This window comes from Myotis nattereri (genome assembly GCF_964212035.1).
Source record: "Myotis nattereri genome assembly, chromosome: 3".
Lineage (NCBI taxonomy): Eukaryota > Metazoa > Chordata > Mammalia > Chiroptera > Vespertilionidae > Myotis > Myotis nattereri.
The window spans coordinates 199788263-199858006 of record NC_138077.1 but is presented as its reverse complement, the minus strand read 5'-3'; the positions used below and the strand labels follow the sequence as shown (position 1 = coordinate 199858006).

The window sequence follows — 69744 nt, the reverse complement described above, 5'->3', positions numbered from 1 at the left end:
TGTGTTTAAGCACAGCTTTCAATAAATGCTTCGTAGATACCCAGAATGACCAGCAAAGGAATGGGTGATCCCCTTTGTTAATCTTGATTTCTCTCAGAGCTTATCCTTGTCACCTCAACCAGTTTCACTGGGGTTGCCTTTCTCTGCTCCCTTGTTCTGTGACATGGTCTCTGTCTACCATCTCTTGCTGCCCTGGGCCCCAGCGGCCCCAGCCCACTTGTAGTTAGCTAAGCACCTTTGCTCTCTGATAGGTCTATGTCCTTGCACCTACCATCCCCTCTGTCTGAAATGTTCTTCCCTTGATTTGCCTGGCAAACTTCTATTCATTCTCTTTAGGTCAGAGCAGTCACCACTGGACTGAAGCATTTTCCCCATCTCCAGGCAGATTCCCCCACCCCCACCCCCACCCCTCACCCCCGCCCCAGACAGATTTAATCACTTCCTCTTCTTATCTCCTGCTGCCTGTTGTATTCCTTCTATTACACTTCAGATCATTCTGTGTTACAATTACTACTTATGTGTGTCTCTTTGCCATAGATAGCATGTTCAATGAAATTAGGGACTGTATCTTATTTATTCTGTGTCACTTGGCATCTAGCACAGGGTCTGGCACAAGTGGATGTCAAGAGAAATGTGGAATGATGGAATGATGGATGGATGGTGTGTGCGTGTTGGCTTTTTGTGGCATTGTCAATTCTAGGATATGTGACTGTTCCAAGGCCAGGGTGTGTCAGTGCAGGGCACAGCTCACGTCACTGGCTAACTGCTTAATAAGCAGTCAATGATTTGGCTAATGAAGGTAGTGATAATAATAATAAAATAGTACCTGAGGCTGACCCTGCTTCCTAGTGAGTCATCTCTGTCTGGACCTGAGGACAAAGATCAAGGCTGAAAGGTAGATGGTCAGTGAACAGTGGCTGAGCTGGCTCCAGACAGCCTGACCCTGGCCATGACTCACTCCAAGAGCATGATCTCCAGGGTCCCACAAGCCTGTGTTCAAATCCCAGCACAGTGATCTACCCAGACCTTGAGAACATTTTTTAAATTTAATTTTTAAAATATGTTTTTATTGATTTCAGAGAGAAGAAGGGAGACGGGGAGAGAGATAGAAACATCAACGATGAGAGAGAATCATTGATCGGCTGCCTCCTGTATCCCCCCTACTGGGGATCAAGTCTGCAACCCAGGCGAGTGCTCTAACTGGAAATTGAACCATGACCTCCTAGTACAGTGATGGTGAACCTATGACATGCGTGTCAGAGGACACGCGAACTCATTTTGGGTGACATGCATCGACAGAGACAAAAAACTGCATAATTCAAATATTTGTCTCTCGCAACGGCCAGAGTTGGGCATCACTCGAGTAATATTATTATTCACGTTACTCATGATCAATAATGCAATTCTAAAACCGGATGTAAACATGTAAGTGAAAACATCCAAGATACATTGTTCCAATATTGACGTTAATATAAAAAGGTTAAGAATTGCACTATAAAGAGATTAATCTTTACTCATGACATTTTATTTTTACTCGAGTGACAAAACGCCCGGTTCTGGAAACGGCCTCGTTATTGTCAACATGTGCCTTGGGTAAGCTGCCCGTGCGTTCGGGTGCATTCGGCAAACAGACGCACTTGATTGCCATGTTCGTTAGGAGACAGGAGTGGGAGGGTTAGAAGAAAAAGATATACAGTGCAACAGTGCTCGACGAGACATTCTGCGTGTCGGATAATTGATTACAGCATCATATATTTGTTGGTTATACATACTATCTTGAATTGTTTTGCACCAGGAGTCAGTGCAACAACACTGCAAAAAGTTAATAGGTAAGAAACCTATCAACCTTTTATAACAAACGCATGATTTATATTTATTTATTTTTGCAGCCTTGTGATGGAGAATCAAAAAAATAAAAAAAGCAAGATTGAGTGATAAAGGAAGTGGAAGTAGCAATAGCCGACCCTTTTGAGACATACGGACCGAGATGTACGGGATTGTCGACAGAAACAACAGATCATTGTGCATACTGTGTAATAAAATAGTAGTAAGCAGAACGTGGAATGTAAAGAGACATTTTGAAACTAATCATTGTCAGCTCTTGAAAAAAAGTATCGATGAAAGGAAGGAATACATTTCTAGGCAGCTACACCTCTATAAAAGTCAATCAAATTCCATCATTAAATTTGTAAGATGCTCTACAAATTTAACATCAGCAAGTTACTATATTGCTCACTTCATAGCTCAGCATGGAAAAGCCCTCAGTGATGGAGAATTTATTAAGGAAACATTTCTTTTTTTTTTTTTTTAATATATTTTATTGATTTTTTTACAGAGAGGAAGGGAGAGAGATAGAGAGTCAGAAACATCGATGAGAGAGAAATATCGATCAGCCGCCTCCTGCACATCCCCCACCGGGGATGTGCCCGCAACCCAGGTACATGCCCTTGACCGGAATCGAACCTGGGACCTTTCAGTCCGCAGGCCGACGCTCTATCCCAGCCGTGGGCAAACTACGGCCCGCGGGCCGGATCCGGCCCGATTTAAATGAATAAAACTAAAAAAAAAAGACCGTACCCTTTTATGTAATGATGTTTACTTTGAATTTATATTAGTTCACACAAACACTCCATCCATGCTTTTGTTCTGGCTCTCCGGTCCAGTTTAAGAACCCATTGTGGCCCTCGAGTCAAAAAGTTTGCCCACCCCTGCTCTATCCACTGAGCCAAACCGGTTTTGGCTAAGGAAACATTTCTAAGATGTGCACCAGCTCTATTTCACGATATGAAAAATAAAGATGATATTATTAAAAGAATTTCTGAGTTACCACTCAGTAGAAATACTATCAAAGACAGAATAATAGATCTTAACGAAAACGTACATCAATTAAAAAAAGACAAATAGTTGTATATATTTTTCGATTTCTCTTGATGAAACAACTGATGTCACATCAAATGCTTGGTTGGCCATTAGTGCTAGATATTCTGATGGTCTCACAATAAGAGAAGAGTTGATAAAGTTAGAATCAGTGCCAATAAGTACATCAGGAAACGAAATATGTAAGGTTGTTATAAAAACATTCAGTGACCTAAACATTGATATCTCTAAAATTGTGTCAGTCACAACATATGGGGCACCAAATATGGTGGGAAAAAAATGTGGGATTCCTGAAATTGTTTATGGAAGCTATTAGACATCCACTTGTACCTTTTTTTTTTTAAAAAAAAATACATTTTATTGATTTTTTTACAGAGAGGAAGGGAGAGGGATAGAGAGTTAGAAACATTGATGAGAGAGAAACATCAATTTAGCTGTCTCCTGCACACTCCCTACTGGGGATGTGCCCACAACCAAGGTATATGCCTTTGACCGGAATCGAACCTGGGACCCTTCAGTCCGCAGGCCTACGCTCTATCCACTGAGCCAAATCGCTTAGAGTTGTACCTTTTCATTGCATTGTCCATCAGGAGGTGTTGTGTGCCAAATCGGGATTCTCAGAATTGAATGATTTAATGTCAGTTGTAACAAAAATTGTAAATTTCATAGCTTCTCGACCCCTTCACAAGCGAGAATTTTCTGCACTTTTACAGGAAGTTGATTCAACCTACGGTGGACTACTGATGTTCAATAATGTGAGATGGCTGAGTCGAGGTAAAGTACTTGAGCGATTTGTGGAGTGCTTTGAAGAAATTACGGTATTTATTGGGAATAAGGATTTGGCAAACTTTCCTCAGATCAGTGATCATAAGTGGGTCAGCAATTTGATGTTTTTTACAGATCTCTCTGTTCATATGAATGAACTTAACTTAAAATTATAAGGTTTTGGCAAAAGTATTGACGTTATGTTTGGATACATCAAATCTTTTGAAAGTAAACTTAAAATTTTGAAGCGAGATATTGAAACTAAAACTTATAAGTATTTTCTTCGTATAAAAAAGTATTTCAAGAAGGCCACTACGACAGGTGTAATGGAGTCCATACTTATGTACCAGAATATAGTAAACTCGTTAATTTGAACAGTTCAGCGAAAGATTCGACCAATTTAGAAGCCTAGAACAGACCATTAAAATAATTAAGTATCCGGATGTAGTTGTTTACAGTACTTTGGAATTAAAGGATTTCCAATGGATGCAAATTGACGATTTAGAGATGCTACTTGAAGATTTTCAAGGTAGCATTTGGACACGTGTGTGTCGACTTAAGGTTGAAACTTGAAAATCTGGAACGAAATCGTTTGAATAATGAAGAAGAGTGCAACTACGAACAAGAAATTTTGAGTGCTTGGAACAGAGTACCTGACACTTTTAGCGACATAAAAAATCTAGCGATGGCTTTGCTAACAATTTGTCATCAACATATTTTTGTGAGACTTTGTTCTCAGCATTAAATAATATTAAAACGAACAAAAGAAACCGGCTAACAGATGAAGTTAGTGGCGCTTGCTTGGCCTTGAAGTGCACCAAGTACGAACCTGCAATCGAAGAATGAGACAAACTTCAGCACCAAAAAATTCACTAATTTCTAGTTTTCGTACCATTTGATTATCATTGTTTTTATTATAATTTTTTTTTCCTAAATGTACGTTGTTTTTCTGTTTTTGTTCATTTTATACGTATTTTTTGGTTGACTTTTCTTTGTTAAATGGCATTTAAATATATAAAATAAATATCAAAAATATAAATCTTTTTTTTACTATGGTTGCAAATATAAAAAAAAAATTATGAATATTTCTATGTGACACGGCACCAGAGTTAAGTTAGGGTTTTTCAAATTTTTGACACGCCGAGCTCAAAAGGTTCGCCATCACAGCCCTAGTTCATGGGTCAATGCTCAACCACAGAGACATATCAGCCGGGCTTGAATAAGTTTTCAACCCTGTCTGAGCCTGCTTCCTTCTTACTCTCCCTGGTTGATGAGACACAAGTCCCACTCCTAAGATGCTGATAGTGGAGAGACAGTCCCCCACCTTTGGAAAGCCTTCAGTTTCGCAGAGGAAGCATTATTTTCCGTGCTGCCTTGTCCTACAATTCTCTCTTTAGTTTTGCTATATTTGTCTTTGTGTTTCTCCCAGGTAGCTTGGGAAGGGTGTCAGAAGTGACTGGAGATACAGACAAGAAGATACAGCTAGCTACAGTAGATACAGCTACTTAAGTGTAGCTCCCAAATCACAGGGAGGGGTAGGGAAGAAATTTGAAAAGGGGCAAGGTAGGGTTAATAAGGGAAGTTATTTGGATGATGGAAACATAAGTTGAGGGGGAAAGGCTGGGGTGGGAAGTGGAGAGGAGTGCCTTCTAATTAATGGCTGTTCAAGGTTGGAGGAGAGGAAGCGGCCGAAGACTCAGCCTAAGGGTTCAAAGAGGTGCAACAGTAAATTCATGGGATCAGTTAGTGAAGGGACATAATAAAATGGCCCCAAATCCCTAAACCTCCTATGGGGAGACAAGAAGTCTGCTCTGGAAAGAATGGCCTCCTGCATCTGCAAGGTGAGAGGGGGTGGTGTGTGCCAAAATGTTGGTAAGGGCAGGGCAGGGAGGAGTGCTTGAAGGGCCTGAGGTCTGGGTCTGGGGTGCCTGGAGGGGGATAAGGGGTTGGGGAGATGGAGGACTCGTTCTGGCCTCTAAAGGATGCTTCCATTTGGGGTTTTGATTAGGTCCTGGCTAGGAGGAGCTGTTGAACAGGGCATGATCTGGTTGAGAGGAGAGTGGATATTGGGGTCACCATAGGGAAAGGGGGTGATTGGTTAGTGGAGGCCCCAAATGCCAGGCAGAGCAGTTTGGCCTGGATTTGCAGCCTCTGAGCAGACCTGGTAGATGTGCAGGTGCAGGTCTGCCTATTTTGGGGTCACTTTTCCTTTTACTGTGACACAAAAAAGATGGAGAACACGTCCTGATGTGAGGGTGTCTCTATGTTGTGTGTCCCACCCTTGGGTACAGGGGTGTATGTGTGATCATCTGGCCTGGGTGCATTTCTCTGTGGTGTGAACGTGTTTGGTTGGGTCTGTTGTATGTCATTGAGTAAGGTTGTCTGTATTTCCATGCTGTGTGTGGGTAGATGGAGGGTCTATTTTATGGACCTGTGTAGGTGTGTCTGAGTTGTACGTCTTAGTGTATGTGTGTGTGTGTGAGAGAGAGCTATATATCTGAGTTGTATGTGTCTTCGTGTGTGTCTGAGTTGTGTGTGGGATCTGAACTGTGTGTTTCTGTCTCATTCTGGGTTTCTGAGTGGTGAGTGGGTGATAGGGTAAGGGATAGGGGGGCCTTGCCGTTGCCACTGGCTGTCCATAATGCATACAGGGCCAATTCAGCTGCTCGGCTCCTAGACTGTTGTCTCTGAGTGAATGACCTCTCACTGGGCAATAATTAACTTGTCCCCGTGAGAAGAATTCAAACTGTGTTGGTGAAGGGGGTGGGATCTGTTTGAGACAGGCCTTATTGCCAGAGAAAGGAGGAGGTCTGAAAGGGGGTCCTATAAGCATGTGTGTTGTTATCATTCCCTCCTGTCCACCCTGCAGGTCAGTCACCCTGTCCTGGATGCTATTCAAAATATTTAGCAACCAGTGAGGAATAGAGATTGACCAGTCCAGATACAAGTCGTGCCCTGAATGGAGCAGTCCTGGAGGCCATGCCATGCCAACCATTGTCTTTCTGGTTGCTGGACAATGGGAACGGATTCCAGGAGAAGGACTGGGAGGGATACAGGGGCAGTGCAAGGGAGCTGGGGGAGCTTGGGCAGTGTCTGTGAACCAGCTGTCATGGAAGTGTTTCAGACTTTAACAGCTAATGTGCAGCTAAATCTCTGCTTGCCTTGACCTTTGACCAGCTGCCAGGCCAGCCCTGGGTGTCCTTGACCCCTCCCATGGGGAGAACAAAGGACCATCCTCTTCTGTTGTCTGCAGGCATGGGCGAAGGAATGATGCCAAACTACAGAAATTCCAGTGACCTTGTCTGTTTCAGTTTTCTTTATTGGCTATGATCTGACACTTGCTGAGGTGAGAGGGAGCCTGTAGGGGGCAGGAGCTGAGGGAGGGGAGGGATCAGTGAGGGGTTTGTGGACAAAGAGAAACCCCTTCCCCCCAAAGATAAAGACAAGAAGGTGATGGGGTCCTGAACTGATCCTATCCTCTGGATTCAGACCCATGCAAAATAAATATCCCCAGAAATGAAATCATCTACTCTGAAATTAATATCCCAGTTCTCTGAGGCCTGGCTCCTGCATCCCTCATGGTTCCTTCCTCTTGGGCTCCCTCTGATAGGGGCTGGGAGCTGGGGGCTGAGATGAGAAGGTCCCTTCCATATGCACAAAGGTCCCTTCCACAGTGTCAGCTCCATGGATGTAAAACCTTTTATTACAAAAACCAATAACTTAAGTCAGTTTTGTACAAAGTCAGTAGGATGTCTGCCCAATGGGCAGTCTAAGCTTCCATTGCCATTCCAGGAGAGGATAGGAGTCTTGGTCCAGAGCATCTGGGGACTACCAAGGGCCAGCCAGACAGCTGGAGCACTATGTCCAAACCAATGGGGTGTGGCTGAGTGAGGATTCATGCAGTCCATCTAGCTGGGCCAGGGTCGGTACAGGCTTGCCTCCTCTGGGAGCATTGGGTCACCCCTGGGGACAACATGGCCAAATCATTGCAGCCAGCTTCTGCCCAGGCTACAGCTGACCTCTGCTTGGCCTGGAGCAGGTCGGCTCAGCAAAAGCATGTCTTCGAGGAGTCCAGCGATGTCAACATCTCCAATGATAGGGCGAAAGAAGAGGTCCCCAAGCAAGCTGGGTGGAATGGACTTGAGGGTGGAGGCCATGAGGAGGACACGGGCCAACCGGCCTTGGCCTGCTGGGCACCAGGGCTCCAGGACCTCACATAGTGCTCGATGAGCCTCCTGCTGCAGATGCCAGATGTGGGAGGAGGCATGGAGGCCTGGCATGTCTGTAGGCAGAGGGTAAAGAGGGGTGATGAGCTCCCTACTCCCTGCCACCACAATGAGGCTGGCCCCAGACCTGAGGCCACAGCTCAGCCTTTGAGGCCCATTACTACCTCCTCTATTTACTTATTTATCATGTTATTCATCCATCCATTTATGGAGAGGCAGTATAGAGTAATGGTGAAGAGCCAGGCTGCCTGAGTTTGAATCCCAGGCTATCATTTATTAGCTGTGTGACCTCGGGCAAATTATGTCATCTCTGTGCCTTGGTTTCCTCATCTGTAAAATGGGTACAGCCTAGTCGTTTTGGCTCAGTGTATAGAGCATCAGCCTGCAGACTGAAGGCTCCCGGGTTTGATTTCAGTCAAGGGCACATGCCGGGGTTGCGGCTCGATCCCCTGTAAGGGGGCGTGCAGGAGGCAGCCGATCAATGATTCTCATCATTGATGTTTCTATCTCTCTCTCCTTCTCCCTTCTTCTCTGAAATCAATAAAAATATATTTAAAAAATAAAATGAAATGGATATAAATACCTGTCTCTTAGGCTTGTTATGAGCTGTATATGTAAAACCATAGAATTGGGTCTAACATATGGTAAGTGTAGTAGGAGTATTTCCCTACTATTATTATAATTAATTACTATAATTTACACATTTCTTAAGGGCCTCGTGGTGCGTGGTGAGGACTTATCATCTAGATGCTCTCCAGATTACAAAGAACACTACCTCTATCCATTGCTCTCCTCGCCACATTTTATAAAGGCTCCTACCTCTCCTCCCCCACATCCACTCACTTTCATTCCTCTATACGATCTTTCTGACCCACAGATTACCTGTGATTGAAGCACAGCTGAATCTGCCCCCTGCCCCTCTCCTACTCCTACCCTCCTTGTGGGTCAGGGAAAATTTGGGGGGGCAGAATGGCAAGGGCCAGTCTCTGGTGTGAACAGACCTGATTTCTGCCCCTACCTGGCTGTGACCTTCAGCAAGTCACTTAGCCTCTCTGAGCCTCTTTCATGAGATGACTGCTGTAATAAGGACACAAAGAGATAACAAATGCCAAACCCTTAGAAGGTGCCTTCCCTGGCTGGGCCCTGCCCCCCTCCAGCCTTGGCCCTCATCCTGGAGTGTCCAGGAGCTCACCAGGGTTGAAGAGGATGGTCCCTTTCAGGTAGGCATACTCCTTAGGGCTCAGCTCCAGGCTCCAGAAGGACTCCAGGCAGCACTGAAGCCACTGCACCGCAGCCAGGGAGGGCCGAGGCAGATCCGGCTGCTGGCCACTGCCTGCACTGCTGCTGGGCTCCTCCAGCAAGATCTTCTTGAGTATGCTGGGAACCGGGGCCTCTACCACCTCGAAGGTCACAGTGTCTTGGGCCAACCCAATCAGGAAGAGGGAGCTCCAGGAGTCCCGCAACAGCTGCTGCTGATCCTGGAAGGGCAGCTCGCAGAAGGATGGCAGGTTCCTGAGGAAGACCACCGTCTTGGCCAGAACGTCCAAGGCCTCCCGGCAGGTGCGATGAGGAGCACACAGCTGGACAGGCCGGTGCTGCTTGCAGAGGCAATGCCCACGGGCTGGGGGCACAGCAGGCCTGGCCCTGAGGCTGGGGCTCAAAAGTGCATACAGAATGGCTGGGCGCCCTGCAGCATGCTGGCATGGACAGGTCCCCGGCTGGCTGGAGTTCATGGTTGAGAATCTGTTCCTCCTTCCTCCCAGCTCTCCCGCCCTCTGATCTGTGCTGTGGGTGCTATTTATATCCCTACTGGTAGGAGGGGGGAATGGTTCAACAACCTTGACTCTAGAAAGTCATGTTCATTGAAAAAAAAAAAAAAACAACCACCACACACTGACCCTGGCAGGACTGGTGGGGAAGTGCTGGGGGAGGGGACTTGGAAGCTCCACGTGGCCCTGATATCACTTTAGTCAATGAAGTGGATGGTGCAGGGCACGGGGCCGCCCGTTCGCTGTCCCGGCTGTCCCTTATCGGATGACTCAAGTGGATAAACAGGGTCATTAACCCAAGCTGTACCAGGGCACCAAGGCCTCAGGTGCACATTCAGCAGGTGGCCATGGCAGGTGTCCCTGCTGGTGCCTGCAGGACCCTTGCTAAGCTGTGATGTTAGCTCCAGAGCTAGACAAGCCTTGAATACAAGGCCCAACCTGGAAGTGCCTTATCACTAGCTTGTTTGCCTAACCTTGGGGCTCAGCTCCTGTTTTTTGGTAAGGAACAGGCTACAGGGAAGGGAGCCAGGATCCTGGGGGGCTGGAAGGACTTTGCCCGCTGTGCAGTTTAGGAGGCCCCTTCCTCTAACTCCAGTTCTGGGGGCCCTGCAGAAATGAGATCCTTAAGAACTCTCTTTCCCCAGTCTGGATTCCTAGAACTCCTGAGAGGCTGTATTTGCTGAGAAGCCCTTGCAGAATGATAATAAAATGTGGCTGCTGTTTATTGAATACCTACTATGTGCCAGGAACTTTCTACTCGAATATTCAGGGCTTCCCCACAAGTAAGATTTTTACTTTTTGAGACTCAAAGAGGTGAAGTGAATTGCCCAAAGTCATGCCACTAAGAAGAGTGAGAGCCCAGATCTGTCTGATTTCAAAGTCCTTGCTTGATCTTCTGGACCCATTGGCCCAGTTGTGCAGGCAGAGCTGTGTGGCCTGAGTTCCTCAGAGCTGGTGGCTACCTGATACTGCCTTGTCTGAAGATGTTGCCCACCTATGATCTAGGCAGAAATGTTGTTCTGCCACTAGCCACAGGCAGCCTGGCTCTTCACCATTACTCTATACTGCCTCTCCATAAATGGATGGATGAACAAAATGATAAGTAAATAGAGGAGGTAGTAATGGGCCTCAAAGGCTGAGCTGTGGCCTCAGGTCTGGGGCCAGTCTCACCCTGTGGTGTCAGGGAGTGGGGAGATCATCACCCCTCTTTACCCTCTGCCTACAGACATGCCAGGCCTCTATGCCTCCTCCCACATCTGGCATCTGCAGCAGGAAGCTCATCGAGCACTATGTGAGGTCCTGGAGCCCTGGTGCCTAGCAGGCCAAGGCCGTTTGGCCCGTGTCCTCCTCATGGCCTCCACCCTCAAGTCCGTTCCACCCAGCTTGCTTGGGGACCTCTTCTTTCGCCCTATCATTGGAGATGTTGACATCGCTGGACTCCTCGAAGACATGCTTTTGCTGAGCCGACCTGCTCCAGGCCAAGCAGAGGTCAGCTGTAGCCTGGGCAGAAGCTGGCTGCAATGATTTAGCCATGTTGTCCCCAGGGGTGACCCAATGCTCCTGTGCAGACCCTGGCCCAGCTAGATGGACATATGCGTGCATGTATTTAGGTATGAACTCATGGTCTCCTATTTTATTCAGTGGTATGTAATCTGTTATTATCCTTATTTATTTTGATGCCAGGTTGTCACAGATTTGGCCAATGGGAGTCCCATTCAAGTTGGAGTCTATATCCTTTTGACATTCCCCATCATTCTCTGAACACCCTTTATTTTCTGGTATAACAAGATGTCGTTTTTCCAGCCCCTGAAGTCAACCACTATTCCAAGAAGCTCTAATTTAATCTTTTAGTGGAGAATAGTATTTAAAAACCAAGATCTGCTCATTGCTTTTATGGTGTATCTGCTCCCAGACCCTCCCAGAGCTAAGGAATGTAGGTGCATGTGCTTGCACACACACACACACACACACACACACACACACACACATTTCTATTTAGTTCTATACCTATACATATATGTAATAAAAAACATGAGCCCTAGTCAGGTTGGTTCAGTGGATGGAGGTCGGCTGCAGACCACTTATAATACTGCTTATAGGTTTGTAGCAGGAATTTTGATAAATTCTACTTTGTGTAATTCCTACAAAATCGAACCCAAAGGGTCCCGGGTTCGATTTTGATCAAGGGCACGTACTTTGGTTGCAGGCTCCTCATATGCAAGAGACAACCAATTGATGTGTTTCTCTCTCACATTGATGTTTCTCTCCGTCTTTCCCTTTCTCTTCCACTCTTCCTAGAAATCAATGGAAAAATATCCTTGGGTGAGGATTAACCAGAAAAATAAAATAAAATAAAATAAAATAAAATAAAATAAAATAAAATAAAATAAAATACATGAGGTCAGACTATTATCTGCAATGCTAAATCACCATAATAGGATTTATTCCAATTTTCACCTTTCTGTATTTACACCTCCCTTCTCTGACACTGAGAAATCCGGCCTCCATTATTTTTAATTTGTTAACTTGTTGGATCAAGCCTCTCTTTGTAACCAATCTCTCATCTCTGGCCCACCCCATCCCATGAGAATTACCTACCTCACCCCACTTGGGCTCTGATATCTTGGGTCAGGCTGCCCCCTCCCACTCAGGGTCCCCTTCTTCACCCTGCTGAGTCTCTGTCACCCCATGCCAGGTCACCACTCCTCGTGGACGCCCTCCTCACCCTGCTGGGGCTCTGACTTCCACTTGGGCCACTGTGGCTCCTTCCCCCTCTGGCACATACCTCTACCCTATTCTGCCCTACCTAATAGTTTTAGGACTAAAATTTTCAGGATGAGCCCTGACCAGTTTGGCTCAGTGGATAGAGCTTCGGCCTGCGGACTCAAGGGTCCCAGGTTCGATTCCGGTCAGGAGCATGTACCTTGGTTGCGGGCACATCCCCAGTGGGGGGTGTGCAGGAGGCAGCTGATCAATGTTTCTCTTTCATCGATGTTTCTAACTCTCTATCCCTCTCTGTTCCTCTCTGTAAAAAATCAATAAAATGTATTTTTAGAAAATCTTCAGGACGAGAAAGGAAGAGGAGGAGGTAAAACTGTCAATGATTTTTTTTTTAATGATTAGCTTTATGTCAATTTTATCTTAATTTTTTAAATATATTTTATTGATTTTTTACAGAGAGGAAGGGAGAGGGATAGAGAGAGTCAGAAACATCGATCAGTTGCCTCCTGCACACTCCCCACTGGGTATGTGCCCACAACCAAGGTACATGCCCTTGACCGGAATCAAACCTGGGACCCTTGAGTCCGAAGGCCGACGCTCCATCCACTGAGCCAAACCGATTAGGGCAAACTGTCAATGATTTTTAAAAATAAATTTCTCCAGTGAGAATAGATGAATCTCTCTTTTCGCTTGTGTGCTTGATAAAAATATTTCATTCTTAATAGTCAGGATACATAAACATGCCATTTCACACATAGATGAATATGCCACTTGTAATACTGCTTATAGGTTTGTAGCAGGAATTTTGATAAATTCTACTTTGTGTACTTCCTACAAAAAAGAAAAAGCAAAAGCAAAACAGAGCATGCTGTATTTATAATTGTATATGCTGCATATTCCTTATAAGAGAGATTTTTTTAGTTGATCTCAATATGAAATGTGATAATTGATAGGATTTTTCACAGCTTTGCTTTTGTTCCACACATATCCTTGTTGCTCCTCTACTACCCACATACTTCCAGGTGTCTTGAGAATCATTTATATTGGGAAGCAGGATTAGAGTGGGAAGACACAGTGGTCTGAGCTAATTGTAGTTTTATAATTTTATTTTTTCAAATTAAAAAGAAAAACATAGCCTGGCTGGTGTGGTTCAGTGTTTGAACGTCGACCTATGAACCAGGAGGTCATGGTTTGATTCCTAGTGTGTGGCATGCAGGACGCAGCTGATCGATGATTCTCTCTTGTCATTGATATTTCTATCTTTCTCTCCCTTCCTCTCTGAAATCAGTAAAAATATATTTAAAAAGAAAAATGAAAAATATACACATGACTCTTAAGAAGACAGTGCTGGGGCCTCTCTTAGTGTCTTGAATGGGCCCAGGCAAGTACAAGGCCCTAAAGTTCGAGTTTCACTAGCTTTACAGAAAGTCTGCCTCTAATAGTGCCTTTCTTTTATAAAAATATATTTTTCTTGATTTCAGAGAGGAAGGGAGAGGGAAAGAGAGATAGAAACATCAATGATGAGACAGAATCATTGATCAACTGCCTCCTGCACACCCCCGACTGGGGATCGAGCTTGCAACCCGGGCATGTGCCTTGACGGGGAATCGAGAGGGGGACAAGGCCCTAATGATGTTACTTCTTGGAAGCCATGGTCAGTACTTTGGAATTTATCTTGAATGCAATGGCAATCCATGAAGGGCTAATTTTAAGCAAGGAAGCGACAGATCTGGCTTATCCTTTAAAAAGATTGCTCTGACTGCTGGGGGCGTGGGGTGGGATGGAGTAGGAATGGATGGACTATAAAGGGATAAGAAAGGAGGTAAGACCAGTTAGGAAGCTGTAGGAGTATTATTTAAGCAAGAGATGATGATGATTTAGGCAGCCAGGTGAGAGTGGGTGGAATCAGATGATATTTTAGAAGAAGAGCTGACAGGACTTACTAATGGATTACATGAGACTAGATTTTTGGCTTGTGCAAATAAGTGGATGAGTGGACGTTTGGGCTTTGGCCAATGTGTGCTTGAAGAGGGCATTAGGAAAGACTTTGGGAGGAATTAATTTTTGTGTATGGGTGTAAAGATGTTGGCCATGTTAATTTTTAAAAAATTCTTGAATAAAATCAAATATCTAGTCAGAGTTAAAATTACAAATTGTTTCATAAAGTTATATTTTTATTGCAGCAAAACATACATACCATTAAATTACTATTTTAACCATTTTTTGAGTGTACAGTTCATTGGCATTAAGAACATTCACATTGTTCAACCATCACCACCATCGATCACTGGAACTTTTTCATCTTCTCAAAGCCATGTGATATTTTTTTATCCTCACCCGAGGATATGTTTTACTGATTTTAAAGAGAGAGGTAGGGAGGGAGGGAAACATGGAAATATGAGAGAAACATCATATATAGGTTGCCTCCCTTGTGCACCCCCACCAGGGGTTGAACCCGAAATCTGGGTATGTGCCCTGACCGAGAATCGAATTGGCAACCTTTCAATGCATGGAATGACACTCCAACCAACTGTGCCACGCCAGCTAGAGCCATGTGAGTTTTGTGATATCTGTTAATTATTCAAATAGAGTTGTCCAGGAGGTAGTCAGATGAATCTGGAGCTCAGGAGAGGTCTAGGCCAGAGATATCGTGAGATCACCAATGGAGAAAGTATGGAGAGAAAAAGAGGAGACAGCAAAGGACAGAGCCTCCAACATTTACAAGTCTGGTTAAAACAGGGCACTGAGAAAGAGTGTTAGTGAGCTGGAAGGAAACCAGGTAAGTGTGGTGACACAGACTCTATTAGTTTGCTAGGGCTGCCATAACAAAATACCACAGACTGAGTGACTTAAACAACAGAAATTTATTTTCTCACAGTTCTACAGGCTAGAAGTCCAAGATCAAGGTGTTTGCTTTCTCCTGAGTCCACTCTCTTCTGCCTGCCTCATGTGATCTTTCCTCTGTGATCGCTTTCTCTTTTGTAAAGATGCTAGTTTTATCGAATGAGGGCCCCACCCTTATTAACTCATTTAACTTTAATTACCTCTTTCAAGGGCCCTATCTCCAAAAACAGTCACATTGGGGCTTCGTATGAATTGGGGGCAACATAATTCTGTCCATAACAGAAGCCTAAGGAAAAAAGTGTTGCCCAGCTGGTGTGGCTCAGTGGTTGAGCATCAGCCTATGAACCGGAGGTCACATTCCGGGTCAGAGCACATGCCAGGGTTTCGGGCTTAATCCCCAGTAGGGGGTGTGCAGGAGGCAGTCAATAGGTGATTCTCATCATTGATGTTTCTATCTCTCTTTCCCTCTCCCTTCCTCTCTGAAATAAATAAAAATACATTTTAAAAAATTAAAAAAGTGTTTTCTTTTTCTTTTTTAACAGTTTATTTTTATATATATATATATATTTTATTGATTTTTTACAGAGAGGAAGGGAGAGAGATAGAAACATCGATGAGAGAGAAACATCGATCAGCTGCCTCCTGCACATCTCCTACTGGGGATGTGCCCGCAACCCAGGTACACGCCCTTGACCGGAATCGAACCTGAGACCTTTCAGTCCGCAGGCTGACGCTCTATCCACTGAGCCAAACCGGTTTCGGCAAAAAAAGGGTTTTCTTAAGGAAGAAGGAAGGGGTCAACTGTGTCAAATGCAGCTGAGAAAAATTATAGTGGTCCATTGACTTGTCATGGATGGAAATCATTATAACATTGTTCAGTGGCTTTTAAGAAAAGACTGATTAAACTAAGGTGAGATGGAAAGTAAGGAAGTAGAGAAACAAATATAGCAATCTTTTCAAGTTTTTCTGTGAATTGTGGTGGTAGAAAGAGAAAGTGGGTCACATAATAGTAAAAAGTTAAGTGACATTAAAGCATATTAATAAGTTGAAGGGAATGATGCAGAGGAAACAGATTTGTGAGACCGGAGTTAAAGAAAGGATAATAACCAGGGTAGAGCCCTGAAAGACAGGCGTGAAGGTGGAATACAACACTCAATTTGCAGGGCCGAGTGCAAAATGAAAATGTGAGGTTTCTTGTTTAAAAAGTATTAAGAATTTCAGGACTGCAACAGAAGAGCATTAAACTAAGCACAGAGCCCTTTTAAGCCCGGGGCCAGTGCTTCTGAACCTTGTGTATGCCTATGGTGGAGTTTGTAATGACGGAGGTAGGTAGGTTCTTCGGGCAGGTCCCTTCTCCTTTCTGGGAGGACTGGAAGAGGTGACTGACACTTTCAGCTCAACCATTCTACAAACTGGGAGGTCACTCTCAAGGCGGGCGAGTAAAGTTAGTCCCTTTTTAACTTCGAACACTCCCCTCACCCCCTTTTAGCTCATGGATTTCTCGAAGGCTCCAAAGCGTCTGGTGACCATAGCAACTCACTCCAAACTCCCGGGCCCTCGGTCCCGCCCTCCGCTTCCTGGACGCTCTCGTTGATTGGCTCAGCAAGTTGGCCAATGGTCGGCGAAGCGGGCTTTTGGCCGCGCGCTCAATGGTCGCTAGCCGAGAGGAAGGCGGGAAGAGAGGGCGAGCCGGCGGGCCGGAGCGGCGGGACGCGTGCGTGTTTCCGGCTCCGCTGCGGAAGGCGGAGGACTGGAGTCGTTGGGTCGGACGCGAAACGTAGGAGCTGGGAGGACGCTAGACGCCAGTGCGGAGCTCGTATCTCGGAGCGTGGCTAGCGGCCGGCACGATGGGCGGAGAGCAGGAGGAAGAGCGGTTCGACGGCATGTTGCTGGCCATGGCGCAGCAGCACGAGGGCGGCGTGCAGGAGGTAACGGCCCGCGCGGCATCGGCCGGGCCTGCTTTATCGGCGCCCGCCCACCCCGGCGGCCCTAGCCTGGCTCCCTCAGCCTTTCTCCGTCTTCAGGGGCCGAGATTCACGCTGGGGCCTTCCGAGCTTCAGGGCTCCCCCCTCCCCACATTCTCCCCGCGCCCCAGCTTCCGGTCTGGCCTCCCCGCCTAATGTGTAGTCCCCTTCGCATCAGTCCCGGGCCCTGCTCAGTAGTTCCTGTCTTAGCAACTCCGGCGGCCCTGGAAAACCCCCAGAGCCGGGCGATTCCCCTCCGCCAAGTCTCACACATTCTTAGGGCCACGTTTCCTCTCTGAGGGCTGCCTGCAAAGAACACCCCAAGAACCATTCCAGACATTGAGATTTGCAGCTACCGACTTGGAGCCAGCCGAGGAGTGTGTGTGGGGGGTAGGGGTAGGGGGGCGGGATGATGTTAACACGTGTGTGTTTTTTTTAGGCCTTGAATGGGGAATTAAAGGCCTGGATTCACAATTGATTTCCACCACTCCTACTTGGGACCCTTAACATGTCTCCAAGCCTCAGTTCCTTTGTGTTTGTAAAAAGAGTTGTGAATCCCTGTTTTCTGGATCTTTGTAGGAGAGTGGTGTCTTGAAGTGAAATTTGTTGAATGATTGATGTGTGTCAGACACTCATTGGATTGGGACCTGGGGATTCAGACCCGAGCAAAAACCTCTCCTTGGCCTGATGGAGCTTACTAGAGCTTTTCAAAAGCATAATTCATACCTACTGACCACACAAAATAGCACACAGTTATTTTGTTTAGTGTATGAACAATATGGACCAACTAGTATTGCTTCTGGAGTTGGATATTTTGGACCAGAAACATGGAAAGTTAGCGGTAGAAAGCCCATTAAGATCAGTCCAGAACTCTCGTTCTGTGAAGAGACCAAGAGCCCTAACCGGTATGGCTCAGTGGATAGAGCATTGACCTGTGGATTCAAGGGTCCCAGGTTCGATTCCGGTCAAGGGCATGTACCTTGGTTGCAGGCACATCCCCAGTAGGAAGTGTGCAGGAGGCAGCTGATCGATGTTTCTCTCTCATCAATGTTTCTAACTCTCTATCCCTCTCCCTTCCTCTCTGTAAAAAATCAATAAAATATGTTAAAAAAAAAAAAAAAAGAGAGAGAGACCAAGAGAACTTGCTCAAGATTATCCAACAGATTCCTGACCTAAAGGGACCACACTCCTTAGGCCTGTGTGCTTTCTACAGTTCGCTGCTGGTTCTCTGTCTCACTGGGACAGGTTTTCACTGAGCTTCCATTCCCGTCTTTCACCCAGGTGCCTATGGTGACCAAAGACTCCTAAGCCCTCTGAGGTGGGAAGAGAGTTACCAATTTGCAAGTATGAAAAGGTTCTCTCCCTCCTCCCTAAGTTGTTGACACAAAACTGAATTTGGGTCTGAACTCATTTTTGAATGAATTTAAAGTGTCTGGAAGCAGGAGTTGAAACCATTAAAATAAGTTGTAGCATCAGATTTGGAATCATTCATTTGGGCAAATAAAAGGGCTTACATGTGCTTACCCTAGGTGACCACTCGATTTTTCACTCAGCAGAAGTTTTACTAAGCATGTACTCGGCCAGATTTGGTGCCAGGCATTGGGGATGTAGACAGAATAAGCCCTGGTTTGTGATGCCTGTTTGTGAGTTACTGTAGCAGCAGGGCTCTTGCTCCCCGCCAGGCACTGTGAAGGCCCTCACCTCCAACATCTCATTTGATCCTTACAAGGTACCTAGAAATAGGTCCTGCTGCTATTTCTGTTTCAGACTTAAGAAACTTCCCCAAGGTCACAGACCTCATATATGCCAATCTGCTACTCAAACCCATGCTCTTATTCACTTGCTACACTGGTGCCCCAGCCAGAGTTTGTTGGTCTTAACCTTATTTGAAGTGACTTCATTTGCTCCCCTCCTTCTGGCTCTGCCCTAATAACTCAGCGGTTGCCACTGTACTTGGGCTTTTTACTCTTGGGAGAGGAAAGCTAGCCCCAGGCTTTTTTTTTTTAACTTGTTTATTAATTCATTGGAAAAAAATAACACCAATACTAATAAACTCATTGCATGCTAATGTTAACATATTCTTTATGAAAAACTACTGTTTCTAAAACAGATTTAGTGAGAAGCATTATTTTACTTTTTGAGGGCTAAATCTCTAATGTTTGGTTTAATCGAAAACAGATTTTCCTGGATTCTCATATCTGCTTCTTCATTCAGTCTTGCAATATCACATGTCATGTAGCCTCTGGAAAACTCCACAGTATATACACTTGTGAGGAAATGAGATGAAAAAGACAAATTAATGTCTCTCTGGGTCCTGAGATCTCTGGACCACATCTTGAGGATTACTGCTCTATAACAAGACCAATTCCTTTCTTTAAAAAAAATTATTGATATCAGGAAGAGAGAGGGAGAGAGAGAAACATCAATGATGAGAGAGAATCATTGATTGGCTGCCTTCTGCACGCCCCACACTGGGGATCAAGCCTGCAACCCGGACATGTGCCCTTGACCGGAATCAAACCCAAGATCCTTCAGTCCACAGGTCAACGCTCTACCCACTGAGCCAAACTGGCTAGGGCAAGACCACTTTATTTCTTGTTTAAAACTTATACCCATCTGAAATTACATTGCTTCCTTGTCTGAGTCCTGTTTATTGTCTGTCTTCTTGATATATTTTTTTAAGTTGTATTTTTTTTTACATCTTATTGAAATTATTGGGGTGACATTGGTTAATAAAATTATATAGGTTTCAAGTGTACAGTTCTATTATACAACATCTGTATATTGTAGTGTGTGTTCACCACCCAAAGTCAAGTCTCCAGGCTTCTTAAGCCCTGTATGCAGGAGGAGTCCTCCCTATCCTTAGGCTGCCTCTAGGGCCATAGGAATGTGAAACAGGCGCACGCATACACACGAGAAGTGAGAATCTGCCTTTCTGATATAGGTAAGGTTAAGTTGGGCTTTCTGGCAGAAGTGACTAAGGTTAGGCCTGTTTGGGAGGATTTCTCCGTTGAGAGGCTCAGGGATGAAATAGTCAAGCTCTAAGTTCCCTGGTAGACTAAGGAAGTTGATTTCTGTGCAGTTGCCGTGCTCCCAGTTGGACATCTCCATAGCTCCAGTCTTCTTCTGTCTTTCAGCTTGTGAACACTTTCTTCAGCTTCCTACGACGCAAAACAGACTTTTTCGTTGGAGGAGAAGAGGGGATGGCTGAGAAGGTGAGTATTGGGCGCTGCTGTTCCCTTGGTAGTTCTGTTTATTCAGAAGAAAAGCTCACCTGGCCTTCCTTCAGCATAATAACAACTCGAGCAGAAGTAAAATGCCAAGAGCAAAGAGTCAGGGAAGGGAAGCAAGCTTCATTTATTGAAGCCCTTCCTGCCAGATGCTTAATCTCCCCTATTTCTCATGATCCTTTAGCAGTTCCAAAGGGGTAGATGTTACTATCCTCACTTGACAAATGAGGAAATTGGCTCTGGGGTGTTTGGCACTTTGGTAGCCAAAGTCTTGAGCGGAGTTGCGGGAGAGCCAAAGCAGTTGTAAAACTGCCTTCTGCCCCTGACACCATGCCTCCTGATTCCTTTTCCACTGTGTAGGTTTTATCTAATTACCTTGGTGGGAGATGAGAGTGGGCAAATGTTAGAAACTAAGCTTAGAAGACAGAAATATAGGAAAACTCAAAGCCAACCAATCCCAGTCTTCCTAGTGATTGTGACCCAAAGTTCAAGGATTTGGTAATTGTATTTTGTGGTAAGAAGTTCGAAGACCTTGAACTTCCTTCTGATTCCTTAGGTTATAATTATATTTATTTTTTACAAGCAAAAGTTTGTTTATAAAGTCACAAAGGTAAAGGAAGTGAGCTGTGGAAGATGTGAGCCAACCAGGCTATGTGGGCTCAGGAAATAGTTACAGAGGCAAAAGAAGGACCCTTATAGTTTAGGGAAAAGACAGCTCTGGCTGGTGTGGCTCAGTAGATTGGAACATCGTCCCATGCACTGGAACGTCGCAGTTTCTTCCTTTTTATTTTTCTTTTTTTTTTTTTAAATATATTTTATTGATTTTTTACAGAGAGGAAGGGAGAGAGATAGAGAGTTAGAAACATCGATGAGCGAGAAACATCGATCAGCTGCCTCCTGCACATCTCCCACTGGGAGATGTGCCCGCAACCCAGGTACATGCCCCTGACCAGAATCGAACCTGGGACCTTTCAGTCTGCAGGCCGACGCTCTATCCACTGAGCCAAACCAGTTTTGGCTCTTTTTCTTTTTTTTTAAAAAATATATTTTTACTGATTTCAGAAAGGAAGGAAGAGGGAGGGAGGGAGAGATAGAAACAACAATGATGAGAGAGAATCATGGATCGGCTGCCTCCTGCAAGTCCCCCACTGGGGATCGAGCCCACAACCGGGGCATGTGCACTTGACCGGAATAGAACCTGGGACCTTTCAGTTCGTAGGTCGACGCTCTATCTACTGAGCTAGACCGGCTAGGGCGCAGTTTCGACTCTTGATCAGGGCACATACCTAGTTGCAGGTTTGAACCCCAGTCGGGGCATGTGCAGGAGGCAGCCAATTGATGTTTCTCTCTACTTTCCCTTCCTCTCTAGAAAGCCAATAGAAACATATTCTCAGGTGAGGATATTTTCTTTTTCCCCCCAGTTGGATTTTTTAAAAAGAAAGGTAAGAGGAACATGCCTGGGGGGGCGGAGGGGGGGAAAGGCGGGCATGCTCCAGAGAGAGTCCACACTGTAAGTACATTTTTGAAGATTGGTAAATCATGGTGTCACCTTCAATGAACTATGATTTTTATAACCATACTTGTTTTCACTTAAACTTAAGAGACATAGTAACAAGAAGAAGACATTTTGCAAACCCTTTCTGTAGCTTCAGGGCTCTCAGGAGCTAGAATGCACTGTGATGTATCTTGCAGACATGGGGCTAGGAGTCCCAGGTTCTTGGCCTACTTGTGTTGTTTGGTTGACTTCCCACCAGTTTTCTTGTCTTGTCAAATTTTCATATCTGTAAAATAGGAAAAGGTGGACTCTGATCTATAGGACCTGTTCTATCTCAAAAATTCTTTTGTATTAGCACTAGGACCTCCCATTTTTTCTGCAGGCCAAACTACTTTATAATACCAGCAGTCGTTCATTTGTTCAATAAGTATGGGGCCAGATGCTTTGGGGATTTAGAATTCTTTTTTTTTTTTTTAATATATTTTATTGATTTTTTACAGAGAGGAAGGGAGAGAGATAGAGTTAGAAACATCGATGAGAGAGAAACATCGATCAGCTGCCTCTTGCACATCCCCCACTGGGGATGTGCCCGCAACCCAGGTACATGCCCTTGACCGGAATCGAACCTGGGACCTCTCAGTCCGCAGGCTGACGCTCTATCCACTGAGCCAAACCGGTTTCGGCTAGAATTCTTTAGACTTTAGGAGGCAATACAGTATATACTCTACATTTCATACAATCCAGAGGTCAGGAGCAGTATCAAGCACATTAAAATTTCTCTTTTTTTTTTTAAGTTTTTATTGATTTTAGAGAGAGAGGGAGAGAGTAACATTAATTAGCTGCCTCCTGCATACCCCCTTCTGGGAATTGAGCCTGAAACCAGGGCCTGTGCCCTGACCAGGAATTGAACCTGTGACCTCTTGGTGCATGGGATGACACTCAACCAACTGAGCCACAACCAGCCAGGGCACATTTACATTTCTGCAGAGAAATGTCTATCAATATTTATTCCAAATGGGAGATAAGAGACTATAAATACCTTCATGCCACAAATTTACAAAAAGTACAGAAACACTTTTAGTTTTTGTAGCTTTTGGGGGCTAGGAATTATGGAGAAGAGATTGTAGATTTGAGTAAAGCCATAATGATCAAATCAATATGGTATGGGCACAGAAAGAGAACTATACCAGTGAAGCAGAAAAGAGAACCTAGAAAAGTCTAGCATATATGAGGGCTTAATATGTGTCTAATAGGGCAATTCATTTCTGTAGGCAAAGGATGATTTAATGAGTCATACTGCTACAAGTGGCTATTTGTAAAAAAACAAAATTTTCCATCTGTTTAACTGTAATAAAGTGCAGATCAAGCAGAGTCTTGTAAGGAAATCTGGGAAACTGTATAATCTTGTGTGGGGAAGGCTTGCAAGTAGAAACCTAGAAGCTAGGAAAGAAAAGGTATCTGTCTCTTCAAAGATTGAAAACTTGTATGGCAAAAGAGATGCTGACATAAAGTCAACTGAAAGACAATAGATTTGGGAAAATGCAATGCAGAGGACAGGTAAAATTTAATAGCTGATTTAGTATGCAGGAACTCTTATAAATTGCCAAGAAAAGGATAAACAAAAAATGGGCAATTACAAGAAGAGCAAATCTAGCCCTAACCGGTTTGGCTCAGTGGATAGAGCGTCGACCTGCGGACTGAAGGGTCCTGGGTTCAATTCCGGCCAGGGGCATGTACCTTGGTTGCGGGCACATCCCCAGTGGGAGGTGTGCGGGAGGCAGCTGATCAATGTTTCTCTCTCATCGATGTTTCTAACTCTCTATCCCTCTCCCTTCCTCTCTGTGAAAAATCAATAAAATATATTTAAAAAAAAAGAGCAAATCTAAAGAGCATTTGAACAGATGTTCAAATTCACAGTAGTCAAGGAAATGTAAATTAAAGAAACAGATGCTCTTTTCTTCCTATCAAAAATTTCCTAAAAAATTGCTTGTAAGGATGTGGGAAAAGGCTGCTCTTTGGACATTGCTGGTAAAAGTGAATTGTTGTAGCTCTTTAAAAACTTTTATAAAAGATGCTCAACTTTCCTAATTATCAGAGAAATGCAAATCAAAACCAAAAGACACCACCTCATACCTATTTGGATGTCTTACGTCAAAAAAACCCACATACTAACAAGTGTTTGTGAGGATGTGGAGAGATGGAGGCCTGTGCACTATAGGTGCGAGTGTAAAATGGTGTGGCTGTGGAAAACTGTGTCAGTTCCTCAAAAAATTAGACTAGAACTATATATATGATCCAGCAGTCTCACTTCTGGGGATATATCCAGAAGAATTGAAAGCAAGGCTTTGGAGAAAGTTTTGTTTATAGCAGAACTGTTCATAATAGCCACCAGGTGGAAGCAACCCAACCATCCATTGATGATGAATGGATAAACAAAACATCATATATACATATAATGGAATATTATTAGCCTTTTAAAGGAAGATGAGCATACAAAAGAAACACATTGTAAGATTCCATTTATATGAAGTTCTAGAATAGGAGTGTGTTATCTTCAGATGTGTTGACCCCCCTCCCTGACCTCCACCCCCCCCCCCCACACACACACACAAACACTGTGACAGTCTGGCAGTTGGCACCTCTGTAGGCTACACACCCCTAGGGTCTCTGCTTGGGGCTGGGACTGGTAAAGATGGTGGGAGGAGACCGGGAGGCAGCTTCAGAGGCTGCTGTGATTGGTCTTGACTCTGCCCTGTGGTTAAGCTCTGCCCTCACCTAACCTCACAGCTAGGAATGAAGAGGACGGATGGGATGTAACATGATTCACTGGGGCTGGGAGAGGGCAGGACCCTGTTCCCGCCTACCCTTGGCTACTGGTTAGCAAATGGCTTGAGTTCAAGGTCTCCCCGATTAGGGACTTGGGATCAAGGCCCTGTGGTGGAACAGCCTCTGCTGGTGTAATTGTCTCATGACTAATTATATTAAATGGCCTTCAGGTGGCTCATTTTTCTCTCTCAAACACCCCATTTTATTAACCCAGTTGGTTTGGGGGGGTCTAGTGCCCTTTTAACTTTGTAGAGTACAGAGCTACTATAGTATGGCATGGGTCTGGGAATTTGGGGGTGGCCAGAGGAATTGGCATCAAATGAATGAGGCGTCACAGAGCATTTGGCAGAGCCTTCGGTCAGGAGCTCATGGGTGACTTTGGTGACCTGGAGTACTTCAAGGTCCTTTCAGCTTTTGCAGACCCCTTCATCCTTCTATCTCGGGCCCAGAAATTCTTGAAAGATGGTTTATTGACCACTGATCACGTGGTGGGTGGTCTGTGAGGCCTCCAGGTGTGTGGGTCAACATAGAGTTGAGTATGTTTCTGGGCCTGCCGAAGATGAAGAGGTGAAACTCAGGAAACATTTGAACTGGTCCTGGAGGATGAGTAGGAGTTTGCCAGGTGACCTGGGAGTAGGAACAAGGACATTCTAGGCAAAGAACAGCTGTGCAAGACTACTTTTATTTTATTTATTTTAAATTTTTATTGATTGATTTTTAGAGAGGGAGGAAGGGGGAGAGAGAGAATTTTTTCTCTCTCGCTTACTTATGTATTTGTTGGCTGACTTATATGTGTGTTGACCAGAGATTAAACCCACAATCTTGGCATATCAGGACGAAGCTGAGCTACCTGGCCAGAGCCTAAAAACCAGTTTTAGACAAAAATAGAAGCACAGAGAAAGATGCTCCCCACGGTCACACAGGTAAAAGAAGTAGACCAGGAACTCAAATCCAGATGTGACTCTTCAGTGTATATGAGAATTAGCCAGGAAGGCTGGTTAAAAATATAGGCTGCTGGGCCAACCTCCAAAATTTCTGATTCATTAAGTCTGGAGTGGGGCCTAAGATTTATTTATTTTTAAATTATTTTTTTTGGGGGGGTGGGGCTAAGATTTAGCTTTTCTAACAAATTCTGAGTGACACTGATGCTGCAGGTTGAGGAAACCATACTTTGAGGGCTACTAGTATAACAGTGAGGTGGAGCCATCGCTCCCATTGTGTTTTTATTGCAGAGAAAGTAGTTCTCCCAGGCCCTCAAAGCTGCCATTGGGTTAGCCTCATCCAGGCAAGGTCTGTGCCAGGCTCTAGAAAATGTCGGTCATATTTGATCCTCATGACAGGTGAGGAAACAGGCTTAGAAAATGTCAAAGTTGTTCACTTGTCCAACGCCACACTGACAGGCAGTGACAGGTGGCAGTAGTATTGGGGTAGCTGTTGGGCAGCGGGGAGGCCAGCTAGCAGGTTATGGGTTGGAAACATCCTAGGAAGGAATAGTGGGAGGAGGGATTTGAAATGGATAGCTTGCAGGCTGAGGAGAGGAAGAGGCTCCTCTTCCTTCAAGAAAGCTCTCTCGCCCTAGCTCGTTTGGCTGAGTGGCTAGAGCACTGGCCTTCGGACTAAAGGGTCCCAGGTTCAATTCCAGACAAGGGCACATGCCAGGTTGCTGGCTCCATCCCCAGTAGGGGGCATGCAAGAGGCAGCCAATTAATGATTCTCATCATTGGTGTTTCCCTCTCCCTTTCTCTCTGAAGTCAATAAAAATATAGAAAGAAAGAAAGCTCTCTCTGACTTCTGCTAATGTGGCAGTCTTGGGCATCGTGCTGAGTGCTGCACAGCTGGGGCTGCAGTCCTGGAGACAGTACGCAGGAGGAAGAGAGATCAGTCAGAGCAAGTGGGTCAGTGGGCCTGAGCTCAGGAAAAGCTTCTTAGAGGGGTTGAGTCTGGAGTTCTAATAGCTTCGCTGTCTAGTGAAGGACTTCCAGAGCACTGATCATTTCGTCTGCACAACAACCCTGTGAGTGGGAGTCATCCTCACTGATGAAGGTTTTGAAGCTCTTAGAGGTTAAATATTTGCTAAAAATTCAATAGCTAGTGTGTGTCAAAGCCAGGATTAGAACCCAGGTTGTCCAACTTTAGTGTTCATACTCTTAATTGTTAGAATGTTTTTTTAAAAAAATACATTTTTATTGATGAGAGAGAGAGAGAGAGAGAGAGAGAGAGGGAGAGAGAAACATCAATCGGTTGCCTTCCATATGCACCCCTACTGGTGATTGAACCCACAACCTGGGTATGTGCCCTGATCAGGAATCGAACCTGCGATCTTTTGGTGCACAGGACAGTGCTTAGCCAATTGAGCCACACCAGCCAGGCCAAGTCTGTTTTGTTGTCTTAAAGTAGCCACTGTCTATTGAGCCAGGTATTTGCAGATATTGTTGTTATAACTCAATCAGATATGTATTTTACCATTTTCTAGATGAGGAAACTGGGGTTCTAAGTGCAGTGCCGTGCTTAGGCACCCAGCAGATAGAGATGGGACTGTGCTTTTGGGATACTGTCCCTATCTTGATAGCTCATTGCTTTCACTTCTATCCCTAGCTCATCACACAGACCTTCAACCACCACAACCAGCTGGCACAGAAGGCCCGGCGGGAAAAGAGAAGTCGGCAGGAGACTGAGCGGCGGGAGAAGGCGGAGCGGGCAGCTAGGCTGGCCAAGGAGGCCAAGTCAGAGAGCTCTGGGCCTCAGATCAAGGAGCTGACTGATGAGGAAGCAGAGAGGCTGCAGCTGGAGATTGACCAGGTAAGAGTGGGCTTCCCTCCCCTGCCCTCAGCCATTGGCACTAGAAGAGGGGACCCTCTTGCCAACTGCTTTGCCCTTTGCCATAGAAAAAGGATGCAGAGAATCATGAGGCCCAGCTCAAGAATGGCAGCCTTGGCTCACCAGAGAAGCAGGTGAGATGGACTGGGGATGCTTGGGACTAGCCAGGGGTTGGGAACTTCCAGGGACGCTATAGCCTTACCTTGTCTCCAGGATGCCCTCCCCTCCCCTCCTTCCCTCAGCTTTGTGATCCTCCCCATACTTCAAGTCTCACTCAGAGATATTGGACCAAAGGGTTTGTGTTTAAAACACCCAAAACACATTGGCTTTAAGCCTTTGTAAGAAAGCCCCAAAGCAAGAGAGGGCAGTCAGTGCCTGTGCAGGTGCCATTCGGGTGGCCTGGGGTATGGGGGTCCAGCCTGGGCCTTTGTGGTGGGTCACTCTGACACATCTGCGCAACAAGCCCCTCAGAGCTTCTCCCACTTACTCAGATCCAGATTCGCAAACGATTTTTAGGGCATTCATTTGGCTTTTCAGAGGTTCTGAGGTGAAAAAAGATGTTGATCATTAGGCATCCTGGTTTTATTTTATTTTTTAAATTTGTTTTAAATGTTTTTATTGATTTCAGAGAGGAAGGGAGAGAGAGAGAAACATCAATGATGAAACATCAATGGCTGCCTCCTGCACGCCATGCCCCCACTGGGGATGGAGCCTGCAACCCGGGCATGTGCCCTCACCAGGCATGGAACTGTGACCTCCTGGTTCATAGGTCGATGCTCGACCACAGAGCCACACCAGCTGGGCGTGCCTGGTTTTACTTTAGGACAATCCTGCTCATGGTCATTTTGGGGCCTTTTGTTTTCCTGTGCTTGGCTTTCTTTCCAAGTCCTTTGGCTTGACACCCCCAGCTGGCTCCTATGGGTTTATCTCTGACTGTCATGGCACCCCAGCTGTGTCCTTCATCACATGCTTATAACGGCCTGAGCTCCTCTCAGAGATCAGAAGCACGTTTCACCTATGGCTCCCAGTGGGCCATGGAGTAGGCAGGGACAGGTCTGTTTCATTTTGTGGTTGTATGTCCAGTGCCAGTCCTGGGCCTGGCCCAGAGGGTTTCAGTCTGTGTCTGTCAAGTAAGTAGCTGAGCACTTCGACTGTGAGCAGGAGACTGAAGACGATGAGGAGGAGGACGAGAAGGACAAAGGGAAACTGAAGCCCAACCTCGGCAATGGGGCAGACCTGTCCAATTATCGCTGGACCCAGACCCTGTCGGAGCTGGATGTGAGTGACAGGGCCAGGGCAGAGGTGAGGGAGCCAGCCGGGGGCCCCTCCTGACTGTCTCTGTCCCATGCAGCTGGCAGTGCCCTTCCGTGTGAACTTCCGGCTGAAGGGGAAGGATGTAGTGGTGGACATCCAGCGGAAGCACCTCCGGGTGGGGCTCAAGGGGCAGCCTGCGATCATTGATGGGGAGCTCTACAACGAGGTGAAGGTGGAGGAGAGTTCCTGGCTCATTGAGGACGGCAAGGTGGTGACGGTGCATCTAGAGAAGGTGCGAAGAGACCCAGGCTCCTGGCCTGGCCTGCGTCTTAATGAAGAAAGAGGGAAGGGTTCCTGCTCATTCAGTCGGGGACCATGCTGAAGACCTGGTGGACATTTCTTATTTAATCCCATAATACTTGAAGTATGTCTGGCTCCCCCCCCCCCCCCTTTTAAAAATTGATTTATTTTGTTAATCCTCACTTGAGAATATTTTTCCATTGATTTTTTTTAGGGAGAGTAGAAGAGAGAGGGAAAGACAGAGAGAAACATCGATGTGAGAGAAACATCGATTGGTTGCCTCTTGCACCATCCTGGGCCGGGGAGGAGCCTGCAACCAAGGTACTTGTCCTTGACCCGAACTGAACCTGGGACCCTTTGGTCCGCAGACCGATGCTCTATCCACTGAGCCAAATTGGCTAGGGCTGTCCCATTTTAAAAAATAATATTTTTTTGTTGATTTCAGAGAGGAAGGGAGAGGGAGAGAGAGAAACATGAATGATGAGAGAGAATCATTGTTTGGCTGCCTCCTGCATGCTCCATACTGGGGAATGAGCCCACAACCTGGCCATGTGCTCTAACTGGGAATCGAACCACGACCTCCTGGTTCATAGGTCGACACTCAGTTTAACAAACACTTGAACACCTACTATGTGCCAGGCACTTCTATATACTGGAGAGAGAACAATGAACAAAACGTAGAAAACAACCCTCAGGACCACCTATGTTCTCCCCTTCCCTCAAAAAGCGATATGCGACACAAACACCAGTAAATGAAGATGGTCTCTGTAAAGTGCCGAACATCCGAGGAGAGCTCCCCATGGCACATGAGGCCTGTCCCAGCCTACCTGACGGACCATGGCTGCCTCTCAGTCACCCTTGCTCTTCCTTTCAACTGGAATGTCCTTCCCTGAAGTTTTAGTCTGGTAAACTGCCTGTCCCAGCTAGGCGTCACTCTGTAACTTCTCTCCCTTCACCCTGGATGGTATCCTCCTCTGTGCTTTATTTTGCTTCTGATTTGTGACTGTATTCGGGTCAGTCTTCTCAGCCATGCCAGCCGCTGTGGAGGAGAGAGGTCTTGCTCCTCTATACCTCAGGTCCCAGCATAGCCCTTCTTTGGGCCTAAGTGTAGGATGTGGATGGGAGAGGGTTGGTGGGGGGTTCCTAGGCTATAGAATGAGCAACCGGTGGATCTCCTCACAGATCAACAAGATGGAGTGGTGGAGCCGATTGGTGTCCAGTGATCCTGAGATCAATACCAAGAAGATCAACCCCGAGAACTCCAAGGTAAGCCCTGGTTGGTTGGGGGAGCTTCAACTGGGAGATGAGAGGCCCAGGTGGCCCAAGAGCTTCACCTGTCCCTGCTGCTGCCTGCCCCCAGCTGTCAGACCTGGACAGTGAGACGCGCAGCATGGTGGAAAAGATGATGTATGACCAGAGACAGAAGTCCATGGGGCTGCCCACCTCAGATGAGCAGAAGAAACAGGAAATTCTGAAAAAGTGAGCACTTTAAAGATGGGGGTTTGGGGGGCTTGGATCTGGGTGACACCTGCAAGTGGGTCACTGAGTAGGACACAGGAGCTGCCCTGCCCCTTCCAGAATGAGCTGCCAAGTTTATGGCTTTATAGCCTTAGCTTGCCAACCCTAATTATTTGCTGAGGTAATTTTGAGGCCAAGGCCACCTGAAGATAGGAAAGAAGGAAGGTAATAGGTGGTCATTGCCATCTACAGGTAAAAAGTACCAATATTGGCACCTCAGCTTCCAGCCTCAGAGACCCTGCCTGGCCTGGCTCCAGGTTGCTCAGGTTTCTAAAGAGATTAGACCTCACATGGGAGGCTAGGGGTAAGGGACTAACTTTAGGGGAGAGGGACAGTCTGTTTCACTATCTTCCTATTTCCCTTCCCAGGTTCATGGATCAGCATCCAGAGATGGATTTTTCTAAGGCCAAATTCAACTAGCCTGTTTGTCTCCCTGAACTCTTGGAGCTGAGCCTTCAGCCATCCACCTTCCTTTTCCACCCTTCCCTGGGAGTTAAGGGCCTCAGAGCTGGGACAGGCATGGGACTGGTCCAAGCACAGATGTTCCAAGGCACCATGGGAGAAGGGCTGGGGCTTTTGGGGGTCTTGTCTTCACTAATTGACACACTGTTACACATTAAAACTGTTTACCCAATTTCACCTGTGTTCTCTCTTCCCTCTAGTCCAAGCATGTCAAACTCACGGCCCGGGGACCACATGCCTCATTTATTTGGCCTGTGTTAGCCTTTGAGTTTGACATGCTTGCTGTAGTCTTTACAGGGGGGTCAGGCCTCCTATGGCTGCTGCAGGGAGCTGGGGGCTTGTCTTCTAGGTGATTCTGCCATGGGACCTAGGGCAGTGGTCGGCAAACTGCGGCTCGCGAGCCACATGCGGCTTTGGCCTCTTGAGTGTGGCTCTTCCACAAAATACCGAATTCTGCGCATGGGCCACGAAGTTTCAGTCGCACTGTATGTGCACGCCTGCATGTGGTATTTTGTGGAAGAGCCACACTCAAGGGGCCAAAGAGCCGCATGTGGCTCGCAAGCCACAGTTTGCCGACCACTGACCTAGGGCAAGTCCTTGCCCCTCTCTGGGGCTGTTTCTCATTGCTTAAAGGGAGGAATAAAACAAGACTTAGTTTGTGTATAATTACGAGCAAAGGTGAGTTTTCCTGGCTACAGGACCAGAACATATGTCTGATTCTCATAGGTGCCCATGATTCAGCAGAGTTTAAGACCAGGGACTTGATTCCATTTTCATTTTTAAGAAAACTTCCAATTGCAGTGGGTCCTCCAGCCTGGATCAAGTGTTTCTGAAACTACACACTGTTGTTTCCCAGGGGCCGAGAGCCACAAAAGGCTGGGGGGACGGCCAGGCTCAAGTCTGCTCTAAGTGTGGTACAGACACCTGACCTGGAGGGCAGAGCAGAGTCCAGTGGGGCCCTATTTGTGCCTCTGACCCAGACCTCTACAGATTTCAGGACTTCGCAGTCACCTGCCAGGGCTGGAGTGGTGCTCGCCTCTGCCCAAATCCAGTCCCTGGATTTCACCCTACCCGACTTTGGCCAGAGAATGGAGGTCACTGAGTATAGTAGCCACAGAGGTTATGGTTCCAGCAGGAATGTCTAGGTTGACTCGCCCAGAGTATTTTGCTTTGTGGGTGAAGGGGACCCCTGAATTTCTGGAACAAAGTATATCCTTTCGACATTTCAGCATAGCTTGTTGAAGACTTCAAGAGGCTGTGCAGTACGTAGCTTTGTCTGTTTCTCAAACATGACAATCCCCTCCTTTTTAGAAATTGATTTCAGAGAGTAAGGGGGAGAGAAACATCAATGATGAGAGAGAATCATTGATCAGCTGCCTCCTGCACGCCCCCTACTGGAGATCGAGCTCACAGCCTAGCTGGGCATGTGCCCTTGACTGGAATTGAACCTGGAACCCTTCAGTCTGTAGGCTGATGCTCTATCCACTGAGCCAAACCAGCTAGCCCCTCCCCACCCCCTTCTTTTTCTTGAGAAAGCCAGTAGTGGTTCCCAAGGCTGTGTTTGGAAAACTGTGCTCTAGAATGAAGGGTAGGGTAGAAGGACTGTGGAGTCCTATGTTCTGTGATATCCCTGGGCTCCAGTGTACTGTGGGCATTTTCAGTCTTGGAGAGGCCTTGATCTGGATGAGACAACTTAAGGGGCCAGTTTTATCACATACTGGGCCCAGTGATGACAACCCCAAGGGACCATCCTGTGTGTCCAACAGGAAATTGGATAGATAAGTACAGTTTGTCTAGTTGTCACTTTCCAGTGGATGCCCATGAGGACAATAAAAAGGGCTGTGTGGACTGTAGGTGAGGTGGGGGCAGAGGTCCTGGACAGACACCTAGTTTGTTCATCAGTCAACTGGCCTGGTGGATCTGCTCTGGCCTCACTGCTGAAAGATTCTGTATGAGTAGGTAAGTAGGATCCTTCTGTACCCAGCTGGTCTCCAGGACCCTGCTTCTGCCCCAAGCAGGTCAGTTTGCCAACTTGAGGGCAGAAATCCAGGTCCAGGTCCAGTTACTAGCTCTGTGACCCATTAAATTTCTTGACCTCTCTGTGAAAGGATCCCACTCCAGTATTGTTGGGAATGTCAAGAAGGTAACTGAACCACAGAAAGGGCAATATCACAGCCAAGGTAAGGTAGACAGCTTTATTTTCTAGGTCCTTGTAACTATTGGTCATGTTAGTATGTAGAACATCAATGAAGAAACAAACTGCTCAACAGAATGAAACATGGAGTAGGCACTGCCCACAGAATTCAACAGAGGCCCTCTTGCCCCCTAACACAATCCATTTAAGATAAACTGCTTTTAGCTGTCATCCTCTCCCCCCTCACAGGGAGGGGGAAGTCTGCATGATTGGTTAGGATGGCAGGTTATAGGGGTAGAGCAGAGATTCAATCCCAGAAGGTAATTCCTAAGTCTGCTTTCCATGGCCCCTGGACCCCCTGAAGAAAGGGACAGGTCAGGCCAGCTAGGGGTCCAGGGCAGTGTGGGCACCATGGCCCAGTGAAATGCACGTGGTCCAGGAACCAGTCAGCCAAGGTTGGAGGAGCCAGAGTGGACTCTGCCTCTCCCAAAGGGGGTCCTGGGCCCCCTCTTCATTCTGCAGGCTGTGCTTCTCTCAGAAGAGGTTGCGGCCACTGGGCCCAGCGGGGGTTAGCAGTACACCTGGAGCAGGGGTGCCCCTGAGGAGTCTGTGTCGGTGCCCTGGAAGGATGAGTCGTGGCTGGCTGGGTATCCTGGGGATGAGAGGAGGAAACAGACTGAGGGGAGGAAGATCATCCAGGTCCCAGGGGCAGGGAGAAACGCCCTGAGAAGCAGCAGAATGGGACTTAAGCCTGGGTTAGTCTGATCCTGGCTGGGCAACCCACTCAGCTCCTTCAACTTTGAGCCCCAACCTTCCTCTGCAAAAGGGTAACCACCCCGCTCCCAAGAGCTTGTGAAGGCCTAGAAGACAGCAGCAGAAATCACAGAGTGCCCTCAGCACCAGGCTGGATGGCCTCCTGCTCTCCACTTTCTTCCCCAGTGCCTGGAGCTTAGAGGCTGGGGTCCCATCACTTCCGGCTTGCCTGTTCTGGGAACCATCCTCCTGCTGCTTCAGGGGCAGGCCCCTGAATCTCTCCCAAGTGAACCCTTTAAGCTAGCTTGTAGGACTGGGATGGCATCTGTGGCTTCTCAGGCTTCTCGTCCCTTTCTGATCCCATCCTCACCCACCCCAGGAGGAAGCTGGGAGAGGGGCATGTGGGGGCTCCTAGGGCACTCCCCTCTCCTCAACACACTCCTCATCAGGTCAGGACCAAACCTGGGGCTCCAAAAGGCCTCAGCTTCCTGGCGATGGCATCTGCAGTCGTCTCCTGGGAGATCTGCACAGTGAGTTCTAGAAAGGGAACATGAGGGGGGCAGTGGTCATTATCACAAGTTTTCAACTTCAGTTCCCACTTTTGCCCCCAGCACAATGGGGCCAATTCACCCCGTGTGTGTGTGTGTGTGTGTGTGTGTGTGTGTAATTTTTAAAAATTGATTTCAAAGAGGAAAGGAAAGGGAGAGATAGAAACAGCAATGATGAGAGAGAATCATTGATCAGCTGCCTCCTGCACGCCCCACAATGGGGATCTAGCCCACAACCTGGGCCTGTGCCTTGACCGAGAATCGAACCATGTCTTGGTTCATAAGTTGATGCTCAACCACTGAGCTACTCTAGCCAGACTAGAGAAACTGTTTAAAACAAAGACAGAAAATGTGTGTTTGTGCATGTGCTCATGGGTACGCACAGTGGTGGGTGTATTGGTTAGGCCTGGACAGGTCAGAGTCCAAATTCATAAGGGTTCCTGAGTCTTGTTAACCCTGCAAGACCTGGAAGCTACTCTGACAGTTGGTAGCAAGGGATAGAAGGAGCCTGTTAGGGGATGCAGACGAGTTGAGAAAAAGGAGGAAGAGGAGGAGGAAGAGCAGGGATTGGTTGAGGGGTGGACCCATAGTGGCCAAAGACCCCAGTGTTGCCCTCCCTTGGCCAGAACCTCCTCCATTCTGCCCTTCAGCCCTAGGGGGCCCCACATACCATCCTGGCTGAGCCCAGAGCCCACCATGGTCTCATGGCCACTGTCAGGGGCCATGGCAGCAGGGGCAGCAGCCCGGGTTGAGCGCCCCTCTGTGGTCTGCGGGCGGGTACGGCTCTTTCGGGTACTGATGCGAATGATGCCGCGTACCAGGCGACCCTCAGCATCCTGCTCATCCAGGTGGTAATCCTGGGTGATGCTGTTGATAAGGTCTGAGATCTTACTGGTCTTCTCCAGGAACACAGTGTCTGACGTGCACTTGGCCAGCTCGTCGATCTGGTGTACACTGAACAACTCTGTCAGCTTCTTGAAGATAAGCACATCGATCTCTCGGCTCGACAGGGAGCCACTGCCTATCTCAGGTAGGTCCAGGTCCGACTCATGGAAAGAGTAGTACTCCTCAGAGCCCCGGGGGCTGCTGGCAAAGGTGCTCGGCAGGCTGTGCCGCATGGGTGGGGGTTCGGTCAGTGGCTCCTTGCAGCAGGAGTCCGCGTCAGGGGCCGGGGCAGTGTTACTGCGATAGGGGTATACAGGGATGCCTTTGAGCTTGACATCAGGGTAGCTGAAGCTGCTACCCATGGTTGACTTGAGCCGCTGGCCATCCCGCCGGCTGGGGGGTGCACGGTCGGGACTGGGCGGCACTCCATTGTGCTCCTTGGCCCAGTTGGCTTCGGCAGCCCCATCAGGGGAGTTCCCGGTGGACAAACAAGGGCTGCAGCCCCGTACACAGGCTCCACAGCGCTGGAGGCAATCCCGGCAGCGGCGGAAGCAGAAGGCAGCCAGGCACCAGTCCCACACCCAAGGTCGCCAAAGCAGGCAGCATGCTGGGGGCTCAGCAGCAGGCTCAGCAGAGCCGGAGATGAAGGTAAGGCTCTCGGGCCCATGGTGGCCAGGATCCTTGGGGTCTGGCCTCCTAGTGCGGCGGCTTGGTGGGGGCTGAGATGGCTCATCATAGGTCTCCAAACATAGCTCTGTTGGCCGCTCCCAGGGTCCCAAGCGTGGGGGCCCAGATGATGGGCGGGGGTGTCCAGGGCGGGGCATGGCTCATTACATGGTTTGCTGTAGCCAGACACCTGTGGGGAGAGACCAGGAAGGAGTCAGGATCAGAGATGAGGGGCAAGCTCCTGCGCTGATGTGAGGAGCTTTAGATTTCTGGTTTCTGAGAGGCCTGTGATGTGGACAGACCCAAGTGTGCCTACAGACCCTCTAGTGTTCCCTTCCTCCCCAAGGAGCAAGTTCTCTCTCTGGTCTAACCTACATGTCCAAATCTCCTGGGACTTCAAATCCATTAGAATGACTACAACTGGGGGGAAAAACACACACACACACACACACACAAACAATAAAACAGAAAGTAACAAGCATTGGAGAGAATGTAGAGAAATTAGATTCATTCATTCACTCAGTTAACAAATATTGTGCATTGCTGGTGGGAATGCAGAATGACGCAGCTGCTGTGGAAAAGTCTGGTGGTCCCTAAAAAAAGTAAACAGAATTATGATATGATCAGCAATTCCACTTCTGGGTATATACAAAAGGACTGAAAACAGGGACTTAAACATATATGTATACACAAATGTTCACAGCAGCATTGTTCACAATAAGCAAAAGTTTGAAACAACCCAAAGGTCCCTTGATGGACGAATGAATAAAATAAAACGTGATGTACACCCACAATGAAATATTGTTCAGCTCTGAAAAGGAATGAAATTTTGATACATCCTACAATACAAATGAACCTCGAGACATTGTGCTAAGTGAAATAAACCTGACATAACAGAACAAATATGAAATATCTAAAATAGTAACATAGAGACAGAAAGGAGAATGGTGGCTGCCAGGGACTGGGGGCATGGGAAATGGGGAGTTAGTGTTTAATGAGTAGAGTTTCAGTTTGGGAAGATGAAAAAGTTCTGGAGATGGATGGTGGTGATGGTTACACAACATTATGACTGTTTAATGCCACAGGAATCTATATAATAAAAGCCTAAGCGGCCGTTATGGCAGAATGACCAAAACAACAGGTTGATGTGCACTGACCACCAGGGGGCAGATGCTCAATGCAGGAGTTGCCCCCTGGTGGTGAGTGCACTCCCACAAAGAGAGTGCTGCTCAGCCAGAAGCTGGGCTCACAGCTGGCGAGCGCAGTGGTGGTGGCGGAGCCTCTCCCACCTCCAAGCGAGGGGTCCCGGACATCCCCCAAGGGCTCCTGGACTAGGAGAGAGTGCAGGCCGGGCTGAGGGGACGCTCCCCCCCTCCACCCCAGTGCATGAATTTTGTGCACCAGGCCTCTAGTACAGTGATGGCGAACCTTTTGAGCTCAGCATGTCAGCATTTTGAAAAACCCTAACTTAACTCTGGTGCTGTGTCACATAGAAATTTTTTGATCTTTGCAACCATAGTAAAACAAAGACATATTTTTGATATTTATTTTATACATTTAAATGCCATTTAACAAAGAAAAATCAACCAAAAAAATGAGTTTGCATGTCACCTCTGACGCGTGTGACATAGGTTCGCCATTCACTGCTCTAGTATATAATAAAGATTTTTTAAAATGTTAAAATGCAGAAAAAAAAAGGAAAACATAACAAAAAGAAACAAACAAAACACACACACTAAAAAAAAAAAATGGTAAATTTTATGTTATGGATATTTTACCAGATAAAAAGAATAATTTCCTGAGATCTTGTTGTCTGGGGAATGGCCTCCTCAGTTTATTCCCACTGTTGGTAAGCCCACCCAGCACAGCCTCTGAGGCTGCTCAACAAATGCCTCTCCGTGTGACTTGCTACAGAACCTGATCATTACCATCTTCTCAATCTTACTCTCTTCCTTCAAATCAGAGGTGGGAATATAACAAGTACCCCATCAATACTTTAGTCTGGCTCAGATTTGCTCTTCTAGAAACATCTAACACCAAGCAGTTTTGCTTCCTTTGATTAGACAAGGAAGCCGAGCCACAAAATACATCTTTCCCTTTATGACTTGGTTGCTATGACAAGCTCAGAGCTGATTCACTCATTTCATAAATACTGAGCCTGGCCCTTTTAGGAACTGTAGAACCAAAGATGAATGAACTTTAGACCCTGTTCTTGTAATTTACACATGGTTTTGTAACATGTAGTTTATTATTGTGTGGTTGTTGTTGTTTTTTATTTTTTTTTGGGGGGGGGGGAGTATGTAGTTTAGATGAGGCATTATGGGAGTAAATAACTCTGCTGGAGGGATTCAGGGAAACATTATATACTGATATATTTGGGAGAGTCCTTGATCACATGTAGGGGTTTGCAGGACAGTAATTTCCCTTAGCCTGGATTTTCTAAAATATTGGTCCCTTATCTTTTTAACCCTGATTTAATGGCACTAGGGATTCTATAACTGGTGATGTGGGAGAAGAACTAGGTATCTGGATACCTGTGTTCTAGTCCTAGTTCTGGCTCTAATAAAACAATGTGCTTTGGGCAAATCAATACCATCTCCCTAAACAAAACTACTGTGCTCTCTCACCCAGATACTTTCAAGACCCCCCCCCCCCCCATTCTGGCCACCTCCATTCCTTTCTACTTACTGCAGCTAGTGAGAACTTAAAAACCCACAAATCTGGAGAAACTTGGCAAATATCACTTTAATCAAATGATCAAAGTTAATATCATCAATAATGGGATGTACTGACATGTGCTTCTTGATACTACACACTAAGGATACAGAATCAGTTATGAAGTATTCCTGCCAAAAATAATCATGAGGAAACATCAGACAAGCCCAAGTTGAAGGACATGACAATTAAGCACAATGTGTGATCCTGGATTGGAACCTGGATCAAGAGGAAAAATTGGAAATTGGATAATGTGAATAACTGGTGAAATTTAAAAGTTGGCTGTATATTATTTAATAGTATTGTGTCAATGTTAAAAGATATGTCAGTGTTAAATAGATTTCCTGAATCTATAGTTACATAAGATAATGTTCTTATTCTTAGGAAAGATATACTGAAGCATTTAGGGATAAAGGAGCATGATGTCTGGAACATCTCAAAAGGTTTCCCCTAAAAACAGAGAAAGAAAAGGAGGGAGGGGTTGTTAGCCATAGTGAACGGGGAGGATCCAGGAGCTCCTTAACTGTTCCTACAACTCTTCAACCTACTCTGCTGTCCCTACTCAGCACTCCAAGAACTCTCCAGAACCCCACGTCTCTCTCCCCACAGCCTTCTGCTGGGCTGTCAGCTGAGTTGGCCTTGAACCCATTGTTTGAAGATAAGCCTATAACAGGGGTGGGCAAACTTTTTGACTCGAGGGCCACAATGGGTTCTTAAACTGGACCGGAGGGCCGGAACAAAAGCATGGATGGAGTGTTTGTGTGAACTAATATAAATTCAAAGTAAACATCATTACATAAAAGGGTACGGTCTTTTTTCAGGCTGGATCTGGCCCGCGGGCCGTAATTTGCCCACGGCTGGCCTATAAGAACCTGAGGGACAGGGACCGTGTCTAATGCCTTTCTGCCTCCGTGTCTGAAACAGGTTTGGGCACAGTAAGTGCATTTTGTGTGACCTCAGGGTAGAACAAGGACCACTGGGTGGAAATCAAAAGGACTTGGGCTCTAGATTGATCAGAATGGAGGTGGCAGTGTCTGGATGGGTGTGTGTGTGAAATCCCCTCTCCAAAATGTACAAACTGAAATTGTAATAGTCCCTCACAGCCCAGAGAGGCAAGGCAAATGGTTAAAACCTTTGCCTTGGCTTGAACAATGTGGGGGTGGGGGTGGATTCATTCATTCACTCAATTAACAAATATTAACTGAGGTCCTACTGTGTCAGACACTGTTCTAAATTCTGTGGACACTGATAAAACAGACAAAATTTCCTACCTCAGGAGTTTGCATTCTAGTGATTTAATTATTGATGGCTTACATTGTCCTAAGTCAGTGGTTCTCAACCGGTGGGTCGCAACCCCTTTGGGGGTTGCCTAAGGCCATTGGAAAACATATATAATTACATATTGTTTTTGTGATTAATCACTGTACTTTAATTAGTTCAATTTTAACAATGAAAATACATTCTGCATATCAGATATTTACGTTACGATTCATTATAGTAGCAAAATTACAGTTATGAAGTAGCAACGAAAATAATTTTATGGTTGGGGGTCACCACAACATGAGGAACTGTATTAAAGGGTCGCGGCATTAGGAAGGTTGAGAACCACTGGTCTAAGTGTTTAAATATATTAAACTAATTATCACAACCCTACTTGTAGATTTATTATTGTTGTTGTTATTACTATACTGAGGCAGAGAGGCTAAATAAGTTGTCCAAAGCCATTTGTACCCAACCTGCCTGGTCCATACTCTTATCCACCACTGCATCACATCTATTACTTGGGAGAAAGGGGGCAGTCAAGTGTCCAGCTGCCAGCCCCATTAGACAAGCCTGTGCCTGAGGAGGGTCCACAGAGGGAGCCTGACTCTTTCAGGCTCAGACCTTGGATGAGGAGAGGGTGAATGTACAAACACTGTTTCAACCACATTGAACGCTGGGGTACCTGGGGTTTATAAGAACAAGAGGTGACTGATGACAGTCTGGATCACTATCTCTTCCACCTCCGAGGCTTTAGGATTTGCCACTAATCATTAAATTCATCCAACAAATTTTTACTGAGCACTTACTATGGGCCCAGTGCTGTGGTAAATGCTGGGAAACAGCAGGGAATGGGCGAGAAACAGGCTTCAACCCAAGAGGATTACATCACAAATGAGCCTAATTTAACATTCACAATTGCCCTGTAAATATTGTATTTCCACTTTACAGATGAGGAGTCTGAAGCCCAGAGAGCTGAGGTGACTTGTCCAGAGATACCTAGCTGGAAAAAGATAGAGCTGGATTTGTACTGTGGTCCGCCAGACTCCAGAGCCCCTGTGCTTTGCTCTGTGCCACACATCTCGAATGGGAGTGGGATGGAGGGAAGGGGAGCAAAATCTGAGGTAAAGACAATGACTAGTGTTCCCGCCCCCCCCTCCCGCTGCCCCGAACCCTTCTGAAGTCAAGTTCAGCCCATTTCATCTAGGCTCTATTTTCCCCTCAATGCTGCTGCCCCCGCCTCCAAATCCTAGGAACACTTGTCATTTGATTTTGTGAGGAGAGAGCCCCTGCTTCTGTAGAAGTCCAGCACAAGATCTAGGCTGTTTCCTCATCTTTTTATTATTATTGATTGATGGCTTTTATTTTTTAAAATGTATTTTATTGATATTTTACAGAGAGGAAGGGAGATGGAGAAGGATAGAGAGTTAGAAACATCGATCAGCTGCCTCCTGCACACCCCCTACCAGGGATGTGCCCGCAACCAAGTTACATGCCCTTGACTGGAATCAAACCCGCGACCCTTCAGTCCACAGGCCGACGCTCTATCCACTGAGCAAAACCGGCCAGGGCTATTGCTTGATTTTAGAGAGAGGAAGAGGTAGAGAGAGGAAAATCGATTTGAGAAACATCGATCTTGTTGCACTTACTTATGCATTCATTGGTTGCTTGTGTGTGCCATGACCGGGGATCGAACCCAGCAACCTTGGCATATCCGGAGGACACTCTAACCAACTGGCCAGCAGTTTCCTCATCTTTAACGGGCAAGATGAATATCTTCAAGCACCAGGTGAGGTTTAAATGAGATTCTGCATGCAGGGGCTTTGGCACCTGGGTCCCTGGGAGCCCCGGGGCACTGCAGAGATTTCCTCAGGGTCAGAGGCTCCCAGACCCACCCTCCCCACACTTCTTATTGATGCGCTTCCCCACCTCCTCAGTCCTGGGAACATACACACTCCGGGCCTGCCTCCCTACCGACTCCCTCCTCCCAAGGTCCCAGGACAGGCGTGCGCAGCCAGGTCTTGCACACCAGGCCGGGAGGGACACCCAATCCTACTCAGGAAACAGCGTCGGTTCTCGCGCCCGGCGTCCCTGCACCTTGGGTCTCCCGCTCCAAAGGCTCAGCCGGCGACGCCCGCATCCGCGAGCACCTGGTCCCGGCCGAGGGAGAACCAGACCCCGACGCTGCCCCTCGAACTATCGCAGCCCCTACATCAGCAGTGCCCTGGGGGTGAGCACCACCCCCGCCAGCTGCAGAGGCCTCCGCCCGGCGGACCCAGCCTCCCTCCGCCCTGACACTTCCTCAGGGTGTGCACGCCCCGGCCCCAAGCCAGCGCAGCCCTAAGGGCGAGTACGCCCCCGGGCCCCACTCAGCCGTCCGGGCCCAGGGTTCTGCTCAGGCCGCTCCCCGGCCCGGCCCGCGCACCCCGGAAGTGGGAGGGTGGTCCCCGAGAACCCGGCCCGGGACCCTCCCCGGCCCGCGCGCAGCCTCCGAGGTCCCTACACACTGGTGCCTCCCCGGTTCGCGCCCCCTCGGGCCCGCGCGGGGCTTACCTGTCCCGCCAGGTGAGCGCCTCCGGCTCGGCCCCTTCCCCCGCCCCCTTCCACCCCCCCACCCGCCGCTCACCTGGGGTGCAGGTAAGCGTCTCGCGGGAGCGCTGCACGGGCCGCCGCTGGGGACACACTTCCTGCCTCCGCGAAGCGCCGCCGCCGCTGCTCACCTGGGCCAAGGCCCCGCCCCGGGCACCAGGCTGGCACCGAGGCCGGGCTTGGGCGCTGAGCCTGCGGACTCTGAGAGCTGTGCTCCGCCTAGTCCGGTAAGTGAGGCCTAGGGGCAGAGTGGACAGACGCTGGGGCCCATTCTTCTCTGCTGTGGGAGGCGGTCCTAGCATCTCTGAGTCCCAGCACTGCCTGCCGGGCCATACAAGCTCAGCCCAGCCCAGCCCAGCCCAGCCCGGCTCGGTGGTTGAGTGTGGACCTATGAGCCAGGAGATCAGGGTTGATTCCTGGTCAGGGCACATTCCTGGGTTGCAGGCTTGACCCCCAATGGGGGACGTGCAGGAGACAGCCAATCAATGATTCTCTCATTGATGTTTCTATCTCTCCCTCTCGGAAATCAATAAAAAATAAAAATATATATATATACTTTTTTTTTCTGAACCCAGAAAAAGACAGATGCTCATATATTATTAGCTAAACTGTGCCAGGCTCCATTTTAAGTGCTTCTCATGTTTTATTTTTTTCCAACTTATATGCACTATTATTAAAACTTACTTTTCAGGTGAGAAACAGGCAGGTTAAATGCATCTAAGATCACACTGACAGTTAAATGGCAGAGACTCAGGATTTGAACATTCTGGCTCCTGAGAATACATGATTCACAGTAACTGCCCTCTGAAGTAATTCCAATATTACCATACTAGATCCTCACCCAATTTTCTGGAAGCAAATAGTGACCCACTTATTCTCATAGCACCCAGTTTTATGTGCAGAATAATATATATCTATGTCACTAGAACTGTTAGGTGGCATGTTCACTCTTAATGGAGTTGTGCTAGAACTACCTGCTTACTGTTAATCTAGAAGTTACTAGAGCAATCACAGCTCCAAAAACTTTAAAACTACACCCCTCCTAAGCTTGTTAATATTAATAATTTACTTATGAGACCAGTGTTTCTGATCTTTTCCCCTCCAAGACCTAGCAATTATCATTTTATGTGCCTCAGGCATGAAACATCTCTGGCCACCGACACAGGCATCAAGCTAGGATGAACTAAGGACTGTACATCTGCTTTGCCCCTGACTGATATAAGAGCAATACCATCGCCAAAACCGGTTTGGCTCAGTGGATAGAGCGTCGGCCTGCGGACTGAAAGGTCCCAGGTTCGATTCCGGTCAAGGGCATGTACCTGGGTTGCGGGCACATCCCCAGTGGGAGATGTGCAGGAGGCAGCTGATCGATGTTTCTCTCTCATCGATGTTTCTAACTCTCTATCTCTCTCCCTTCCTCTCTGTAAAAAATCAATAAAATATATTTAAAAAAAAAAAAAAAGCAATACCATCAATCAGGTGTCTCCTTGCCCATTGCCAGGGGGTAAAAAATATATTTTTAAAAAAGATCTAAAAATGATGAAAAAGCAATATGGCTGGATCATGGTGATACAATATTGAGTGAAAAAAATGCACGTCCCAAAAGAGTGCATACAGAATGGTATTCTTTTTATAAAGTTCAAATACAACTAAACTATTATGTTTAGATATAATTTTGGGTTGAATCATATGAAATCACTGTTTTTGATATGTTTTGACCTAAAAAAAAAAAAAGACAAATTCATAAGGGTAAGCATAACTTATATATGAAAAAAACTATTAAAGAAAAACAAGAGAGGCCTGGCCACCAGTGTGGCTCAGTTGATTGAATGTTGTCTCATGCACCGAAAGGTTGCCAGTTTGATTCCTGGTCAGAGCGCATGCCCAGGTTTTGGGTTTGATCCCTGGTCAGGCTGTGTATGGGAGGCAGCTAATTGATGTTTCTCTCACATCGATGTTTCTCTCTCTCTCTCTTTCCCCCTCCCTCCCTTTCCATCTCCCTCCCTGCTTCCCTCCTTTCTGCTCTGTATAAAAACTCAATTAAAAAAAAAAGAAAACAAAAAAGAACAGAATAAAAATTTAGAAATCAATAAAAACATTTTTTTTTTAAGCCAGAGAATGAGCCTTGCTGGCGTAGCTCAGTGGTTGAGCATCAACCTATGAACCAGGAGGTCCCAGGTTCAATACCCAGTCAGGGCACATGCCCGGGTTGCAGCCTTGATCCCCAGTATGGGGTCTGCAGGAGGCAGCCCATCAATGATTCACTCTCATGATTGATATTTCTATCTCTCTCTCCTCCCCTTCTCTCTGAAATCAATTAAAAAATACTTTTTTTTAAAAAAAAGCAAGACAATGAGGAATACAAAATTAAGAGTAGTGATTACCTGGGGTCAGGTGGGGGAGGGGTCAGAGATGGCAAAGAGCCCATTAGCAGATTTAATTTTTAGTGATGTTCTGGTTCTTGGGTTGGATGGTAGATTCAAGGACTTCATTTTTTTGTTGTTGTTTTGTTTTGTTAATCCTCAATGGAGGAAATTTTTTCCATTGATTTTTAAGAGAGAATGGAAAAGAGGGAGGTGGTGGGTGGGAGAGAGAAAGAGAAAGAGAGACAAAGAAGTATTGATGTCAGAGAGAAACATCAATCAGCTGCCTTCCTTGCCTTCTGTATGCGCCCCGACCAGGGGTCGAACCTACAACCTAAGTATGTGCCATGACTGGGAATCTAAGCCACAACCTTTTGATGTATAGGATGACACTCCAATCAACTGAGCCACAGGGCCAGAGCAAAGCAGACTCTTTTTAATTTGGTCTTTTCAATAACCCTAGATTGGCGTTGTCATACTCATTTTACAGATGTGAAAACAGGCTCATCAAGGTCCGGAGGCCCTACTATGGCTGAGTAGTGGAGCGGGTGGGAACCCAGCCCTTCTGGCTCCTGGCACAGTGTCCTCCTCCCAGCCATCAAGCTGCATTTGGGCTTCTTTCTAAGCAGAAAGACCTGCCTTTATAACTGCAGCCACCCAAGCTCAGTGTTGCCTCGTGCCATGATTGGGGGACATTGTCTTGATCCTCTGCTTCTACCACTGTTACTCTGCTGTGTTCACTGTTTACTTTTCTGGTCTTCCTTGGCTACCGTGCAGACTCCTGAGCTGGTGACAGACGATGGTGGGGAGATGGAGGTGTCAAGGATGGCTAGGATTCTGGCTTGGCTACTGGATGAACAGAAATGACTGAGGAGGCCTGGCTGGCATGGCTCAGTGGTTGAGTGTCAACCTATGAATCAGAGTCACGGTTCAATTCCCTGTCAAGGCATATGCTAGGGTTGTAGGCTCGATCCCTAGTGTGGGGAGTGCAGGAGGCAGCCGATTGAAGATTCTCTCTTATCATTGATCTTTCTCTCTCTCTCCTTCTCCCTTCCTTTCTGAAATCAATAAAAGTATTTTTTTAAAAAAGATACAGCCCTAGCCAGTTTGGCTCAGTGGATAGAGCATCAGCCTACAGACTGAAGGGTCCCAGATTCAATTGCAGTCAAGGGCACATGCCCAGGTTGCTAGATCCTCAGTAGGGGGCATGCAGGAGGCAGCCTATCAGTGATTCTCTCTCATCATCGATGTTTCTATCTCTCTCTCCCTCTCTCTTCCTCTCTGAAATCATTAAAAAAAAAAAAAAAAAAAAAAAAGAGCCGAAACCGGTTTGGCTTCGTGGATAGAGCGTCGGCCTGCAGACTGAAGGGTCCCAGGTTTGATTCCGGTCAAGGGCATGTACCTGGGTTGCAGGCACATCCCCAGTAGGAGATGTGCAGGAGGCGGCTGATTGATGTTTCTCTCTTATCGATGTTTCTGACTCTCTATCTCTCTCCCTTCCTCTCTGTAAAAAATCAATAAAATATATTTTTTAAAAAAAGAGCTATTTCATAAGCCCAAAGAAAATCTAAAAAAAACCCTACACTAATAAAAGAGAAACATGCAAATTGGTGTAACTCTGCTACACCTACCAGCCAATCAGGGTGAGTATGCACATTAACCCAACAAAGATGGCTTGGCCACGGAACTGGAGGCTTGGGTTGTCCACAGCGATGGAGGAAGCCAAGCTTTCAGCCCGCCCTGACCGCTGCTCAAGGGAGAGAACAACATGCAGGCGTGGCCAGGAGCCTGAGAGATCAACACAGAGGGGCACCTGCTCCAAGCCTTCGCTGTGTGGCTGGGGGCAGGCCCCCAGTGGGCGGACACACACACACACACACACACACACACACACACACACACGGGGCGCCTGCTCTGAGCCTCTGCTGCCAGACTGTGGCTTAGGCCTGCTCCCCACAGGAGCGGGCCTAAGCCATCAGTAGGACACCCACTGAGGGCTCCTGGACTGTGAGAGGGGGCAGGCTGGGCTGAGGGACCCCCTACCCCCCAGTGCATGAATTTCGTGCACCGGGCCTCTAGTAATAATAATAATAATAATAATAATAAAGAAGAAATGACTGAGGAGGGCAAATTTGAGGTGAAAAAGTACAAAGTTGGTGTTAGACCCGATGAATTGCAGGATTTTTAAGATAGCCAAGAAATATCATGATTGTATATATGGAGACATTTAGAGTGACACTTAGGTCTATAAGACCTACAGCTTTGGTTCCAGTTTGATTCCACTTATCTGCTGCCTACCTTTGGTGCCCTTCTCCTATAGGGGACACTAGGGGGCAGCACCCAACAGCATAAATGCCAGAACTTCAGAGTCACAGGATCAGCGTTGAAGTCCTAGGTACACCCCTCCCTGTTGAGCGGCAGTGTGAGCTTAACCTCTCTGAACCTCAGCGTTTCTCATCCTACCCCTTAATGTGAAGTAGGATGTACAGTGGTTCCGAGTGTGAACTCTGTAGTCAGAAAGCCTAAATATGTGCCCCAAATTTGCCACTTATTAGCTGGGTGACTTTGGCCAAGTTACAGAACTTCTCTGTACCTGGTCTATAAAGTGAATGTAGTAATAGTTTCATGAGGTGATTACAGCAGGCGCAGCTCATGGTAAGTACTAAATAGATAGCTATTTTATTTTGATCTCTTCTTCCTGCCCCATCCCAGCTTCCCCAGCCATTCGGGGTAGGACTCTCTGAGGCAAGACCACTGCCTCTAAGAATCAGCAGAAGAATAAATTACTCCTGGCCTGGCACTGGCCTATGTCTGCTGGATTACTGCAGTAATCTCCTAACTGGTCTCCATTATTCCCTTTAAGTTCATTATCAACACAGCAAACAGCACAGTGTTGTGTGTGTGTTTTTCAACAGCACAATCTTTTTAAAAATCAGGTCATGTTGAACCCCACTTCAACCTTTCAAAGGCTTCCCCTGCTCTTATAGTAAAATCCAAAACCTTCACCCTGGCCTAGCCTGCTCCTCTAACCTCAGCTCTTGCCATTTTCCTGTTAGCTTACCAGACACTGAACACGCCAATCCCTTGGTCTCAGGACCTTTGCACATACTATTTTTTTTTTTTTTTCCTGCTGGGAAAGCTGTTTCCCCAATTCCACATAACTATCTCCTACTCATCTTTCATGTCTCAGCTTAATATCACCATGTAACTCCACTTTCCATTGTGTCACCAGTGTATTCCTTGTTCATAATTTCTAAGGAAGCCCTATGGCTATGTGGTTGAAAACAGGCTCTGGAAGCAGACTGCCTGCCTGTTGAATCCTACGGGGCTTGGCCACTCCTTGACCATGTGACCTTGGCCACATTTACCTGATCACTCTGTCCTTCAGTTTCCTAATATATAAAGTGAAGTATGTTAATAATAGCACCTTATAGGATCAGAACCTGGCCTAGAGTAAGCACTCAGTAAATATTAGCAGGCATTTTATTATTCCTTCATGGCACATGCCTTGGGATTTAATTATTTTTTTTTATTTTTTTTATTTTTTATTTTTATTTTTTTATTTTTATTTATTACTTAAAGTATTACAAAGGGTATTACATATGTGTCCATTTTATCCCCCCGCCCTAGACAGTCCCCTAGCCTCCCCTATCCCCCAATGTCTTATGTCCACTGGTTATGCTTATATGCATGCATACAAGTCCTTTAGTTGATCTCTTACCCCCCTACCTTCTGCCCCCCAACCCTCCCCGGCCTTCCCGCTGCAGTTTGACAATCTGTTTGAGGCAGCTCAGCCTCTGTATCTATTATTGTTCAAAAGTTTATAATGGTCTCTATTATCCATGAATGAGTGAGATCATGTGGTATTTTTCCTTCATTGACTGGCTTATTTCACTTAGCATCATGCTCTCCAGTTCCACCCATGTACATTTAATTATTTTGATTTTTGAAATGTAAGCTTTGAGGGAACAGGGACTCTGCTTTTTTAAAATATATTTTTATTGATTTCAGAGAGGAAGGGAGAGGGAGAGAGAGATAGAAACATCAATGATAAGAGAAAACCACTGATCTGCTGCCTCCTACATGCCCCCTACTGGGGATCAAGCCCAAACCCTGGGCATGTGCCCTTGACTGGAATTGAACCCGGGATCCTTCAGTCCGCAGGCCAACACTCTATCCACTGAGCCTAATTTTCTAGGGCGGGTCTATGCTTCCTTTGTTTTCTGTGCCCCTAGCACCTTCCGTATTGGCTGTTTCAGAGTAAGTGCTAATTATCTTGTTGAATGAATTCATGAAAACAGAAGTGATCTCATCCCTTTTAGAGCTCACAATCTAAAGATGGTGGAGTCCTACTTACCTTGTTCCGCTTACTGTTCAACACTTGGCCACTTTAGAGAAGAAATAAAATTTCCCTCATGTTGTCAGAAACATGATGAAGCACCAAAAACACGTGAAACCTGCTACATCCATTGTGAACACAAGTCACGTACAGCCTTTTATTTTTGGAATAATAACCAGGGCAAAATTTCCATCACAAGAGAAGTTAAAAACAAAGAGAACCTGTGAGCTCTCTGGATGGAGCAGCAGATGGATTGTAGTGTTGCTGGCTGAGATGGCACTGATGTTGCAGCTGTGTCTTCATGGGAACGACATCTAGTCCCCTGTCCAGGTAATTGCCACTGCCCAGACATTTTGTTCCTGCTACACGTAGGAATTCAGAGGCCTCATTTTAGAAATGTGGGAACAGAGACTTGAGAGAAGGGACATACTTGCTCATAATGAATTAAATCGAAGCTTCTGACTTCCAGCACAAGATTCTTTTAAGCTCTAATTAAAATAAAAGCTTTTAATATGAGAATTGAGAGAAAGGAGAGGTGAGGAGGAGGGTGGAGAAGGGGAAGGGCTAGGAGAAGGCAAAGGAGGAGGTGTCAAATCAGGTGCCCATTAGTGGGCAGGGGCACTGACAGGTATGGGGGCAACCAGAAACCTTGTGGGGAGGGCAGGAAGTCTGCTGGGGAAAGAGGAGATGGAGGCTGAGCCCAGCTGGTTTATTTTCAGAGTTGCTATCTTTATCTGCATCTGCTAAATTATTAAACTGATATCACATCCTAGAGGGTGCCAGGCCAGGTTGCAGGGAAGAGAATGAAAGAGAGAGGTTGGATCTCTTAGCACAGGGCTTGAATCTTCTAGGCTGGGATAGTAGACTTCTTAGGCCTTGACCTTCTGCCCCACCCCACTCTCAGCTGATGGAGGGGATCCTGATTTGGGCCACAGCCACACTCTCCCACCATAAAGCTCTGTCTCTGCTGGCTGTTGCCCTGGGAGAGGTGTGGATATAATGGACAGGATTCTGGATTCAAGTCCTTCTCAGCTTCTCTCTCTCTCTCTTTAAACACTTAATTGTCTTTATTGATTTGTTTGTTTTTGTTAATATCCTCACCCGAGGATATTTTTCCATTGATTTTTAGAAAGAATGGAAGAAAGAGGGAGAGACAGAGAGAAACTTAGATGTGAGAGAAACACATCGATTGGTTGCCTCCTGCAGGAGCCCTGACAGGGTCTGGGCCAGAGAGGAGCCTGCAACCAAGGTACATGCCCTTGACTGGAATGGAACCGGGGACCCTTTGGTCCGCAGGCTGATGCTCTATCCACTGAGCCAAACCGGTTAGGGCTGCCTGTGGGAAACCGCCTATTGTCTTCACTAGCAGAGAGGTGTGGACAAGGAACTGCATCAGGCTGGTGACCCTTGAAGCCCTAGCAAAGGTCAGAGCCCTGCACCTACTGTTAATCCAGACAATGGTAGCTGAAGCAACTTCCCCACCAGACAGTCACGTAAATCCTTATTGATAAGATAGTCTGCCTGTTACTGGAAATTGCCTACCTAAGGGCTATGCTATGGGTGTATCCCAGGTCAATAAAAGCTTGGTGAGGCCTGAGCACCAGTGGAAGTCCTTCCTCTTGAGTTGGACTTACCCGCCTGGCCCCCCAATATTTCCAAATTATCTCTTGTCTCTTCTCTTTCATTTGTGTGCGGCTCCTCTTCCAGATCCTGAACCCTGAACCACGCAGGACGTGGAGGGAAACATTTACAACAGCTGCCCCTTCTTTTTTACGGTCTCTTGCTCAGACCAAGGACAGATATGTCCAGCTTCTGATACTTTGGACAAATCCCTGCATCTATCAATGCTTTTGTTTAGGCCGTAGGTGTTAGCAGTTCCATTTCTCAGATCCTGAAGATCACAGAGAAAACATGTCTTTCTCAGGATTGCACAGCTAGGACTGAACTGCAGTTCAAACTTAAGTCTCTCTAATTCTAGATTCCTTTCTTCTCTATTTTTAAGTTTTTAATATTTTCTCTATTTCCCATCTTTTCTACAAGAGGACTGTGTAACTTATAAAGATAAAAACAACAACAGCCCTGACCAGTCTGGCTCAGTTGGTTGAGCATCATCCCATGTACCAAAGGGTCACTGGTTGGATTCTCAGTCAGGGCACATGCCTGGATGTTGGGCTTGATCCCCAATGGGGGATATACAGGAGGCAGCCAATCGATGTTACTCTCTCACATTGATGTTTTTCTCTCTCTCCATTTCCCTTTCCCTCTCTCTAAAAGCAATGAAAACATTTTAAAAAGATCAGAATAAAGCAATGATTAGTACAGTCTAAAAATGTACTTCCTAATTCCCAGTGTTGTGTTTGCCAGGCTGGCTGTGCACTGAGAGGGGGTTGGCTGTGGCCCGTGTCCACTCTGAGCGTGCAGAGCCCAGGGCTTGAGGAAGCCAGGAACAAAGCAGGCAAATGCCAAAGCTCTCATTTCTTTTCCTGAGCAAGCAGTATTCTCATCATGAATCTGTCTCCTTCTCCCCACCCCCCAACCATCTTTGCATCACTGGCTTTGATTCATCCTTCAGGTCTCGGTTTACATATCATCTGCAGAGAACTCTCCCTGATTCCCTCCTCATCCAACTGGACTTAATGTTCCCAGAGCCTCTGCATTTCCCCAGCCCAGTAGATACCTCGCTGAACTGCCATCACATGTCTGTATGCCTCTTAGCCTGTTTGCTCCCTAAGGGCAGGGCCCCATCTGATCATTGCTGTAAACTCCAGCAGCCAGCCAAACAGAGGAGGTAATGATCAAATGTGTCAAAGAATGAATGAATAAATGAATGCATGACGAAGGGGACATTTCTATTCTTAACAAGCTTTAGCTACCCTTGTATTATTTTTCAATTCAAACAAATGTTTATTGGATGCTTTCTCGGGCCAAACATCCTACTTAACTTCAGCAGAGTCTAATGATAAGCAAAACCAGTCTAGGGTGAGAGACTATTAAGTAAGTAAATAATAAACAAGTACATATATATCTATAACTTGTGGGAAATGCCATAGAGGATAGGAAGAGAGGACATATCAGAGAATAGCATGGAGATGAGCTATTACTTCGGGTTGGGTCAGATCTGTGTTTGAATTCTTGCTTGACCACTTATCTGCTGTGTGATCCTGAACAAGTCTCTACTTCACGGGGCTTTGGTTTCTCATCAGAAAGAAAAGGTTGCTCATGCTCCTTTCTTGCTTTCTTTTTTTAAAAAAAAATATTTATATTGATTTCAGAGAGGGAGAGAGATACAGAAACATCAATGATGAGAGAGAATTATTGATCAGCTGCCTCCTGAAGGCGCACACTGGGGATCGAACCCACAACCTGGCCATGTGCCCTGACCGGAATCAAACTGTGACCTCCTGATTCATAGGTCAACACTCAACCACTGAGCCATGCCAGCCAGGCTATGCTTCTTTCTTTTTCTTTCTTTCTTTCTTTCTTTCTTTCTTTCTTTCTTTCTTTCTTTCTTTTTCTTTCTTCCTTTCTTTTTCTTTCTTTCTTTCTTCTTTCTTTCTTTCTTTCTTTCTTTCTTTCTTTCTTCTTTTTTTAAAAAATATATTTTATTGATTTTTTTTTTTTTACAGAGAGGAAGGGAGAAGGAGAGAGATAGTTAGAAACATCGATGAGAAAGAAACATCGATTCAGCTGCTTCCTGCACATTCCCTACTGGGGATGTGCCCACAACCAAGGTACATGCCGTTGACCGGAATCGAACCTGGGACCCTTCAGTCTGCAGGCCAACGCTCTATCCACTGAGCCAAACCAGTCTGGGCCTATGCTCCTTTCTTATGTATGATGTGGGGAGATAGAGAACATTCATCCACTAAATAAAAATAGGTTGAGTATTTCTTCCTACTTGGAGAAAGGACTTTCCCAAGGTCACCCAGATGGGCCCTGTGTGGGATTTTAACTGGTTGGTTCTCTGGATCTGGCTGGTGATGGGGGTAATTCCTGGTCTTGTTCCCCTTATTCATCCCTCAGAAGTTGGGAGCAGTGATCTGCCTGCTTCAGACAAAACACCTGTCAATCTCCCCAGAGTGATGATGATGATGATGATGTGTGTGTGCTGCACAGAGAAAGACACAAAGTTTGATGACACAAAGGAGCTCATTCAAAGGGATGACACCATTAAGCAGGTCATTCCGTCTTACTGGGGGCAACCTGGTAACTCCTGAGCCTCCATTATCCCCACTGAACCCCTGTGAGTCCCAGAGGCCCTGTCTCCTTCACTGAACTTCCCTTCTCCTTCTCCCTCTGCGACCCTCTAGAACCAATGCACCCACTAAACTCCTCCCCCTTCCCTGGGCCGTCAGTCATTGAACCCCTCTTCTTGCCCTCACTGATCCCCTCTACTTGTCCTCCAGTGAGTCTCCACCACTCCTAAACACTGAACACCTCCTCCCTCCCTCCTCCTAAGTCTTCCTTCCTTCACAGAGCCTGGGCCCCTCATGGATCTCTCTCTTCTCTCTGAGCCCCTTCTGAGCTGCCTCTCAGGAGCCCAGCTGTCTCGCCCACCGTCCTAATCACTCAATCTAAGGCACCTGGAAGCATGGAGGGGGCGGCTCCCTGTTCTCTTCCACATCCAGCCCGTGCAGCTCCCCCATCTGCCTCCTCTTCAGCCTGGGCAATAATCACACTGGCCACACTTTTGGCAGGTCCCCCTGAGCCCAGGGTTAGCTGCAGTTCCCAATCCCTCTGAACTAGTTTCTAGCCCTCCAGCCTCCGCCCCACCCATTACAGGGACTTCCCATCCCTTTAAAGGGATGGAAACGGAGGCAGGGCCCTGGCGTCTGGGCCAGTGTTTAGAGAGGGTATGCCAGGGTCATTTCTGTTGTGGGGGAAATGGGCAGGATGACAGTGTTCCTCCCCAGTGGCAGGAGGAAACCCAGGTATCTGAGCCCCCAGAGGGCGTACATGGCTGAGCTGCTCCCATCCAATGGTCCAGATTCAGCGACCGACCTGCAATGTGACCTTGGGGAAGGCACCACTGTACTTTCCGGGTCTGTTTCCCCTCTGTGTAAAGGCGTGAGACATCTCCTGAGAGGAGCAAACAGGAGCAGGAGCATGGGAAGACTTTTGCACACTGTGGGGTCGGGGGCTCCTCTGGGGGGTCCATCAAGGTTTGCCAAAGCCGAGAGGGACACAGCGGCAGCGCTGTAGTTTGTTTTGCAGGCGCAAAGGGCCTGCCTGGTGGGGAACAAACCCACTCCGATCCCTACCAGGACTCCAGTCCCCCCTCTGTGTTAACCTCTCCACTGCCCCAGGGAGATCGGAGGAGGGGGTCCTGGTGGGCCTTGTGGCGCAGAAGACCAGGCAGAACCGATTGGACCACGGGGTGCGGTACGGGAAGGAGCACTGTGCAGAGTTAAGCCTCCTGAGTTCTAGTCCAGGCTCTCACTGTCACATAGGCAAAACCCTCCCCCAGGCGGAGACTGGAGTCCATGATTCCTAAGCACCAGCTACCAGAGCTTATGACTCGGGGCCAAAACAGAGAAGACTGGAGGGCTGGATGGAGACCGGATGCCCTAGCAGAGCCGAGAGGGACGGAGAACGACCTGAAGGGTGTGGGCAATGTCGTGAACGGGCGAGGCAGAGGCGGGGCCAGAGCATGCCAGCCCTTGATTGGCTGCGCTGGCTATCGCTCCGCCCGAATTCTATAAGAGGCACTGGCGGCTGGCGAGGAGCGGACGCGGGGGCTGCGGCCACATCGCGCGCGTTCTTGACATCCATCCTCCCCCTCGCAGGGGCGGACGGCCTAACCCGAGGACCGACTGCTGCAGACCGCCGGGGGGCGGGGGATGCCGGGCTGCCGCATTAGCGCCTGCGGCCCGGGGGCCCAGGAAGGGGCAGCGGAACCGGGGTCGCCGCCGCCGCCCCCGCCCCGGGAGCCCCTGGCATCCCCTCAGCCCCCGCCCCCAACTCCGACCTTGACCCCGGCACCGACTCAGGCCTCGTCGCTGCCAGAAGGGACCCCGGCGTCGGAGGGCTTGGCCGAGGGGCAGGAGGTGCAGCGCTGGCGTCAGGGCGCTGACGGGGTTGCGGGGGCCACCGGGCCGGCAGGGGGCGCGGGCGGCGGCCCGGGTGCGGCGGGGTCCGGGGGGCGCGCCCTGGAGCTGGCCGAAGCGCGGCGGCGACTGCTGGAGGTGGAGGGCCGCCGGCGCCTGGTGTCGGAGCTGGAGAGCCGCGTGCTTCAGCTGCACCGCGTCTTCCTGGCGGCAGAGCTGCGCCTGGCGCACCGGGCCGAAAGCCTGAGCCGCCTGGGCGGTGGCGTGGCGCAGTCCGAGCTCTACCTGGCGGCGCACGGGTCGCGTCTCAAGAAGGGCCCGCGCCGGGGCCGCCGCGGCCGCCCGCCCGCGCTGCTCGCCTCGGCGCTGGGTCTGGGCAGCTGCGTGCCCTGGGGCGCCGGACGCCTGCGGCGGGGCCGCGGCCCGGAGCCGGACTCGCCCTTCCGCCGAAGCCCGCCCCGCGGCCCCGCCTCGCCCCAGCGCTGACCTCAGCGCCGCGACCCCTGGCCACCCGACAGGCCGCTGCCGAGGCGCGGATGGAGGACTGCGGGCCGCGTCACTGACGCGGATGGATGGACTGGTCGGTCACAGGAAGAGACGGTCGGGCGGCCGGGGGACCAGTAAAGGAGGCTGAGGTGCGGTCTTAGCGGCTGGTGCTTCCAGGGGGCGGCGGAGGGTGGTGCGGGGGACCTGCTCTCCCTTCCTGGGGGCTCCTGGAGCCCGCTGGGTCCCTAATAAAGTTGTCCACTTTCTGTTGCCGCCTCTCCCGACCTGGGAAGCGAGGCGGTAGCACCAAGTCCCTATTATAGAGATGGACAGATGGGGGGTGCTCAGACCCCAGGAAGGTTTGCCAGCAAAGTTTTACCAGTTGGAGCCCGCTGCGCTGACGCGGCACTCCCTCCTCCTCCCCTGCACCGGCAGGGACTTTGCCGAGTCCCTTGGGGCTGTAAGGAGAGTCTTGCCCTTGAGGCTGCTGTTTTCTGACACCTCCTAGCGCCCTACCTTTGGGCGGACAGAATAATGAAGTCCCAAGATGGGGTGGGGGCTGGTACTGAGTTCTCTCCTAGGCCCCCGTTTTCCATTGGTGAGGTGGACTCCCAGACAGATGGAGGGGTTTCGTCCCACAGTGCGGCAGCCCTTCCTCTTCGAGGAGAGGGTTTTTTCTCCTGCCCGCATGCAGCTCAGCCCAGAGTACAGCCTTAGATAACCAGTGTTTGGAAACTGCCTAAAGCCTCACTTGTTCTCTGAGGGACCCCTCCCCCCAACTTGGCTCTAAAATGGCTCTGCCAGGGATGGAGTCAGGTAACATCTTTTAACAGGCCCAAGGGTGCAGGTATGTCATTGGCGTCTAGAAAGGGGGTCCTTAAAGGGCCAGACCTGAAATGAGCTCTGCTTCTCTTCCTGTCCACATGCCCTTCAGGCTCCCCTTCCCCGGCCCCCACTCAGCTGTGCATGGCCTCACTGCTGCTTTGCTGCTCACCAGCTGAGTTGACTGCAGCCTTCACCTCCAGGAAGGGCTGTAGTGAGGTTAACACAGGGCAGAGGTCTGACTTCTCCCCCATAAGTCATAGAAGAATGGTTTATTCTCTTAAATCACACCTAGAAACAGGCAGGGCTTTCGCTGGTGGAGTCAGGAGCTATTTTAAAGTCCTCATTTTGCAGAGTGGCAAGGTCACATGCCAGCAAAGGGACAGAACTAGATCCCAGGCTTTCTCTTCGTGTCTCTCCCTGCGTAGGGGCAGGGGCTAGAGAGAACTGATGTCCAGCTTGTCCGCCGTGTGACCTGGAACAACTCTGCCCCCTCTTTGGGCTGGTTTCCTCAGTCTCTCTCTGGATATAGCTGCCCCTCCTCATGTCAGGACTTGGGAATGGGGAGGTGGGGGTAGAATGAGAATGTCCGAGTCGAGGGAATCTGGTTTAATCCTCGAGTCCTGAGGGTCAGGTGTATTGCTCTGAAAGGCAGAGTCCCAGGGGCTCTCACCTGACCCTCCATCCCCCACCAGCCTTTTCTTTCCCCAGGTACCAAACTTTTGGGTTGGTTTCTTAGCTAACAGCCAGGCCTTCCTGAACCCATTTTTAGCTGGGGAAGGAAAGTCCAGGAGGAGATCTCAGAGACTGAGGAGAGCCTAGGGACCAGGAGAGCAGTAGGTGGTCCTGACATCCTCTGGCCTCCCCAGAGAGGAGAACCTTCTGAAGCTACTCTGGTCTTTGGGGTCTGGAGGTGAAGAAAGGACAGTGACTTTGCAGGAGTGACACAGTGAAGAGCTATGGCCACAGCACTGGGGTGTAGCCAGACTGTTTGTTTTCTGGGTTGCACAGAAGAGCACTTGGTCCAGAGAAGCTTTTAGCTAATGGTGTATCGTGCTCTGTGCCACCACAATTTTGCCTTTCTCTGGGATTTATTAGTAATCAGCTTTGTCCTGATTTGGAGGTGGAGGTGGGGGGAGGGAATTAGAGATGGTAGGAAATGGAGATGGTCCTGGAGTCACAGGCAGCTCTGCCTCCTCCCTCTACTTCCAGATGTCCCACTGCTTCCCACCAAGGACCTTGGCCATGTCACGTGGCGCTCAGTGGCTTGAACCCCAGCTCTTGGTTTAGTGCTCTGCCCACTACCCCCTCAGCCCAGGGCCTCCTCTAGGAAGCCCCATTTTCTTCTCAATCAACAAACATTGACATCTACTCAGTCCAGGGGCTCAAGAAGCAGCACTTAATCAGAGGGTGTCTGCTTTGAAGATTCTGTCTCCCAGTCCTCCTCTGGCAGCCTTCCCTGACAGTCACCATCTCAGGGGACCCTCTGGGGGCTGAGCAATTTGTGGTGTTTAGAGGACTGTTTTTAGGCCTTCATAAATAAGTATAGCCTCTGATCAAGAAATTGACCCCCTTCCCTGTCCCCCCCCTCCCCCCCCCCGCCCCCATGACTTCCTGAACACTTTCTTGATGGCCTCCAGCCCTGGGGACTGGACCTGTGCATTGAGGACATTATGGCTACCAGTGAATCTGCGATCTCAACAAAGGGAAATGAGGGAGGAGGAGCCTTTCTTCAGGTTAATGCCTGGGGCTGGGGAACCAGTTCAGAGTTCTAGTCTGGAACCTGTCCCTCCCCTGGGTAAGCCCCTTCCCTCTCTTGGCTGGCCCTAGCCAAGTGAAGGCATCTCTGGGTGGCGCCACCAGAGGGCAGTGTGGGGCTGCTTCCCTGGGTACCTGGGTGTAGCCTGGTGCAGCTAGACTCCCAGTGTCCCCGCCCCCAACCAGCCTCCTGATTGGCAGAAGAGGGGTTAGGGGAGGTCACTTAGAGAAGAGGCTCAAAGGAAGCCTTCTGGTTGGGCCAGTCCCATCAGGAAAGACTTTCCAGGAAAGAGGCTGCCCCTGTTGGTGATCACCAGGAGTCACTTTGCTTCTCACAGATTCGTTACACTGAAAACTCAACAAACATTGATGAACACCCTCTCCCACTGCCACCTGGGGACCAAGGTGGCTTCCTAAAGATGAGGCTATGCCACAGTTCTTGGCTCAGGTGCCCCAAGCCTGCAAATGGGCGTCTTCAGGAGGCTCCTCCCTGACAGCAGCTCTGGAGAAAACTGGGGGCCTCTCAGGGCTGGAGAGGTCTTTAGAGCCAGCAGGGGAGGGGGTGTTTGGGAAAGCTGGGAGGCCCCTAGCCTATTTCTTCCCCCATTAGTCCTGACCAGCTGCACCATAGCCAGGAGTTATGGGAGAAGGAATCCTTGGTTCTGGAATAATACATTAACCGCCTCCTCTATGCGGCACTGTGCTAAGCACTTTACACCCACTATCTATTTCAATCCTCCTAGCTATTCTGCAACGTAGGGGTTATTCCCATTTCCACAGGTGACTTGTGCAAGGTCATAGAACCTGTATGCGGGAGATCCCTTAAACATCGGGCTATGTGACTTCATTTATCAGATGAGTGTGGGCGAATTCTGGGCTCTCACCTTTATGACTGGGTCCAGTGATCCCTGGTTCTGGGAGAGATGTAATAAGATGCTGGAGGGGTAGCAGAAAGTGCCCCTCCCCAAGGTCTGGGCACACCCCCAGAGGCTGGCTCCCCAGCCTGGTTGTCTGGGTTCTGGGGAAAGGGATAGGGGTGAGCTAGGCTGAGTCAGCACACCTGGCTTCAGGCAAAGGCAGCCCAACTATGCTGAGGGCCTGTGCTTGCCTTGGACGGCTTCTTCCTTCCACACCTGGGCTAGGATGTTTGGTGCCAAGGAGAGCAAAAATCCTGGGATGGCAGAGGAGGAGGATGACAGGCTCCATAGTGGGGCAGAAAGTACCCCAGGCTTGGAACAAGACAGACCTGGGATTCTGTCCTGGCCTGGAACTTCTCCTCTGGGAGACCTTAGGCAAATAATTTACCTTCTCCCTGAACCAGTTTGTGTGTGTGTGTGTGTGTGTGTGTGTGTGTAAATAATTTACCTTCTCCCTGAACCAGTTTGTGTGTGTGTGTGTGTGTGTGTGTGTTGGGCAGCTAGGGAGGAGATAGCTTCTGAGTATGAAATGAGTGGCCACACTAAGTGCCTAGCACATAGTGGAGATCTGTACACATGTAATGGAGCAGATCTGCCCAGCTTAGGAGAAGCTGCCAGGACATAGCCCCCAGCAGTGTGGGCCTTTGCTTCTCCAGAGCATCACCATATGAGGAATCCCTGGAACCTCCCCCGTCTCTCCACCATGGGCCCTGGGGAACTCCATAAGGGGAGAGATGGAGGAAGGGGCAGGCTTTTCATCCCAGGAACATTCCATTCTAGCTGCTCAGACCAGTGGGGATCCCAGCCAAGGACAAAGGCTCAAGGGAACCTCTGCTTACCCAAGGAGCCCCCACTCCTTCCAGGACAGGAGTCAATGGAGCCCAGTTCCATAATATTACCCCAGCACTTTCTCTCCATAATGGCCCCTCTTAAGGAGGTAGATGAAGGTTTTGGGTGGGGCTGGGTGGCTGTGGGGAAGAGGTCATTGAAAATCTTGAAATTGTTCTCTCCAGCTTCTCCCAGCAACTCTATGGATCTGAACTCCTGGGATGCTGTTCCTTCCCTGAGCACCTCCTCCAGGAAGACTTCTTCACTGGACCCTTCACAAGGCGGAGCCTCCGTACTTCGCAAGGGCACTTGGTTCTGCAGACGGGGGCGGGATTCTGGGGACGTTCCTGTATGTGAATTTCTTTATGTATGCCACATTTGACTTTGGCTTATGTTGTACAATTGGAAGTCCCTGAGATGCAATCAGATTATTTAAGAGTGTAAGCAAACCTTTCCAATGTGAAAGTGAAAAGGATTTCTTTAAAAAATAGAGTCATCACTCTTAAACAAGTCACAACACGGCTTGGTAGCTGCCCTTGCTTCTCAGTCTAACAGCTTGGAGACCTGTTTGAGGGAAACCAGTTTGAGAAATCCCTGTCGTCCTCATTCACTGTTCTTGCCCTGTCCCTGTGGGAACATGCCTGTGGCCCCTCGGAAACATGATCAGCTCTGGCTCCTGAGGGAACACACCTCTTTCTGAGAAAGAGGTAGTGGCTACATAGTTCTAAGCAAAGTTTTAAAGGAGAAAAGGAACCACACTTATTCAAATGTCCTGGTAATAGATGGAAGAGGGTCACATTTACTCACCCACAACCCAGAACTTAGAGAATTCTGCGAAATGAATATATATTGAGTCAGTCCCCTGATTCATACATTCAGGAAGAATAAATTTCAATGATGTGAGACAACTGCATGTGGTTTTGAGTTTACTTTGCAAGTGTCCTTGCCAGTTTTCCTTTATGTGTCTGTCACCACTCTTTAAGTTGGCAATTCCTCGAGCAGTTTCTGTTTAGTTTCATTTGACAGTCTTGGGACTGTTGACTGATTTGCAGACTGATTTCTTCCTTGACCTGGCTCAAAGCTGACTCTCTTCAGGAAGTCTCCCCTGATGAAGGCTGTGATGAGGAAGCTAGGGGTTGGGAATGCACATGTGAGATGTGTGACTGGGAGGGAGGTTGTGCATGTTTGTGATAACCTGGCAGCATACGACCATGCTGGCAACGGTATGCACCTGTTTGTCAGTCAGGGTCCCAGCAGGAGACAGGCGCACTCAAACTGGGCAGAGGTTGAAAAGGGACTCTTTCCAAAGATGTGGGCTTAAGAAATTAACGAGGAATGGTGCCCCTCTCAGGGGATAGCAAAAGTTGGAAGCCTTTACAACTCCTGGCTCTAAGATGGGGGAGGGAAGGAGAGGGCAAAGGGATGAGAGGACAGCTGTGTGGAGAGTCCCTGACAGGAGCAGTGGCCTGTGACTGAGATAGATGAGTAAGACAACTTGGTAGGGAGGGAACAGGGGAATAAATACCCCATTCTTCTCCAATTTCCTGCTGGGGCCTCTCATTGGCCAAACCCAACAGGAAGGTAGGGAACAGGGAGTCACTGATGCACAGTTCCCAGAGGTCATCCTCCTCATGGCAAAGAGCAGGGAGAAGGGTGGGGAGTGAGACTGGAGGGGCCAACACTTTGTAGCTGCTTGGGGGCATATCTCCGGTTCCCTAATGTTTACAGCAGGGCTTCTTTGCCCCTCTGGAGTCCCCCCACCTGCTGTGGTCAAAAGGGGTGGGTGGGTTGTTACTTGGAGAGCGCTGTGGGGGATGGGGCTTTCCTTCCTCACCCTTCCCCTGTCTGGCTCTGGGATTTCCAGTTCTTGATAACTGCCTGTCCTGGCATCTCACATGGCTGCAGGAATTGTCCACAAGAGAACAAGGCCAGCCACTGAGCCCGTGTTTTTCTCCCACCCACTGTCCCACTCTTAAACATACTCACAGGCATGCCTGTTAGCACCACAGGCCTCAGACATAGTCACCACAAGTCATGGCTGTTGTCACATGTACATCAAGAAAATGTCTGTCTTGTCACATTGATACACTCTGCATAGTTATACAATGTCACAGAAATATAAACTCTGTCACTTGCCAACATGCCCTGTCACATATATGTATAGAAGACATACTGTCATGCTCTTCCATGGGACATCAGAGCGTAGGGGCAGGATGGTGCAGGGGTTAACAGCAAAGGCTTTGGAGTCAGACTAACGTCTCTGATCTTTCTGGTATTAGTTTCCCGGTCCGTGACATGGAGATAATCCTTGCTCTTGTGGCATTGTGAAGATGAAATGAGGGGTACTGATCGGGGAGACCTAGCATAGTTTTGGCCTGGAGTAAAGCACTCTAGAAACAGTAGCTGTTACCGGGAACTCCTGTCTCCCTCCTGCTTCTCACCCCATGCAGGTTACACATGGACACTAGTGAGCACGTGCACAAGGCCAGTTAGACACCCTTGGGCGCATGCACCCTTCCCACACATGCCTCCTGGGAACATGTGCACATTATCAGACAAGCTCCCTCTACCTGAACACTCTTCCCCCGATCTGCATGGCTTGCTTTCCACTACCTTTAAATCTGTGCAATCAAATGTCACACTTTCGATGAGGCCCACCCTGACTTCTTTTAAAATTCGCAAAATCCAGCTATTCCACTCCCTTACCCTGGTGTGTATATTTTTGAGCATCACTGACCTTCTAAGACTATATAAATTTAGTTTGTGATCTGTAATCTTCAAGAGGGCAGGGATCTTAGTCTTGGGTTTGCTGACATATTCCCAGTCACTAGAACGCGTAGCTGGCTCACCGGGGGCTGACTGCCGGTATATGCACTTAAGTACCATTGGTTCCTGGCTTCTCGCCTTCTGAAACAACGTATCCAGGTGAAGCCTGCTCCCTGCCCTAACAAGCTAAGCCTCTGTGCTTATACTGTGAGCATCCCCTATGTGCCCAAATCAGGAGCTGGGACAAACTCTGTCCCTCCCGGGACCGTAGTTAGGTGGGTATGGGCAGAGTGGAGACGGGAGCTATTTTAATCACCCAGCAAAGGAAGCCTTTCCACTCACCCTTCTAGCCATTTTGAGCCCAGCAGGGACCCATTGAGCAGGTGAGGTGGCTGGACTTACCCAGATGACCTGGGGCCTCCTCTGTGGCCTTGGGTGTTTTTTTTTTTTCACTCTGGCTGAAACCATCAAAGCCACCACTTCAGAGACCACTAATGAGGATGAATGTGGATCAAAGGGGCTGGGTAAACAGTGGGAAGCGTCCAGGACCATGACTGGCTGATGCCCTGAGGGAAGAGCTCCCCGGAGAGCTTGACATTCACTCCCAGACAGGCTGGTGTGGCCCCTGGTGATGGAAAGGAGATGACAAACCTGCTTAGAACAAGTTGGATGTGTCCTTTGCAACTTGGGGGGTGACAGAACCGGAGGACTGAGGGAACCTCTCCCAGATAGGGTGGCCAAACCTGGGCTCAAGCTCTGGGGGACCCTAGGAGTCCCCCAGCCTTAACTGCCACTAGTAGAGATCGTCTCTAGTCTGGATTCACCCAACTTGTTTTCCACTTGCTTCCTGGGAAGGGATGGGGTGGAGTGGGCAGAAATGGTATCAAGCAGCCCTGAGCACCACAGTGTGAGACCAGGTCCAGGATCATTTGGATTCTAGGTGGGAAACACTGAAATAATTACTCTTGACCAGGAGACTTGCTGAGGCAATGTGCAGGTGCAAGTCATACATGTAGACATGAGGTCCTAGCACAGTTGTCAAGCTGGGGCTGGTGTTGATGGAAGAAGGGGCGTTCCCTCAGCCACAGCCCAGGACTCAGACCTCACCCCACAAAGTCCCCTCCCACCATATAAGCCAGACTCAGGCTCGGGAAGGCAGTCACAGCCCCACAGCCATGGAAGGTCCTTCTCCCAGGAGAAAGCATGGTGCTAGGCTCAGTGTAGACAATTTTTATTGGCAGGTGTTAAGAGTGCAGAGGTGGGGCATGGTTCTCCTCCACCAATTGAGGACCCTGTAACCAGACCAGTGGGGTGGGAACACTTGACTGTGGCCAATTTGGGCCCTGTACCCTCCTAAGAACAAGCTCCCAGGCAGGAGGGCTCCTCGTGACATGGGGGAAGGGAGCAACACCCTGGGAGGGTCTTGGGCTGTGTCCTACCCCAGGCCACTTGGTCCTGTCCACCACATACCTTGACTGTTCAAGTTAGGAGTGTTAGGGGACTGGGCCAAACACATCCCTCTCCAGGTATCCGTCTCATGCCTCCCTTTCCCTCCCAGTGAGTAGCCAGGTTGGACTACTAGGCCTGTGAGTGGCCAACCTGACCCAAAGTGACTAGTTCCCATAATGCACCATATTTTAGCCATTGTGTGGGATACGGACCCTTGGGGCTGCTGGGCTCACTATAGGCTGGTCCTAGCCAAAAAGACCCTTCTTAGGCCGTAGAAATCAACCCACGATGATGGACATGGAGACTAACACCCCAAACATGCTTTGTCTCCTAAAGGCAATTAACCCCCAAGACAAACAGCTCCTGCACCCCACAATCATGTTAGTCTAAAAGTGTGCCGCAATAAGCAAAGAACCCCAGCTTGGCCGTAAGCCCACAGGGGCCTCACTCAAGGAGTCTGATCTGTTAGTGGAAGGCCCAACCCTGTAGCAGTGCTGGGCCACCTGGCACAGCCTGCCTGTCTCTGGTCATGCCCTCCACACGGGCCTTGAGGCCCCACTCCACCTGGGGAGACCCAGTCTCTCCTGACCAGGGTCTCAGTCAGTTACAAGGCAGCCAGGTGGGATAGCAGGAGTGGGTCCAGGCCAGCAGAGGCTGCACAGGGGTCACATAGTAATTGAAAGTGGCAGGCACAGCCCCATCAGGGCCTGGAGGGCGCCAGGCCAGGGCAGCGGCAGCAGCTGGGCCCTGCTCAGCCAGAGCCTGGAGTGCCATGGTGGCGATGAGGTCCAGTGTCTGGCGACGCTCGTGGCTCATGAGGCACACAGTGCTCTCGTTGACCACCTGATGCAGCGTCACCAGGCAGGCGTAGCGGCGGGCTGAGTCGGCCCCGCTGAAGTGGGCCTCCAGGTAGCGCTCCAGGGTGCGCTGCTGCTCCACCAGGTCCGGGAAGTCAATGAAGAACCGGGAGCACATGTAACGCTGCAGGGCGCGCACGTCGGTGCTGGGCTGTGGCCGGAAGCCACGCACCAGGAGGTGGCAGTACTTGAGGAGGCCGCCACCGCGGATCTCTTCAGGGTTGCGTGTGGCGATGACTCTGTGCCGCAGGTGCTCCAGGGCCTCGCTGAAGTCCCCGTACAGGCTCTCGCCCGTCACCGTTGGATGGAAGGCCTCAGACATGGGCGTGGATGAGCACTGGCCGAAGAGCAGCAGGGAGTCCAGCATGATCTGGAAGGAGTCGACGCTGAACTCGAACTGGCGCCTGACTGAGTCCACAAATTTGAGCTCCATGTTCTTGCCGCTCTTGTTGGACAGCGAGATAAGGCTCCAGCGGTCCGTGTCTGTGCACACTTTCACCAGCTTCTGCACGTAGGCCTCCTTGAGTGTCAGTGGCGTGATCTTGGCCCGGCTCACGCCAGCCGGCAGGAAGTCCAGCAGGCAGGCCAGCACCACCTCCTTGGTCAGCTGGAAGGATGCCTCGCTGCGCAGGTCCACGCGGAACACTAAGTCTAGGTCCTTATAGCCCAAGCCATTCTCGGGGTGCAGCACGTGGCTGGCAGCTGAGCCGTGTAGCCGCACACCATGCACACGCAGTCCCTGTTCTTCTAGGCTGCTGCGGACGACCTGTGGAGGGGACGGCAGGAAGGAGAGGTGTTAGGAGCTTGTCCCCCGTTCCCAGGTCTGCTATGGGCTTCCAGGTAATAGTGATAATAATATCAACCACTGTTGACCACTTGTCAGCTGTCGTGCCTTTGGAAAGACGTTTAACTCTCTAAGCCAAACCTCTCTAAGTTAGAGAATGGCCTATTTGGAGTTGGAGGAAAGCCTCAGAAAGGACAGCAATGATAGCAAATGCAAGCATAGAATTTACTAAAAGCCAGGTACTGATCTAAGCTCTTTATACATTAGGATATAAATTCACATAATTCTCACAATAACTCTGTTAGGTACAAATATCCCCACGTTACAGGTGGGGAAATGGAAACTCAGAGGGGCCAAGTAACTTGCCCAAGGTCACCCAGCTGGTGAATGCAGAGCTGGGAATTAAACTCAGAGTCCATGTCTTAACCACTATGCTATCCTACTTTTCTAAAACTGTAAGTAAAACACTTGGTTTTGTGTCAGGCATAATGCTAATTGCTCAAATGTGTTTGGAACATAATTGTTAGTTCACATCCATTACTACATTATTCCTCCCAATAATCCTATGTTTGAGTATTATTATTCCAATTTACAGATGGGGGACCTGAGGCACAGAGAGGTTAACACACACATCCAAGCTCAGAGAGTGGCCAGGGTGAGACGAGAACCCACGTCAGTTGGATTCTCAAATCCATGCACGCTCTTTTGACTCTGAGATCCACATCTTAATTCATCTTTACAAGATCCCGGTGAGGCAAATATTATACTCATTTTACAGATGGGGAAACTGAGGCTTACAGTGGTGAAATATCTAGGGGAAGCCATTCAGAAATGGCAGGCCTGGCAGTTAAAACCCAGAACCTTTCCACTCTTAGAAAGCCTCCCCACCAAGTGGGAAGAGATGTAGCAGATCCCATCTGCTGACACAGGGACATGACAGGCAAACCTACAAGTCATCTTAAACCTGCTCCTCTAGCCAGAGGCGTCTTCCCAGGCCTAGGACCAGGTGGGGAGAAGAGGGGAGCTGGGCTGGACACTCAGAGACCCAGAGTGCTTCACACACTGTCCTGAAAGTGATCAGGCAGCATTCCTACCCTGAGTGATTCTGCAACCCTTGTTGCCAAGTCAGCGCCTGCCGCCTGCTGGAGGGGCTGCCCTCCGAGCCTCAGGAGGAATTACTGTAAAGAATGCATCTAAGTGCTGAGGAGGCAAGATGCAGTGGAGCAATCTGAGGCGGGCGGCTCCCTCCAGGAAGGCTTCCGGGAGGAGGACCTTGACCATGGGCAGGTATTTTCATGGCTATGGGGAGTGAGCAACTGGCCATCAAAAACTTGCGAGGGGGTGAGGGGGACGCTGGGGGAGGGAAAGAGGAGTATTAGATGCCAGGCACTAGACCTTACCAGGATCTATAAGAGAGGTCTTTACGATCGCTAAGTTATAAATTGGGATACTGAGGCTCACAGCAGTGAAGTCACCTGCCCAAGATAAGTCTCTGAGTTTAATTCCCAGCTCTGCATTCACCAGCTGGGTGACCTTGGGCAAGTTACTTGGCCCCTCTGTGTTTCCATTTGCCCATCTGTAACGTGGGGATATTTGTACCTACCTCACGGAGTTATTGTGAGAATTATGCGAATTTATATCCTAATGTATAAATCTTCAAATCCAGGTATGACTGACTCCAAAGCATAACCTCTTTCTACCGCATTACCATTTTCCATGGTTCAGAGGAAACTAGGGTTCTAATCCTCCCTCCCTCTCAAAATTTCAAAGCAAGGCCAAAGCTTCCAGTCACTGAAGCCCAGAGTCAGAGTAGTTACGAGCAGGAGGTTAGGGTTGGGGAATGCCTTGGACAGACAGGCAGGGGAGGCTGCAGTCCAGCCCGTGGGACTTCTAACCCACACCCTGAGCTGTATCCATGTAGGTCCAGGAGAGAAATGGCCAAAGACTTTGTCCCAAGGACCCTGGTCAGGCCTGCAGAGCAGACCAGCCCCCTCCCATGTCCCATTAGAGCTGACTAAGCCTTACTCAGTGCCAGCTCCTGCTCCCAGGCGATGCCCACCCCAGGGCATGGCATCTGGCCTGGTGAGTAGGTAGCAGTACCCTTGTTAAATCTCCTGCGTCAGGCCGTGGGGATGGCTGTGTCAGCCAGCCAGAGGCTGTTGTCTCTTTCCCAGGTGTGACTACAGCCAGTTTGGCAGATAGTCCCCAGATACTGCCACACCCAAGGACTGCAGGGCAGCTTGGAGCCTCCTGAATCAGACAAGGGGGCAGTGGCTACACCCTCCTTTCTCCTGTGCCAAGGCCTTCCCCAGAACCACTCTGCTCCCAGGCCACTGCTGAGACCTGCAGGGAGACCGTAGGTGCTGCCAGATAGCAGGCTTATAAAAATTCAGAGCCACCTAATGCAAGTCCTAGGGCCGCAGCTGGAGAGATAAGAGTGTGACCTTGACAAAGGACTTATCCAAGGTCACACAGGCAATAAATGGCTGAACTTAATTAGCACCAGGCTTCCCAGAGGGCAGGGACCTCTTACAAAAGAGTGGGCCCTCTAGCCCAGGTACAAGCCAGAACTGCATTTCTTGCTGCTCAGATTGCTGCTGTAGGCGAAACCTTGCAGGGAGGAGGGGGGCGGGGGGACGGGGTATAGGGAGAAAGATTCTAATTCTAGAACTGTGGGGAAACCCAGCACTGGTAAGAAGCCCAAAGTCAATAACCAGCGCCCCCACCACACACACCCACCCAGCGCCCCCACCACACACACCCAGTGCCCCCACCACACACACACACCCAGCGCCCCCACCACACACACCCACCCAGCGCCCCCACCACACACACCCACCCAGTGCCCCCACCACACACACCCACCCAGCGCCCCCACCACACACACCCACCCAGCGCCCCCACCACACACACCCACCCAGTGCCCCCACCACACACACCCACCCAGCGCCCCCACCACACACACCCAGTGCCCCCACCACACACACACACCCAGCGCCCCCACCACACACACACACCCAGCGCCCCCACCACACACACACACCCAGCGCCCCCACCACACACACCCACCCAGCGCCCCCACCACACACACACACCTAGCGCCCACACCACGCACACCCAGCGCCCCCACCACACACACCCAGCGCCCACCCAGAGCTCCCACCACACACACCCAGAGCTCCCACCACACACACCCAGTGCCCACACCACACATACCCACCCAGCGCCCCCACCACACACACACACCCAGCGCCCCCACCACACACACCCAGCGCCCCCACCACACACACCCAGCGCCCCCACCACACACACCCAGAGCCCCCACCACAAACACCCAGCGCCCCCACCACACACACCCAGCGCCCCCACCACACACACCCAGCGCCCCCACCACACACACCCAGCGCCCCCACCACGCACACCCAGAGCCCCCACCACGCACACCCAGCGCCCCCACCACGCACACCCAGCGCCCCCACCACGCACACCCAGAGCCCCCACCACGCACACCCAGCGCCCCCACCACGCACACCCAGCGCCCCCACCACGCACACCCAGAGCCCCCACCACGCACACCCAGAGCCCCCACCACGCACACCCAGCGCCCCCACCACGCACACCCAGCGCCCCCACCACGCACACCCAGAGCCCCCACCACGCACACCCAGAGCCCCCACCACGCACACCCAGCGCCCCCACCACGCACACCC

At 48.8% G+C, this 69744-nt stretch overlaps 5 protein-coding genes across 5 annotated transcripts in view; 2 read left to right on the top strand and 3 right to left on the bottom strand.

Moving 5' to 3' along the window:
• Positions 1-7625: 7625 nt before the first annotated feature.
• On the bottom strand, positions 7626-9601 carry NR0B2 (nuclear receptor subfamily 0 group B member 2; the record flags this gene model as incomplete). The annotated part of the gene is made up of 2 exons (XM_081085600.1): positions 7626-7924; positions 9061-9601. The coding sequence occupies 2 exons, from the start codon at positions 9599-9601 to the stop codon at positions 7626-7628; spliced, it is 840 nt and encodes a 279-aa protein (XP_080941726.1).
• A 7283-nt stretch (positions 9602-16884) lies between these two features.
• NUDC (nuclear distribution C, dynein complex regulator) lies at positions 16885-31244 on the top strand. The gene is made up of 9 exons (XM_081086529.1): positions 16885-17130; positions 20304-20381; positions 27313-27516; positions 27603-27668; positions 28696-28812; positions 28886-29080; positions 30271-30354; positions 30449-30567; positions 30975-31244. Exons 1-9 carry the CDS (start codon positions 17050-17052, stop codon positions 31024-31026), a joined length of 996 nt encoding a protein of 331 aa, XP_080942655.1. The 5' UTR covers positions 16885-17049; the 3' UTR covers positions 31027-31244.
• Positions 31245-33245: 2001 nt separating this feature from the next.
• On the bottom strand, positions 33246-42646 carry KDF1 (keratinocyte differentiation factor 1). The gene is made up of 4 exons (XM_081087606.1): positions 42583-42646; positions 35174-36244; positions 34418-34492; positions 33246-33854 (listed from the first exon to the last, which is right to left on the bottom strand). Exons 2-4 carry the CDS (start codon positions 36210-36212, stop codon positions 33772-33774), a joined length of 1197 nt encoding a protein of 398 aa, XP_080943732.1. The 5' UTR covers positions 36213-36244; positions 42583-42646; the 3' UTR covers positions 33246-33771.
• Positions 42647-55034: 12388 nt separating this feature from the next.
• On the top strand, positions 55035-61086 carry TRNP1 (TMF1 regulated nuclear protein 1). The gene is made up of 2 exons (XM_081088097.1): positions 55035-56002; positions 60364-61086. The coding sequence occupies exon 1, from the start codon at positions 55161-55163 to the stop codon at positions 55851-55853; it is 693 nt and encodes a 230-aa protein (XP_080944223.1). The 5' UTR covers positions 55035-55160; the 3' UTR covers positions 55854-56002; positions 60364-61086.
• A 3755-nt stretch (positions 61087-64841) lies between these two features.
• TENT5B (terminal nucleotidyltransferase 5B) overlaps positions 64842-69744 on the bottom strand; it is a 7473-nt gene continuing 2570 nt past the window's right edge. Inside the window, exon 2 of the mRNA XM_081088543.1 lies at positions 64842-66016. Within this exon, the coding sequence (XP_080944669.1) occupies positions 64994-66016 (1023 nt within the window). The 3' untranslated portion in view covers positions 64842-64993. The remainder of the gene's footprint in view (positions 66017-69744) is intronic.

Coding starts and splice junctions, on each gene's coding strand:
- NUDC (XM_081086529.1), top strand. CDS start 17,050: ATGGGCGGAGAGCAGGAGGAAGAGCGGTTCGACGGCATGTTGCTGGCC. Junction 20,382..27,312: donor AAGAGGGGATGGCTGAGAAG/GTGAGTATTGGG, acceptor TTCTATCCCTAG/CTCATCACACAGACCTTCAA. Junction 27,669..28,695: donor TTGGCTCACCAGAGAAGCAG/GTGAGATGGACT, acceptor GACTGTGAGCAG/GAGACTGAAGACGATGAGGA.
- KDF1 (XM_081087606.1), bottom strand. CDS start 36,212: ATGCCCCGCCCTGGACACCCCCGCCCATCATCTGGGCCCCCACGCTTG. Junction 34,493..35,173: donor CTCTGGGCTCAGCCAGGATG/GTATGTGGGGCC, acceptor TTCCCTTTCTAG/AACTCACTGTGCAGATCTCC. Junction 33,855..34,417: donor GAGGCCTTTTGGAGCCCCAG/GTTTGGTCCTGA, acceptor TCTCATCCCCAG/GATACCCAGCCAGCCACGAC.
- TRNP1 (XM_081088097.1), top strand. CDS start 55,161: ATGCCGGGCTGCCGCATTAGCGCCTGCGGCCCGGGGGCCCAGGAAGGG.